We start from the raw sequence: 72089 nt of genomic DNA, 5'->3' as shown, positions 1-72089 counted from the left end.
CAATCAGGTGGCCGTCTACCTAGCTACCAATAATGTCTTTCACGAAAGGACTAAGCATATTGAATTAGATTTCCATTTTGTTCGTGATCGTGTTCAAGATAGATTCATTAGTCTTTTTCTAGTTCGATATGCTTCCCAAACTTGCTGATGGTTTCACTAAAGCTCTTTCTGTTTCTGTTTCTCGTACTCTTATGTCTAAGATGGGTCTTGTTGATATTTTCGGCTCATATTGAGGGGGAGTATTAGAAGAATTAATTAATTATTTTAGTTGTTAGTTGGAACGTAGTTATTATGTTTTGTTTTATTCTCTGATGTATTATTTAAAGACTTGATGTACAATTGTTGATTTTATGAAATATGAGAAGAATACATTTCACATCTAAAGAGATCCCTTCTTGCACAAATTCATGAAAGAAAAAATGTTCATTCACATTCAAAATCATCCAAAAAAAAGGAAACGAAAATTGCGATGGTAGATGAGATCCAACAGAGATATACCAGAAAGTCAGATTAAAGTAGGGGAAATCGAAAGGAAAATGAGCTTCCCGTCTTCTCGTCCTTTTTTCCAGAAGATTATCTGAAAAAAAAATAGAGGAAAAAGAGAAAAGAAGATCGAGAGGAAGGAGAAAAATATAGGGACCAAACTGAATGTTGCTCGGAGAGATAAAGGTGCTACCGTTCAAAGAGATGAACGTTGCCATCGAGATCGAAAAGATGGAGGGCATTATCGGAGTTCTCTGTCGCTCACACTCCCGTTCGCTCACTCTTCCCACGAAGACTATGGAGTTGGGAGACATATATTTTTGGGGTGAAAATTAGAGTTAGGTTTAAAAATGGGGTAATCTTTAATGTCGAGCTTGACCCGCCATTAAAATCTTTATTTATTTATTTATTGATTTTAACGCTCTTTTTTTAACTTGTCCGTCATTGTTTCCTCCATGTCTTTTTGTCCGTCATCGTTTCCTCCGTGTTTTTTTGTCCGACATTAAAACTCTGATTTGTTGTCGTTATATACATTTCCTTATTAAATATGGACATTCCAAATTCTTTTGAATTCTTGATCCTCATTTTACCCGTTCTGAACTAGTAAGAGGACTTAATGGACCTATAGATTAGAAGCTTCAATCATACGAGATTAATTAATTAAACTCATTAATTAAATTAATCAACATTCATTAACTCTAAGTCACCCCACTAAAGACCCTTAGCTTGCACTCTTCACACTATAGAATATTTTGTGTCCATAGATATAACCATAATGAATAAGCAAATCTTTCACGAGTCGTCCGTAACTACAGCTAGGTCAAATTACTATTTTACCCCTGTAGTTACTCTTCCTTCTTAAGTATCGCTAATTCTCTAATGAACAATCATTTATGGTCCTACCATAAAACAAAGTCCCTCTCAAGCCAGTGAGAAGGCGAGACCTCTTGTTCAAGACCCGAAGTCAGCACTTAGGGAACAACTCATCTACTTCCCTAAAGTCGGGAAGAAGTGAATTCCATCTCGCAAAGTTATGTTTCCAACTCCCCACTCGGACTCGTTCCCAAAACACTAGACGATTACATCTTGGGCCAGTCTCACTCATTCAAATGAAAGGATAATTCCTTATATGCAGACGCCCATAACTCACTTAGGATTGAGATCGAGTTACATAGTCATCTTGTGAAATATTAATCTAATTAGTTAAAGGTATTACAACTCAAGATTAATAATTTTGTGGTCCGATCTTATACAAACTAATTGTATATGATACCCCTACTTGCATGTCTCCACATGAACGAGTGATTAGTAACTTTTACGAAGAGGGTCATATCCATAGTGTCACTAGGATAAGGTACCCATCCTTATCCATATACTATAGACAATGGTTATTATTGGAACGTGATCCGACTGTATATCCATTATATACTATGTATATCAATTATATACCGTGTGTATTTATTATATATTGTTCTAGTTACATTAAATAACCTATGTTAGTTTATTGGATTTCGGTTAATGCAATTTTAAAACTTCAATAAACAAAACGTTATTGAATAAAAATAATTTGTTTTACATTTACAAACGAAACTAACATTTCACCTATGAGGCACGGCTGGAAAAACATAATCCCGTGGAATAGTTGAATATTGCTCAAACTGACTTTTCAAATTAAGGAGGTTTTCAACCGAACAAAATATTCCAAAAGAACAACACTCGAAATGACAAGGGAGGTCAGTTTAAAAGAATGGGAAATACATCTGCAAATTTTCAATGCCAAGGTACTTTCTCTCTTCTCCTCAAAATTAGGGGTGTAAATGATCGAACTGACTTGAAAACCCAAGCCGAACTAAATCACTTCGTGTCGATTCAGTTCGATTATGAAAATTGTCAATTTGGGTCCGTTTTGAATATTGTCGGTTCGAGTCGGTTTTGACCCAAACAATCGAAGGTTAAATTAAACCTAGCTGTTACGTTTTCTCTTTTGCTTTCTCTCTCAACGCGTGAAGGCAGTGGCGACTCCAAGGGGCCGGATGGAACGTAGCAGCTAGAACTTGAAACCCAACGATGGCACGTGACGCCACGCAAAGTATTCCGGCAAAATCCCACTCTCTCTCTCTGGCATAGATCAAAGATTGAAGAAGACAAGGAAGAAACAGAATCCTTGTCGCATGGTCACGCACACGCCGTCGAGCGGTCGTCAGGCAGGTGCCGACGCAGTCGTGCGCATTGTAGAAGAGAGTCACGCTAGGTTTAGATTTCAGATTTCAATTCTTGCCCACTCTCTCTGCGTGAATAGAGCAACAAATCCCACCATTTTGATTTTTAATTTATCAACCCCTCCTCTCTCTCTGTAAAATCCCACGATTTTGATTTCTAATTTTTGCTCTATCTCAGTGAATATAAAAGGAAGCCCACGATTTTGATTTTGTATTTTTCAAAATGAAATCTTAAGATCGATTTTGGATTAATTTTAATTTCTCAGAGAGGTGGAAAAAAATAAAAATGACCGAACCGAGACCAACTCAATCCGAGGCTAAATCCAAAATTCTTGGGTCAGGTAGGTTTTGTCCAAGAACTGATCCCAACGATAGAATTACACCCCGAATAATTATCTTCCATGGTGTATAGACTTTAAATAAAGCAAAAAGAATTTAGTTGGCAACACATATATTTCTTATTTTTCCTTTTAAACCGGTGAGAGGCTTGATATCTTCCCTTTTAATCATGGTAGTTGCAAAGTTATATTTAAATTAGAAGAATTTTTAAAGTAGTCAAAGGGATTGCTCGCGACCAAATCAAGTGGTGTCAAATTTCCATTCCCACCGAACCATGGACAATTTTTTTGACGAGTGCTATCAAACTCGCATCAATGTTACTTTGATTATATATGTGTTTACAAAAAGATGTAGTAGGTTTAATATAGATATGTTTAATGGAGATTCCATGCCAATACATAATATTTCCAAGAGAGAAATTCAAAATGTATAGGATTTAATTACCTGATAGTGCAACCATATCTCATGCCGTGCTTACAAAAAGAGAGATAAGTCTATCAAGGATTTCTTGGGAGCCTGGAAGCTCGCTCTTGGCTAGAGTTTTGCTTGCAGCGTTAGAATCTCTCCTTCTAAGTTTTACTATCGAGCATGGACCACCAAACTATTTTGTAATAATATATGGTATACTACGAAAATCGTTAAATGTTATTTTAGCATAGATCTTGCAATTACTCACAACCAAAGATGCATCTCTGGCAACAACAATAAGAATGTCTACACAAGATATGACGCCATGACATATCTTCTTAACTTCAGTCTTAGTCTTGTATATCCACAACCTCTTGCGAAGTTTCTTTTCGGTGCTGCACTTTGTTCACCAATCATATAAAGAGTATTGTCGAGCAATATTGATCCATTGCAACGCGAGCAATTAATATAGCTCAGCAGTAAATAGTACTCACTTCATCTATTGAGGGTGGAGGTTTAATTATCATACCACTACAAAAATTCAGGTTCTCAGCAACAAAAAATAAACGTTGCTGAAAGCCAACAAAATTGCTATTTAGTTTTAGCAACGAACGTGTTTTGTCTCATCCATCTTCGCCGAAATGCAATCCTTTGTGTTTTTCATTGACGATACAACGTTTTGTCACAAAGATTTGCAATGAAACACATTTTTGTTGCTATAACCAATTAGTTTTGAGATGGAAGTCAGTGACATGGATATGATATCATAGTTCAAAAAGTTCAAACAAGCATATGATCTAAAAAAATCGGACCGTACCAAGATTGGTCAGCCTAGAAGAGCCATCATCTTTAGACGTTCAGTAGCTAGGTATAACGGACCTAAAAAATATTTAAAATATATATGAGCTACTCCTCTCATAGTCAATTAGTTTTGAGATACAACTTCATGAATCTTGATATGGTATCAAAGTTCAATAAAAAAAATGGATTCCGACTAATATTGATGAATAAAGAAGAGTCTTTTTTCAAAAATAGGAACCCAAAAACATTTACGAAAGGGCATGTCTTTTTGTTCTTTAAAAATAGAAAATATAAAAAGAACAAATAATTAAAATAATTTATCAAATAGGTAAAGTATCAAATTAAACTAGGAAAACAAGGGGGTGAAAAGTGCAGCCAACATACGTACGATGTGGCCTGCACCTGCATTACTTAGTATGTGAAAGCCTTCCATGGATTAATGCCGAAAATCAGCTCCTTCTCATTTGGATTTTTTGATTTGAAATACGGGAGCTACTTTGGAAAGGTAGAAGGCCTCAGTCTATGGAGAAATGATCCGTCTCAACAGAAACAAACGTGGAGTGGTTGTTTGCAACTACAAAATTCCAACAGTTCTTTATGAAAATTCTAAAAATTCATTTGTTGTTCGTCGGATGCAATTGTAAATGTTTTCATGTACATATTTATGTATGTATTGTTGCTGATATATATATACTAAATGAAAAAAAAAATTGTGCCCGTTTTCGGGGTTTTACTTTGGTCATTTGAATGATGATTGTGTCTCATTATTCTCGTATACTTTTTTTTAAAGTATTTGTTTATTTTACAATTTGATAAGTTTGTCTATAATTATTTGGTTTAAACATTGATGATGATTTGGAAACTTAGTAAAATTTTGACTCGATGTTGAACAACATAATTATGATAAAATTTATTTGAAAATTGTAAAATATTAAGAGGTAGTGTGTTATGCATTTGAATTGATATATGTGCTAATATGACATGTAGACTCTGAAAATATGGCATCTGCTTCAAAAAATATAATTGCTGAATTGAACAAAGGGGAGAACTTAATAGAGATAATTATGAGATTTGGGCCATGAAAATCCAGTATGTATTGGAAGAGCAAGAGGCTCTAGAAGTATTAAGCAATGTGTTGACTGAGCCTGAAGAGGGCAATAGTGCTCAACATGGGAGGGACAAAGAGGCTTATGAAGCCTAGAAGAAGAAAAACTCACTTGCTCGCATAACTTTGCTAAGCAACATGGACAACGATGTCATGCGTGAGTTTCGCTCTTATGACCTTGTCCAGGACATGTGGGAAGCGTTAAAGTTGAAATTTGGTGGGACCTCTGTCACCAAAGTTAGGCAACTTACTATTAAGTTTGATACTTACAAAAAACGCCCTAATCATAATATAAGACAACACATGAGGGAGATGTCTAATATAATTAATGAGCTGAAAGAAACTGGTCATGTCCTGATTGATGAACAACAAGTTCAAGCTGCTATTCGATCTCTTCCCAAAAATTGGGAGCACATGAAGGTGCATCTTATCCATAATGAGGGAATTCTTATTCTTACTGATGTTTCACGTCATCTTGAACTGGAAGAAGACAGTATAGAGGCAACAAGGCCTGATAACGCTAAAGCCTATGTGGCTGGCCCTAGTTCACATTGGAACAAGGGCACAAGCGTAAACATCAGGGAGGTTTTAAAGGGAAAGGAGATCACAAAAATAAGAAACCCAATCAAGATCAGAATAACAAGGATAAGGGGAAACGTCTCATGGTTCGTCCTAAAAACAAGAAAGCAAATATCAAATGCTGCAATTGTCACCAGAATGTCACTATGCTCCCGAGTCTATTGAACCCAAGAAGGTACAAACTTTCAAGACATTTAAGATTTGTTCTTTCACTTCTGAAAGTTGTGTTTCTAGCTTTATCTTATTGACTGACTCTCATCCTTTGTGGACTGTAGACTCAGGAGCAACCGACCACGTAGCTAAAGATCGTGGGGTGTAGGTGGAATTTCGTCGAATTCCATCAGGAGCTAGGTGGCTGTATTTAAGAAATAATGCCCGAGTGCCTGTAAAGGGGATTGGTTCCTGCAAGTTGAACATGCGGAATGGACGCACTCTACTTCTGGATGATGTGTTGTATGCACCTGATATTCGGTGAAATTTGCTTTCTGTTACTGTCCTTCTGAAACTTGGTTACACTTTTACTTTGGCTGGAGACTTATTAACTCTATCTTTGAAGAACATACATTGTGGTTATGGCTTTCTTTTTAATGGTTTTATTGTACTAGATGTTGTTGAAACATTATCTTACAATTATGAAAGTTTTTCCCTTATAACGTCATCTGTTAATGCTAATGTTGACATGACTATGTGGATGCTAGATTAGGTCATATAGGTCAACATAGAATGACTAGACTAGCTAGGGAAGGCTTATTAGGTTAATTTGACAAAATAGAATTACCTATGTGAAAGTTGTCTAGCAGAAAAAATGGCAAGAAAACCATTTGGTAAGAGAATTAGGGCTGAAATTCCATTGCAATTAATTCATTTTGATATTTGTGGACCTATGAATATAAAGGCTCGACATGGAAGTGAATATTTTATCACTTTTATAAATGATTTCACACGTTATGGTCACGTTTATTAGATTTCCGACAAGTCTGAAGCATTAGAATGTTTTAGAATATTTGTAAACTTGGTGGAAAATCAATTAGATAAAGGTTAAGGCCTTGAACTGACTGAGGGCGTGCATATCTGTCTAATCAGTTTAGGCAGCTATGTGATGAAAAAGGTATGGTAAGACAGCTAACTACTCCTCGAACACCACAATAGAATGGAGTAGCTGAAAGAAGAAATAGAAATCTTCTTGAAATGGTCAAGTCAATGAGGGCTCAAGCGAAATTGCCAATCACTTTTTGGGGTGATGCTCTATTAACCACTACTTACATCCTTAATCATGTGCCTTCAAAATCTATTGCTTCCACACCCTATGAGTTATGGATTGGTAGAAAACCCGACCTTAGTGGTCTAAGGCCATGGGGTTGTGCTGCTTATGTACATGAGTCATCACATCCACATGGAAAATTAGGTCCAAGAGGTAAAAAGAGTATATTTATAAGATACTCAGAACAATCAAAAGGGTATATGTTCATTGGTGAACAAGAAAGTGGAAGTGTAACTGAATTTGAATCACGAGATACTACTTTCTTGGAGAATGATTTTCCAAGAAAAGGTGAGATCAGTGATGAGATATCCTTATTTGAAAATTATAATCATAATGATTTGCTTTTATCAAATCCATCGTGGGATAGTCTCAGTACTGTACCAACAGTATCTCATCCAAGTGGGAGATATCTAAATACTACGTGTGATTTGGATGAACTATAAACCACTCGTGACACAACTGATCAGTTGTCACGTGATTCAATGGAATTAATACGTGAACAATCAACAGAACCACAAATGCGTTGTAATCGTGGTAGAATACCGAAACGTTGTTTTGACGATGAAATTTATATGATTACACCTCATGATGATGAAGAGCCGAGAAGTGTTCAGGAAGCTCTTCCATGTCCCAATAGAGAGAAATGGAGTCAATGAAAGTTAATATGATTTGGGAGTTAGTCGATCTCCCAAAAGGATGCAAAGCAATTGGTAACAAATGGATTCTTAAGATTAAGCGCAAGGCTGACGGCTCTATTGATAGATATAAAGCCAGACTTGTAACAAAATGATTCACATAACAGGAAGGAATAGACTATGATGAGACTTTCTCGCCTGTTATGAGGTTTACCTCTATTAGACTCATTCTAGCTATAGTAGTCGGTTTAGATTTGGAATTACATCAAATGGATGTAAAAACAGAATTTCTAAATGGTGAATTAGAAGAAGAAATTTACATGCAGCAGCCCATCGGTTTTGTTACTGAAGGACAAGAAGATAAAGTATGTAAATTAATAAGGTCAATTTATAGCATTAAATAATCTTTGAGACAGTGGTACATCAGATTTCACCAAGTAATCATCTCATATGATTATCATATGATCGATAAGGACCACTGTGTGTAGTCAAAACAAACAAAGATAAGTTTGTGATTCTTTCACTATATATGAATGATATACTGTTGGCTGGAAAAGATAAGGAGTATGTGTTAGCCATTAAGGAATGGTTATCCTCAAACTTTCAAATGAAAGATATGGGTGAGGCAGCTTATATACTTGGAGTTAAGATTGAAAGAGATCGCTCCAAAAGGATGTTAGCCTTGTCACAAGGCCAATACATCCAGAAAATTCTTGAAAAATTTAATATGCAAGAATGCAAACCCATTGATACACCTATTGCAAAAGGCGAAAATTTGAGTTAAAGTATGATCCTACGACTCCTGAGGAAATAGAGCTCATGAGAAAAGTTCCTTACCAGAGTGCTATTAGAAGCCTCATGTATGCTATGATGTGTACGAAACCAGATATCTACTTTGCTGTTGGCATGGTAAGCAGATACCATTCAAACCCTGGCCAACCCCATTGGAAGGCTGTTAAGAGAATACTCCGGTATCTCAAAGGCACTATAAATTATTCGCGGTGCTATCAAGGAAACAATTCAGAATTAGAAGGCTACTCAGATGCTGATTGGGGAGGGGATATGGATGAAAGAAAATCCACCTCAAGATATGTCTTCTTACTCAATAATGGAGCAATATATTGGAGTAGCAAAAAACAAACTTGTATAGCATTGTGAAAGCCGAATTTGTGGCACTTTCAGCAGCAGTACAAGAAGCAGTATGACTTAAGAGATTCTTAAGTCATTTAGGATTTAAAGAAAGTGCACCTGACTCAGTATTGGTAAACTGTGATAGTCAGGCTACTATATCTTGAAGGATCCCAAATATCACTCTAAGACAAAGCACATAGATATCAAATACAATTTTGTTAGAGATATGATTGCACAAAAAGAAGTAAATGTGCAATATATATCAACGAGCAACATGGTTGCAGACCCCTTGACTAAGTCTATTCATAGAGATGTATTTCATAGCCACATTAAATGTTTAGAATTGTGAAGGCTTTAAGTTTGTATTTCTGAACAAATTGTATTGTGTATTTTAAACTATGGAATAAAGTTTTGTACTTTACTATGCATACACACAAAATGTTTAGTACATTTGATGAGAAGTATGCAGACAGTAGATTGGCTCTCTCACATAAGAAATCGCTTCTATGACTTGCGTGTTAGTTAGAAATGAGATAATTTGAAGCATTTTTATTGTTGTAGTAGTACAATAAAATATGAGAGCAAGTGCTAGCTTAAAATGAGATATCGCCTTGATATGTGATCATGATGAGATCATATTATGATCGAAGGTGACAAATCCCATTATTCACCTTAAACTGTCTTTGAATGCCAGATGGAGGTCCTGTTATCATTAGTTGATAAATTATTAAGGTAGAGTTGAGGACTCAAGTTAGATGTTGAGTATATCTGAACTATCATCTGTACAATATTTGGTTGAGACATACGCTCTAACGGCAAAGAGTAAAATACTGTAACATGTATTTCATACCACGTGTGAAGAATTTGACCACCAAGGGTAGCAGGAGTTAATTGATCTCTACTTCTTTGTTGTGTGAGACCCGTGAGATTAAGAAATCTCCACAAATACCCTTATGACCTTTTTGGCTAAATTTTGGAAATTATATTGCAATGTTAGCTTTCTTAGGAAGGTTTCCAATGGTCATGAATGATTCAATTTAATGGGATCTACCTAGAAAGCAGTTGTTTGGGAATCGAAATCTTTTAGGAAAGGGAAGATCATTTCGAGTGTCACATTATAGGGTATTCACAGGTCGACCAATTATATTTTTGTAATATAATTGTGAATACACACATATATGAAATTAATATCTCAAAAGAGATCATAAGTTGTGATAAATGTGACTAAATGACTCTAGGACACTTCACACTGAATCTACTCACTTATTCAAGTTACTTTACATTCTTAACAGTTGTAAAGTGACTCGCTCTCAAAATTAAAGTATGATAGTCACACGACATGTTTTTCTTGTATGATTTTTTATGCTGGTGAACTGGAATGCGTTTCCTGTTTTTGAGACATTAAAAAAGCCCTATAAGAAGATGAGACATAGTTTTTGTGCGGTCCGCCCATAATGAAAGTACATTATGTGCAAGTGGGAGATGGAGGATTTATGAAATCAAAAAATTCAAATTTGAATTTGAAACAGGGGAGCAGCCTCTCCCCTAAATCTCTCCACTCTCTCACACTGTGTGTGTGGGTAATAACATGTGTGGAGTTTTTCTCAAGAAAATAGAGCGTGGAAGTTTCCTATAGAAGAAACATAGAAAAAAAACTTAGAGTTCTTGGTCTCAAAATTCTTCACCATTTGAAGAATTCAGGCGGTGAATCTTGAGATTTTTCCGTTCGTGATGTTGGCTTTTTTGTCCTTAATCTCCAATTAATTAATTTTAATTAATTAATTAATTAATGTTTTGATGATAACAAACTTAATTTTGTTATTTGACAATTTTAGTGTTTTGAAGTGTCCACGGAATAAAGCTCGAAATAAGGATTCCAACGTCTTTTAAATTTCCAAAATCGGAGTTCAAACGAAGAAGTTATAGCCGAATGAAAGTGAAAGGATAAATTCTCGGGGTAGATAACGTGACAGTTGAATCCTACATGGACGAATAGGAGAGGACATGTGGCGAGCTGAAATTTATTAGTTTATAAAAGAAATGGGAAAGAAAAAGAAAAGAGGAAAAAGAAAGGAAAACAAAAGAAATTAAAAAAAAAGAGAGAGAGAGAGCTAGTCGTTTGGGAAAATTAAAAAAAAAAAAAGTCAGCAGAGGCACTGACAGGAAAAGAAAAGAAAGAAAGGAAGAAAAAAAACAAGAGTTTACCGTTTACTCATATATATAAAATATATTATTTTATTATATTATATTATATTTTCAAAATCAATTATTATTTTATTCAATTAAATCTTAACCTTTGATTTTTTATCGTTTCAAATCTAATGGTCCAAATTGATTTTGGTTTCAAACTAATTTCCAACTTCTTTTCCCTCTATTTAAACATCATTCTTTACCCAAACTTACAACCTATTCTCTTCTTGCTCCCGAAAAAGAAGACTTTGTGCCGGTTTGACTACTACCGTGGAAAGAATCAAGTTTCCTAGTGGAACACCCAAGAGGAGCTTGGGAAGTGGAGTAGGCCGATGTTGCCGAACCACTATAAAATTTCCGGTGTCATTTTCTCTAACCGTACTCTTTAATTTTTGCAATTAAATTTTCGTTATTACAAAATGCATGAAATTAGTTGTTAGAATTTGTTACTCATGTTTATGGTCAATATTTATATTTGAATTATTTTGGTGGTGAAATTAATCATGATGTTTGTATTTTTAATTTATTGTTTAATTTTGTGTTAAAATCATTTGTTAATAAAAAGTTTACTTATTTGTTTAAATTGGGCCTACCATATTAAAAAGTTTATAAAGTTTAATTAAACCCTATTCACCCCCTCTACGGTTGTCATACTGATCGAACACGTGATTGATCTCGGACCGTGACTTGGTTTTCATGGATTCCGCTGCGACACTACAAGAGGTTAGTATCCTACCCACGAAAAACCCAACATTATCTTTAACCAAAATTTAATCCAGGCCTTGTCAATAATGACAACTACTACATAGGCTACAAAAATGCGTCGACGTCGGAGATTCGAACGCCCGCTGAATCGAAGGGGCTTGGCTTGTACCAGGATCTAAAAGAGTTTTCTTCAAGCAAGCAACATAAAAAAGAAAGTTTGAATTTTCCGTGGTTCTTTATGTTGGCTCATTGCTTGCATGATTTTTCTTTATCCTCTTGCATTTATGTTGGAGACGTCGTCGATGCTACATGGCTTGACTTGGCATATTTCCTATCTTTCTCTTTCAAACTTTTTCTAGGAGTATGACATGGGTTATTTTAGTACCGTAGTGCCTGGTACTCGGACCAACACGAGTATCACCAGTTAAGATATCTTGTTCCTTGTCCATAAGTGGTAGGGTCAAATCCCAATCTCATATTGGTTGTATTAAAAAAACGACACTGACCACACCTTTCGTCCAAAACTTACACGGGATTACATGGATGTCTTTCCATTTCCTCCCCTCCTTCCCAAATCAACTATATACACCTCATTATGCATTATTGTTGCAAATGTTTGGAATTTGTGATTATCAAAATTACTTTTTGTCATTTTCTAAAATCAATAGTATAACAGGGTAAATGTTACTATTTTAAACCTAATTTATTTTTGAAATGATAAAAGTGATTTTTATCATGGAAAATTTATTTTCACACATTTTCTAAGGTCTGATAATGGTGTAGAAGCGATTTCACAAAAGTGATCTCAAACATGCGTTTACTCTTCATGGAATTAAAAATATTTTAATTTATTTTTATTATTTTATTAGGTTACTAAAATTGATTTTATGACAACTCTTAAAATAGGGAGATGAAATAATTAAATTTTGCTTCTATAAGTGTCTATAGTAAACATGTTTTGCTTTAAAAGCATTTTTATTGTTGATCAAGAATTCGATCAATTCCACGAACATCGGTTCGGGTCGGATAATTGGACAGTGAGCTCCGAATGTCACGTAGGAGACCTGCAAAACAAAGTGAGAACTCCGATGCCAAAGTCAGTGAAAGTCCGAACCAAATCGAGAGAGAATCAAAATATTTGCGTACCTTAAAATGAACGGAATGATTCTATTTAAAAGCGAAGACCCCGATAGCGTTCTCGACAAGGACTCAATGGCTATTTAAGGTTACCGTGAAATGCGACGTGTTGTCGTGGAGTATGTCAGAGGTGTGACCGAGCTGAGGTAAGCCAATCGGCTCAACCAATAACCTGGGAACGCGATCATGAACAAGCTTGTTCAACTCAGCCACTGAAGTCAATCGGCTCAGTCAGACGGATGAGCCGAGATGTGTATACTTAGGTAGTTTCTGAAGGTATCTATGAGCCACGTGTCACATTGTCCATCCACTGGTCACCTGCCACGTGTACGCTGAAATCTACCTCCAACATGGGCCCCCACTGTGCTATGGCGAAATGTTGGCTCAACTCAGTGCCATGGTAGAAGAGGAATGCTGACCTGACTCGTCGTCAAAAGTGACGAGTTTTCAAGTAGGGCTGACGTCGGATGACATCATCAGTAGCTATCTTTTTGGCAGGCTCAAATCGTGACCGTCAGTGTAATGTCCCAGAACGTTTTACACGCTTCTAGGTAACGTTAACTAAACCACCTGTCAAATCTTATCTTTAAACACGAGATAACTAACTCCCTGTGAAATAATTATATAAAATAAAGCTTCAACTCCCATCAATTCACCAAAAATCAATCCTATAGATTATCAATCAATCGTCATCCGTGGACAACTCCATAAAGCAATTCCATTATTCCAACTAAGCAAACTCAATGAAAACTAAAATAAACACCTATTCTGAGTCAAAGTAGACAACAAGTGGGAATCTCCCAATTAATCAGATAGGAACAAGTAGTTTGTTGTCCAAGCAATAAAGCATAAACCATCTAAACCTAAGCTAAGCAAAAGTAACTAGGCAGCCTATGGTCCTCTCTCGTCATGTCTCCTCCACGTCATCGCCATGGTCGTCAACAAAATCTCCGCCTGAAACAATAATTGCAGAGGGGGGGTGAGTATATAAAAATATACTCCGTAAGTAGCCCTCACCAACTACACACAAACATCATGCTCAAAAATCATGAAACATTCATAGTCATGCTCTTCATCACATTATACGATCAAACATAGACACGCTCTATAAGATCCGACGATAACCACAACCATGTACGATTCAACTACCAACCTCGAGGCTCCCTAAAATCTCAAACACCTCTATGCTCATCACAGCTATCCTAGCTTTCCAAGGCTAACTCTTTCGAGTAGTGTTGGCCTCTGACCATTTTTACCCAGAGCCCCGATGCTGCTGCATCGACTCTCGACCATTTTTACCTAAGGCCTCGATGACTTTACAATCTATTGGCCCTTGACCATTTTTACCCAAGGCCCCAATAGTTTTCCTTTCAAAAGACTCCTCGCATCGACCCTCGACCATTTATACCCGAGGCCTCGACACTCATCTTTATCCAATATTGGTGTATCGACCCTCGACTATTTTTACCCGAGGCCTCGATACCCAATTAGTGACGTATCAGCCCCAGACCATTTATACCCGAGGCCCTGACACTCACCCATTCACTTTCCATAAGAATCCAACGTTCCTTATCATAACCAACTCCACAACAACCCCTATCCTGCGAACAGGGTCCGAAAACATGCTTCTATTACACCCACATCTCATAAGAAAATAATATGACTCGGACCAGCACGCTCGCATCATAAAGAAACGTTTATATATACTCAACCAGCACGCTCACATCATAAAAAAACATTTATATAAACTGTACTAGCACGCTCACATCATAAGAAAGCATAATCGCAATAATTCCATTTTAACGAGCATCCTTTGTAAACACACATCATTCCACAACAATTCTCCATAGCTTATTAATACAAAATTCCACCATTATCACCGACGAATATTCAACACTACACCAAGCATACAGATTAACACAAACGAGAGTTACCTAGCACAATAGCGTATCAAAATCAATATTAAACATCACAAAACAGCACAATGGAAACCAACTAATATACATTAACGCACGCACACGCCCCTTGTCTACTTACTCACGCCTAACGCTCCTAGTTCTCGAGTCGAAAGCAACCAAAATCAATTGGGTCTTTGCCAAAAACGTTGAAACGGCTTAAACGAGGGGTGGGTTACGCGTAACGGGTTAGATCAGATGTGGGTTGATGCCAAAAGTGCCCGAACGCTACTTTCGACAAGAAAATCGCGCCCAGACTCGAACAACAGCCACCACCAAAGCTTCCTACTGCTAGTCGGCCGCTGGAGACGCGCTTCACGCAGCCGAAATCGAAGAAACCACTGGTAATACCCGTCGCTGCTGCACCGAGCTCACCATCGAAGTCGAAACACCGCGAACACTGCCTGGGTTTCGCACCGCTGCACCGAGCTCACCGTCGCTGCTGTTCCGCAGAGGAGACGCTGCCACCGTGCGCCACTGCTGTTGCGAAAGGATGCTGTGCGCGCGAATTGCTGGCCGGACGAGGAAGGCGCCGGCGAGGAATGGTAGTCGACGGAGAAGAAGAAGGAACGATGTGGGCAGGGGTACGACGGCTGAAAGTGGGGAAGAGGAAAAGATAATTTGATTTTTTTTCCCCTAGGGTTTCTTTTTATTTTGCCCTTTGTTTTAAAACCAAACCAACCCAACTAAAAGCCCAACATAAACAAAACCCAAGAGAAACACCCATCCCAACCTGAGATAAAACCAATCACGCACAATACGACATACATAAATTTAATTAAAATTAATTTAGAATGAAATGAAAATCTCCTAATTCGAGACTAAACTAACCTAAAAGACATGGGGCGTTACAGTCAGATTCGAATTACACAAACGGCTGAGATGAGGTTGTCGCTTTCTATAAATAGGCAGCTTCATTTATTCCATTTCCTTTACTTTGATTTTGAAATCCTCTCAAAATTTTCTTCTACATTCACGATCACTTCAGCTCAGAACCCGCTTTAGGTCAGTCATCTAGTATCTTAAAATTTTATCGAAAGGCTTTGTCGTCTGAGTCTAGAGGGGCTATTATCCGAGCATGCACGAGTCGTGAAGGCAGTGCTTCGGTTTCTAGCATAGATCTCGACCTCTATAGGGACGAACTGATCTTAGATGATGTCACCCCCAACACAACTGAACCAAACTTAGATATGGCCAACCCTAATACTGCTGAGTTGAACCTAGATGAGACCACTACTTCGGGTAGACCTAATATTGTCTTTGAGCCTCCTCATTCGATCTGTAGAGTGTCTGGCCTAATCAAACTTAAAAGAAGAATATATGATACCTGATAACATCCAAATGCGATTGCCTCCGGTCGATGAGAGTTTAGATAACCTGCCTCCTGTGTGGGTCGGCTTCTACCTGCAGATGTTCGATCGTGGGGTTCGACTGCCTCTTCACCCTTTCATTCAAATGATCTTCACCCAGCTCGCGTCCAATGGGTGGGCCGCTCTCCTCGGATTATTGTTCACTTGGTGGAGCTTCAGCTCGGGTGATGAAGATCATTTCCTTACCGTAGGTCATTTCTTCGCCACACATATAATAAAACCTTACAAAGAGCATCCGGGTCGGTATTATATATCGGCTCGGAATTCTTTCTGTAAGATCGTGGAATCCCATTTAGCCAATAAACATTGACGAGACAAGTGTTTCCTCATCTCGGGCGAGTGGCTCGTCACTAGTGATGGAGAGCCTTTCTGCCAGGTTCCTAGCGAGTTCGAGGAGTTAGGTATGTTTTACCTCGGGTCAGCTTTAGGATAGGATTTTTAGACTTCTCCTACTTCCTTTCAACCCAAATTAACTTGTTTTTTTTTCGTTTAATACAGTTGTGCCTCATTCCGCCCCCGACTCAATTTGATCTCGACGGAGATCAAAGAGCGAGTAGAGTGCTATGAGAAGATCTAGTACGAGGGACTCCTAGACGAGGTCAACTTGCACCACTACTGTCTTTGGCATCTTGAACCGAGTCGAGCATCTAACCTCGACAAGATGGTGTCAAAATTCTTCAACGCTCTAAGAAAGAAGCGCACGGCAAACACCCCTGTTGCCAACCAAGCTGAGCTGAGAAGAAGCCTAGTGGTGAGGGGACTTCCACTGAGGGAGCGCGTACTTCGGCGGGATCTTTGTTACCACTCCGAGTTGAGCTCATGCAGACCCTGGCATCAGCTCATTCAGGGTCTAACCAGAAGGGATCTGCTTCAGTTCAGAGGACTTGTAGGTTGGATGAGGCTTTATCTCGATCTCTACCGGCCTCTATCGCCGTGACGTCAGAAGAGGAGGTTCCTACTTCTACTTAGAAATATGACTTCGAATACCCCTTCAAGTTTAACTTCTCAACTAATACACTTCGCGAGAATGCTGTGGCAGCTATTCACAACAGCACGGCTCGGTCGCTGAAGCGTAGCGAGGGATTCTTCTTGGAGAAGCCTGCCGACTACATGTAGGCTCTGATAGATCAATTGGCTGACCTGCACTTCAAGATCTGCTGTATTGGGTCCCTAGTGAGCAAGGAGCTCTCTGCAAGAAAGATCAGCTTGTCTCGGGAGCACGAGGCCGTTAAAACCATAGAGGCCCTGACAGTTAAGGTGGCCAAGCTTAAGGCGGAGAAGGCCGTAGAGGAGAAGGAACGCATCACTATCGAAAACCACATGATTCGAGCTCGTCTTGACGTGAAGGATGCGGAGGCCAAAACCAGAGATGAGAGGGATCTTCGATTAAAGGCGGAGGCCGATCTGGCAGCAGTAGTGGTTGAACATCAGAGGAAGTGGTCGACCTATGCCGACTTGGAGAATGCCATCAAGGTGATGCCTGAATTTGATGACGTGGTGAAGGGGTTGGCCAACAAGGGCTTCGACTTCGCAACTGACACCGTGAAGAAGCTCGCGCCTGACGTAGACCTCACCTCAATATACCAGGAATATGAGGCCGAGCTAGAGGCTGAAGATGACGAGGAAATTCAGGTGGTTAACTCAGTAGACAGCCAGACTGACTCGAACCCCAAAGCTTGAAGTGCCTCAACTACTGTCATCTCTTCTTTCGATAATGAAATTTCTCTTCTCTCTTTTTTTTTTTTTGCAAAGTCTCGTTGAGTCAGAGCGATACTGCTTCGGCTCAATTTTTAATGGCTGAGATATATTACGCCTCAGCTTCGAAATTTTATCTGAATTTACCTATTGCTCTAACTGTTCAGTGAATCACTCTCACTTCTAACCCTAATATTAATGCTCGGCCTCATTTAAGTTTAGCTAGGCCAGATGAGGTATACTTAGATCAAAATAGGTCAACGTTTATTAATGATGCACACAACCTAGTTACACTTAGATTGTTTTACACTAATTGGTAATAAATATGCAAATATTGAGCGTTCCAAGGGTGTGGTAGCTTGTTGCCATTCAGGTCGGTGATGATGTAGGTGTCGGCCAAACCACCTCGCGAACCTTGTATGGGCATGTTCAATTCGGCTCCAACGCTCCTACATGGGTCAGAATCTTCTTGAGGACGAGGTCTCCTAGCTTGAATAAGCGAGGCTTAACTTTGGCATTATAATACCGAGCCATTTAGTTTTGGTACTCTGCTCGGCGAAGCTGTGCCTGAGTGTGTTTTTCCCCGGGGATTTTTCCATTCAAGTAGTCCTTGATAGGGTCCATCCACATAGGAGTGGTTGGCTCGACATCCATCAGCTCGACATGGGTGATGGAAGGATCATTGAGCATTTCCACGGGGACTGAGTGGGGAAGTTCGGCCTCGTATGCTGAGGCTAAGCGGGCTAGCGCATGGCATTCAAATTTTCGGATCTAGGCACTTGACGGGCGATACACTCCTTCAACTATCCGAGTAGCCTTCACTTTGCTCAAGTACTCCATACGGCTATCCTTCGCTTGGTACTCATCATTAATTTGGTTAACTATGAGCTGCGAATCACTAAGGATGGGAAGGTGGTTCACTCCCATTTCTCTCGCAACTCTTAATCTAGCTATCAGAGCTTCATACTCCGCTTCATTGTTTGAGGCTCTAAAGCTGAATGAAGTGCGTACTCGAACCTTAGGTCACCTGGGCCGAGCAGAAGCATACCAGGTCCGCAACCTTTGTCGTTGGAGGATCCGTCGACGTAGAGGGTCCACTGGCTTGGTCGTCGGCACCGGGTCTATATGGGGTCAGTTCGACGATAAAGTCAGCTGCTGCTTGTCCCTATATCACCTTCCTGGGTTCAAAGCCAATATCGTATTCACAAGTGCAGGGGTCCCGCAGGTCGGCTCATCTGGCAGGGGTGCCTCGGCCATAATTGTTGCACAAGTGGCTGAGCCCTTCAATGTTGTAGGTAGCATTCTCTTGACGTCTTTTGTTCTCCTTGGATGGTGGCTATCCCTGACGCTGTCGGATATTTCATCATTTGGTGGTAAGTGGAGGGAATAACTTTCATCTGGTGTATGAAGGGTCAGCCCAAAATTGCATTATAGGCCGAGGTTCTGTCAATTACCACGAACTCGGCAATCGAAGTGACCTAATGCTCCCCTTCGCTGAGAGTGACTAGAAGCGAGATACACCCCTTGGCAATTACTGACTCTCCCGCAAAACGTACCAGAGGCGTGGGGTTTGGCTTCGGTTGAGCCCGCTCCTACCCGAGGGTCAAGTAGACTAACCAGGAGAGGACAATAGTGGAGGCTCCTCCATCAATGAGGACCTGTTTGACACATGATCAATCAACGGGGTAATGATGAAAGCATCATTATGCGGCAGATGTACACCCTCGGTGTTTTGCTCGTCGAACAGAATCAGCAAAGTCGGTTCCTTTGAGTATGAGGTGCAGACCTCATGAGTTGCCTCTCGGATTAGCGCCTTACGCTTCTGCCCCGACTGTCACCTACTGGGTCCTCTAGCGATGGTATTGATAACTGGAGGTTGGTCACCAATACGCCGAGGTGGCGTGCAGGACCTTTCACCTGTTGTCCTTAGTGGATGCAGTTGGCTCGTCTATGTCGCGAGACCCGACGTACTTCTTTAAGTAACCACGTCGGATGAGATCCTCAATCTGGTCCTTCAGCGTATAGCAGGTTGAGGTGTCATAGCCGTGGTCTTTGTGGAACCGGCAGTACTTTGTCTTATCTTTCTTGCCACTTGGCTTGCGAGTCTTTCCCGGTGGTGAGAGTAAATTCTCGAACTCACCCTCTTCTACAGCTTCCAGAATTTCAGCTATAGGTCTATTGGTCGGTGTACTTGTCGAATCGAGGCTTCTTCGATTCTCGAGTATCGTTCCGTTGTTTGGAAGACTTCTCGTCGAGTCGGCGACTGGAGGTACGGTCATCTTCCCATTTCTTCTGGGACTTCTCGTCTTGGCTATTATAACGCTTGTCACTGTTAGCCTGCCAAAGCTCAAGGCCATCAATGAACCTCCTCGCATGAATGAATAGCTCATTCAAAGAGGTGGCTGGCTTGCTGTCGAGCTTCATCACCAGGTTCTTGTCGTTCAATCCAGTGGTGAAGTATATTAGTGGGATCACGTTGGTGCAATTCACCATTTTGACGTGCTCGTCCATGAATTTTGTGATATAATCGGTCCGGGACTCGCGGTCTCGTTGTTTGACCGTCCCGAGGTGGGATGCTGGAAGTTTTATTAGCTGCCGTGCCGAGAACTAGTTGATAAACATATTGTACAGCTGCTGATAACTGCTGATGTGATAGGATGTGAATCCCGGAGCGGAAGCGAATCATCGTTCATGAGTTTTTGAGAAATAAAATCAAACGTTCAATTATGAAAATACAGGAGAAAAGTCGTTTACCTATGAAGAACTTTTCTTCAATGGAGTAATCAACGAACACCAACAGAGAGTCTTCTGTGCTATCCTCTGGGTACGAGATCTTTGCTTGTACGAGCAATAGTAGGGAATCTTTTAGAGAGCAAAAACTTAAGAAGGAAAAAAAAACTATGTTTCTTCTTTTCAGGTATTTTTCTTCAGAGAGCCTGCAGAACCGTTTTGCTTTTCACCAAAAGAGGTGATGTGGGATAACTGCCCACGTCACCACATCACCACTCCCTACGTTTTTTGGGGGAGTGGTGGTGTTTGATTTTTTAATTTTTATTAATTAAAGTCAATTAATTAAATTAACTAATTAATTTAATTAACTAATTATAATTAAAATAAATTAATTAACATTTAATTAATCTTAATTAATTATTAATCTAATTAATAATTAATCAAATTCAAATATTAATTAGATAAAACTATATGTTTGAATCATTTTCAAACAACTCTCTCTTGTATAACCTATAAATTTAATGTACATCTTATGTGCATTAATATTTAACGTATAGTTTTAATATGAATCCAATTCATATTAATTATTTGAATCCTGTTCAAATATCTCTTTCATAATGTATAGTATTAATTTTGAATCTCTGTCCAAAATTAATATATACTTATATATAATGCATCAATATACATTATATATATTCTCATACATAATTTGAACATTTCAAATTATTTCATTATTCTTGATCCACGTTTTACCAGTTATGAGCTAGCAAGGGGACCAATGGACCTATAGATCAGAAGCTCCAATGATATGAGATTAATCAGTCAAACTTATTGACCGACTTAATCAACATTCGTGAACTACGGGTCACTCCACTAAATACCCGTAGTTACACTCTTCACACTCTATAATGTTTCGTGTCCACGGATATACGACCATTAATAACAAGTCAATCCTTCACGAGTGCTCGTAACTCATGTTGGGTCAAATTACCGTTTTAAGAGAACATTCGTCTACTCTACTAAAGTCGGGGAGGAGTCAATTCATCTTGTGAAGTTACGTTCCCAACTCTCCACTCGGTCTCGTCCCCAAATGGTAGGAATATTGAGTCGGCAACTCGGGTCACTCTCATCCATACAGATCAAAGGACGAACCTTCACGGGCAGGAGTTCATAACTCACTCAGCATTGAGAATGAGTTGTTTGGTCATCCTACGAAATAGCAATCTGTTAGTCAAGGGCTTTACATCTAAAGATTGTCTATTTCGTAGTTCGGTCTTATACAAACTCATTGTATAGGATACCCCCACTCGCATGTCTCCACACGAACGACTTGGATCGAGTTGTTTGTAACATTTACAAAGTGAGCCATATCCATAGTGTTGCTAGGATAAGGTACCCAGCCTTATCCATATACTATAGACCTTTTAGGTTATTCACGGGACATTATCCACTCGTATATCAGGGGTATATCAAATATATACCTCGTATATCAGGGGTATATCAAATATATACCTCGTATATCAAAGGTATATCAAATATATACCTCGTATATCAGGGGTATATCAAATATATAACTAGTATATGAAATATATACTCAGTATATATACTGTCTCGGTTACATGAAAATAACCTTGGATGTTTAGTTTATTGGATTTTGGACAATGCAATGCTATGAATTCAATAACAAATTTATTGAATAAAACTTTATTGAATATACATTTGTTTTTACTTAAATACAAACTACGAGTTTAGGGCAAGACACCCAACATGATGACTTCGACTTCAACTGTCGATACCACAATCGAGCCGAGGCATCTAAAGCAATCTGAAAGGCTTGGCAATTGATGGCATCACTTGCGTGAGGAATTCCATCTTCCCCTCGAATATCTCCACATACGAGATAGGGTCTCCCGACTTATCGTACGGGTTCATCGTAGGGTCCTTGAATTTGTGGGGGATCGACTTGTCCAAGATGTCTTGAGTAAACGGAGGCTATTCCCTTTCTGAGAAGTCGACCTGACTTGGAGCCTTGTAATTGTTCTTAAGATCCTCGATTTCTTTCTGCATCATCTCCTAGAGTTGGTCCATCTCGGACCTGATGCTTGACTCGGTCCAGGATTGTAACGCCCCAGGATTTTATATATCATCCTAGGCAACGCTAAACAATTCACCTAGCTAGCCTTAACTCTAAACATGCGATAAGCAACTCCCTGGGAAAATAATTTAAACGAAATAAAGCTTCGACTCCCATACGTTCTGTCAGAAATACAAAAGTCACAAACCATCAGGACTTCGCCCTCCGTAGGCAATTTAAAAACAGAAACATCTCATATTTGCCTCAGTGGCAAAATTCATAAATAAATAAAACAACCGTACACCTAAACTCCAACGATGGCAGTGACGCGTTTACCAGCAACATCCATAACAAATAAAGTAGTTCTAAAGAATACAAAATTTCCTCCGCGGTTCACACCTAGCAATAACATAAATCTCAATGCTACTCGTACCCAACGACCCTTCCCTCTATCCTCTCTAACTAAGCTAGTGATCCTTCCTCGGTCAAGCCCTCTCCACGTCATCACCGCGGTCGACCCTGTTCACACTTGAAAACATATAAGAGTAAAAAGGGGGGTGAGTACATAAGGTACTCCGTAAGTAGCACTTCCTAACTAGCACAAAAATCATGCTCACAGTCACGACATAAAGAATAAAACGATAGCAAGACAATCAAATAAGCAGTGAGAGATAGAAAACAATAACTTGACATTTACATACAACAACCATGCGTCGGAACTACCAAGACCACAACCCATGATTCACTAGCCCTTGTCTCATGGTACTAAACATTCTTCTACACCCCCCCTGTGTTACTCCCCGCTTAACTTCTCGAGGCATGACGGCTCTTGACATTTATTCCCAAGTTACCGTACCCCCTCCTTTTACAGTACTTGATGTTCGACCTTGCCATTTATTCCCAAGGCCTAGCACCACTACTTCGCAAGCACCACTCTACTTTTATCCCTCAAGCCTAACTCATCGAGTCGCACTGACCCTTGATATTTATCCCCAAGGCCTCACTACTCCTCTACAAAAACTTGACGTTCGGCCTTGCCATTTATTCCCCAGGCCTTAACTGTGCACCGGACCTTGCCGTTTATTCCCAAGGTACCGACGACTTCCCAGCGTATTGGTCCTTGACATTTATCCCCAAGACCCCAATACACGTTTACAGAAATTTGACGTTCGGTCTTGTCATTTATTCCCAAGGCCACTACTCAAGGCTCTGAACCTCCAAGCGATTTATATGTATTTTTCAGGTCAGAACACCCATGGTTAACGGACTATCAACCGACCCTTTACCCTTCACCCTTGTCCACTTCACTAACCCTCCCATGACCACCTACAAGTAAACCTCCCACATTATAAATCACTGCACCGTTTACAAGCATGCTTTTCCATGTAATAAACAAAATACATCCAACAGCTCACAACCAGAAAAATATGAATTAAATTATCGGTATAACCACGCTAGCATTTCATTTACATCCCATTTGCAAAACGTCATGAGCCAGTTACTTCTAACTACAACAGTTCAGAACCTACTAGTCACCTACAACAATAAGAACAGGAAGCATGTTTCCTCAAAAGTGTTCAATAATAGAAAGACGGTAACAAGATCGCTAGAAATTTACAAATCAAACTAACAATCCCTACATGCTCATTTAAATTATTTTAACAAGAAAAAGAACAGCATCAAAACCATTCTGTTAACGCTAAATAACGCACACACTCGCCCCCTGGTGCTACTTACACAACCACGTCTTTAAGTTTGCGTCGATCTCACACCTAAGCACCAAAAACAGAAAAATACAGCAATTTAAATGTACTGTTCAGCCATCAAAAACGACTCTACGAGGGTTCAAAGGGCTCATTACCGCAAAACGACTTCGTGTAGGTGTGGGTAAATTAGATCTAGCTTGCAAAGGTATGGGTAGCGTAAATCGGGCTTCAAACGGATGAAGATAATCACCGAACACCCCCAAAACACTGCTGTCCACATTTTTGCAGCAGCGAAAAGTGCCCAAAACGACCTCCACGACTTCGTTTTGATGTCCGTTACTACAAAACAACTTCGCTTAGGTGTGGGTATTCCAAATCGATTTCGTTTGGATGTGGGTAATCCAAATCTAACTTCGAACAAATGTGGGTCAAAGAAAAGTTATGGGGTTTCACGGATCTAAGCTATTCGAGGTTGTTAGACTCGTTGGATCGGAGAAGGGACGCCGCGAGAACAGCCTCACGTGTATCGATGCCGCCTGCAGCTGCCCAAACGTCACGCGCCGCCGCTGCCCGTCGCACGCCGCTGCTGTCCGTCGCACGCTGCCACCGTCTACCGCTGCCCAATGCCGCGCTGCTGCTGCCCGACGCCCGCGCCAGCTGCTGCCCGACGCTGCACCTACTGCTGCCGACGCCCGCGCCTGCTGCTGTCTGACTGAGGGGGCTGTCGTCGGTGCTGCTTCGTCGGAGAAAGGAATCCGGATGGGGGGGCTGGCGGCTTCAAACGAAAGGGAAGGGTGGAAGAAGATGAGGAAGGAGAACAAGATGGGCTAGGGTTGTTTTGTTTTAATTCCCCTTTTTCTTTTGTTTTGCAACATATAACTCACTTGGGCTAGTTTCTTTTGTTTAAGGCCCACTTACCCAATCACTCCTTGTTAACAAAACCAATAATATAATTTCGTAGTTGGTCCAATGGCCCAGAGCAAGTGTCACATGGCGGAATCCGTACTAAACCATAACTTAATAAATACTACACGCAACTAACTCACCACTAAATCTGTAACAATACACACTAGCCGAGATGCCACACTTAAATTAAATAAAGATCACTCATGAATCAAATAACATAAAAAAATGAAATAAATAAATAAATCAATAAACAAAATCTATTTTGTTATAAAATTTCCCGGAACTCGGGGCAAGCTAACCTGCGTAACGCGGGGCGTTACAGGGACTCTCCCCCGTGATCATTGACCTTCTCGCTCTACGTTCTCCGCTCCACATGGTACCTCAGGTCGCCTAAAGCCTTCTTCTTGTGGTGCAAGGCCTCTTGGTCAGAATGACGCACCTTGAGCACGTCACTCAGATTATGGCGTCTTGTTGAATCCTCAGGTTGGACCCTAGGGAGCTAAACCCTTGGACGCTGAACTGGGCGGTAGCGGTCGGTTCGGCCACGGGCCCTATCCCCATAAGTGAGACTTTTCCAGCCTCGACGCGCTCTGGATGGTGGAATGTGAATTCCTCCGAGGCAGCGATGGGGGTTGGCTGGTTGGTCCTTGTTGGCATGGTCAGCCAATATTCTCTCTTTGTCTTTGGGGTCGGGTCAGCTGGTCCCTTTCATTTGAGCGGGTCACAGACAATTGAAGGCGTCGACTTGCCTTCGGCCCGCTCCATGGTAGAGAGGCGAGCCTTCACTTCCGCAATCTTGACAATTGCATTGGCGACGATGGAAGGGTCGACGCTTTGGCCTGAGAGAGCCCGGACATGCCCCCACCCAGGAAAGGTCGGCGAACGCAAGGGAAGATGAGGAAACTCCCCCCATGTTTTCTGGAGCAGACGGGCCATTTGGCCTTTCCCTGGAAGTGGGGTGCTCCTGGTTGGCGCGCTCATCACCGGGCTGATGAATCGGCACGTGATCGTTGGACGTTCCTGCAATGAGAGAGTAGGTCCTTCGAGTGTTGGTTCGGCGCTCTCCTTTGTGCCCCTTAGCAGCGTTAGGGGTGTGGGACAACTGTGAGCGGGTTGGGCCTGCCATCATTTGCTTCAGTGCTTTGGTAGGGAACAGCTTGAAGATGTCGAATCGTCTTTCCCACAAGCGGTGCCAAATGTTGAAACAATAATTCGATCAACTCCACGAATGTCGGTTCGGATCGGATGAGCTGGACAGTGAGCTCCGAGCGTCACGTAGGAGACCTGCAAAATAGAGTGAGCACTCCGATGCCAAAGTCAATGAAAGTCCGAACCAAATCGAGAGAGAATTGAAATTTTGGCGTACCTTAAAATGAATAGAATGATTCTACTTATAAGCGAAGACCCCGACAGCGTTCTCGACAAAGACCTCAACGGCTCTTTAAGGTAACCGTGAAATGTGACATGTTGTCGTGGAGTATATCAGATGTGTGACCGAGCTGAGGTAAGCGAATCGGCTCAACCAATAACCTGGGAACGCGATCGTGAACAAGCTTGTTCGGCTCGGCCACTGAAGGAAATCGACTCGGTCATACGGATCATGAGCGGAGATGTGTATACTTAGGTAGTTTTTTGTGATATCTCTGAGCCGCCACCTGTCACATTTTGCATCCACTCGTCGCCTGCCACGTGTACGCTGAAATCAACCTCCAATATTTATGAAAAGTCATTCTTTACCGGTTTAGGTGAGTTTGAAATGTGTTTTGAAACGGGTGAAAACTACTCTTCAAAATTTTCATTGTGTTTTGTTACATTATAATTATTAAAAAAAATGATTTTGAAAATTTTAAATATAGTCACAAGTCATAAAGCATTTTAAGTGCGTACTTCTAATTTCAGCTTTTTGTAGGGTGCTTCTAGAAGAAATATTTTTACTTAAAAATATATTTTTCAAAACTCAGACTCACTAAATTCTTGACTAGCTGTATTATTATTACTTTTTGGTTGTGAATGGTCTATTTGTATTTTTTTTTCTTCTGGTTGTGCACGAACTTGAGCCTTTTTCTCCTTTTTTTTTCATGGATATTATTTTAATAATTTAGGACATAAGAGTATAACTGAAACTTTTAAAATCATACGGGTATTTTTTTTACTAATCTTTATGTAAAAAATATTTTGAAAGTACCTATGGAATTTAAAAAATATATATAATATAAAATTTGCAGCTTTAAAGTTAAAATTGCAGCTTTGGAAATTAAACAGAGAAAAATAGATGGAATATCTATCCCACAATTTAAATTAGAAGTAAACACATAAATACACTTCCGAAGGATGATATCGAACAAAAAAACAGTTATAAACATTACCAAATAAATATAATACAGATTGAAATTACATAACAAATGGATAAATGGACTTGTACAATTATCTTCCACGAGTATAGACTTCAAATAAAAATGCAAAAGGAACTTTAGTTGATAGCGCCACATATTTTTCTTATTTGGCCATCTAAACGGGTGAGAGGTTTGATATCTCCCATTTTAATCATCGCAGTTGCAAAGTCAGAATTGAATGTTGATGGATTTCTACTATACTCTATAACAATACTATCGGTTGATCCTCCGTTGAAGAGTACTTGATCTATTTCTAGCAAACCCTTCTTTTGAATTAAATTTTTAAAGTAGTTGTTGTCAAAGGAATTCGGTGTGACCAAATCAAGTGGTGCCAAATTTTCGTCTCCACTAGATGTTGGACAATTTATTCGGCGAGTGCTAGCAAACCCCACATCAATGTTACTTTGATTGTATATCCTATTACGAAAAAGAAAGCATCGGGCTTGTCCTATGGTATGAGAACCTGCAGTAATGGAAGTCAATGAGTACCTATGATATTTCTAGGAGATAATTGAGAAAGTACATGATTTAATTACCTGATAGTGCAACCATATCCCGTGCACTAAGACCCTTGTTTGCAAACATAGAGATAAGTCCATCAAGGCTTTCTTGAAAGCCTGGAAGCTCGCTCTCGGCAAGAGTTTTGCTTGCAGTGGTAGAATCTCTTCTTCCCAACTTTATTGTCCAAGATGGACCACCCACCTATTTTGTAATAATTTACAGTATATTAGGGAAATATTTTCACTACATTTTAGTACAAATCTGGCATATTGCATATAAAAAAACTACTCACAGCAAAAGATGCATCTCTTGCAGCAACAGTCAGGATGTCTGCACAAGATACAACACCAGGACATATCTTCTCAACTTCAGTCTTAGCCTTCTGTATTACTCCATAACCGTTTGCAGAGTTTCTGTTGGGTGCTGCATTTTGTTCCCCAATCATAGAAGGAGTGTCGTTGAGCAATATTGACGCATCACAACCTTGAACAAAACAGTCGTGAAAATGGAGGCGAATGAGAGATGCAGCCATTCGACGTTCTTGGGAAACAGCTTGCCTAACAACAGTTCTGATGGTAGTAAGTGCATTAGGACATGTTTGGTCGTAGAACGTAGGCGAAAGTTGAGCATCACATGTTATACCCAGAAGCAACAACATGAACGCCACATAAACTACTCGCTGCATTGCGATTTCCATTTGGTTGAAAGGGAGGGCTATGATTTGGTGATATTGAAAATGATAGAGCTGATGAAGAGAAATGGAGGATGGAAGGGTGTTATTTATAATAAGAGCAATGAGGGTTTGTGTTCGCTAAAACAACAGCCGCCAATATTTATAACAAATTTAGATCAATTTACTAAACAAAAAGGTTTGTTGGGCAAACTTATTTTCCTCTTCAATAGAACTGAGCGAGAGAGAGAGGCTTACTTTGTTAACAATGGCAGAAACGCGTCATTATAGGAGCACAAAACTGTGACTCATATGTATTTATCCAAAACTTGTGCCTTTGTATAAACACTGACTTTCACGATTGATGTCAAGTCTTTCCCTTTTTATCTTTTCCTCGTTGCTAAGTGCTGTTTCATAACTATTTTTGTTTTTTTGATCTTTTGTTTTTTGTTTTTACTTTTCTATTTTTAAAAAATAAAAATCATATATATTCGATGACGGTTTTTCGTTTTTTATTTTAAAAAATAGAAAACCAAATATTTTTTAACCATTTTCAGTTTTCTGTTTTTAAAAGGTTAGCAAATTAGAAAGGCATATTAGACACAAAATTCTATGTTGAGTAGAGACGACCATGTTACGGGGGTGGGAGTCGAGATGCACTTTTCCATTCTCGTGTTCGTGAAAATTTTTTAGTCAACCATCTCCACCTCGTTCTTTGATTTGGGAATCGAGATCCAGGTTAAAGAATTCTTAAGTTGGGGATGGGGATATTCCCAAACTCGAGGACCAGTTTATAATTAACTTTAATTATTTTTAGAATTAAAAAAATAAAACAGTATAATAACTATATATCAATTACCTTTAGAATTATTATTTACTAATATAAATAATTAGTTCAAAAAAATATTTAACTTTTTATTCACAATTTAGTAAATATGCTAATAAAATATATATTAATTATTTAAAAAATGGAATCGGGAATGGGGTTGAAACATGAATTTCATATTAATAGATGCGGACACGACTTTATGGAAAATTTTTGTCAACCTTAATGTAGAGACACGAAAATACAAGTTTAGAGAAATAAAAAAAATCGACTCACAGCAAGAAAATTAGTGAAAGCAAATCTAAAGACAAAAGGTGAAAAATTTTAGGTAAAAAAAAAAGAGTTGAGAGAAAAAGATAAAGTTAAATAAAGAAGAAAGAAACTAGAAAGAAAAAAATTATATTGAAAAAAAATTTAAAGATAAAAACAATGTTCGAAATATCCTTTTTAGAAATAAATAAATAAATAAATTATAGTGAAATAAAATTGAACGAGAAAATAAAATATAATTTTAGAGGAAAAAATACAAGGAAGAGTAAGAAAAGTTTTAAAAAACAAAATTTTAGGGAGAGAAAACTTTGAGAAACTATCCATTTTTCAGAGGGAGAAATTGAGTGATCTATTCCAACAAGAAAAAAAATATAATGATGAAAATTTTGGAGGTAAAGAAATAATAATAAATATCCAAATTATGCAAATTTTAGAGAGACCAATTAATTTTGTAGAGAGAATTTTAGGAAGAAAAAATTTTAGAGCAAGAAACAAATTTTTTAGACATAAATATGGGAAAGAAAAAAAAAGGATGAGTATTAGTAGAAAAGAATTAGATTTTGAAAAACAGAAATCTGTTTTTAAAAATTTACCTAAAATTTTAAAATTATGTTTTTTTTAAAAAAATTTACATAGAATTTTAAAATTATGTTTGAAAAAGAAAACAGAAAATTGAATTACTTATGAAACAACTCTATTTTTAAAAAACTAAAAAGCCAAAAAACATGAATTAAAATGGTTATGAAAGGGACCCAGCAATTTTAAATGGTCAAAGTATTTTATTACAAATTCTAGAGCAATTGGTATCAAATAGAAATTACTTTTCAAATAATCAATTTTGTTTTAAGTCATTTTTTAAACAATCACTTAGCTTTAGAAGTAGTTTATGATGGTTAGAATTACTTTTAGGATTACAATCCAATAAACGTGTGATATAAGTCTTCTTTTAAGAAAATGGAATAAAACACACAAGTATTTAAAAGCGGAGATGGTTGCGATGGCTTGTTCATTTCAAAACGTGGGAGGACAAGCTGACAAACTTGAACATTTAATACCACCGGATCCAAAAAGGCAAAAAGGAAAGCTCTGAAGCGAGCTTCAAAATGCCTACCATGACTGTATAGGATGGGTCAACTAACTCAATTGAGAAACCGGAGACCTACAAGTCATTGATCAGCTTGGACAAGGTATAGACAACTACAGCTCGAATCCGTCGCAAACATCAAGCAGCTAAAGAAAGTGTTCATCATCCAATTCCCGACTCGTCAGGATAGCAAACGACCAGCAATGCACCTCGTTACCATTCGACAGTGACAACACGATATACTTAGAGATTTCGTCGGAAGGTTCAAGGTGGCCAATTACTCGAATGACACGGCTAGCTCAACCTTCATCGCCAGTCTAGGAGATAAAGATCTCATCTAGTCCCTCAGCAAGAAACCAGCCATGACGTTTAATGAAGATCTTAGCCTAGCATAAAAGTACATGGATGAAGAGGAATTGTTCACGTCAAGAAATCACAAGTTTGAGAAAAATGACAAGTATTTCTGTAACGACCCAGAGTTTTCCGCACACCTCTAGATAACATTAACTACCCAACCAATCAATTTTAACCCAGGCTACATCCTGCCAACTTCCTATGCACGTAAACTTATAAAATCAAGTTTCAAATCCTCATCAATTTAACGATAAATCAATCTCATGGAATAACATTAAACAACATTCGTGAACCACTTCACGAGGCTAGTTTATTATTCAATCCATATGAATATAAACAAAGGGAATAAAACTCAAATAGGCACCTATCCCGAAGCAAAACTAACAACAGGGGAAAAATCTCTCAATTATTCAAATGCAAATAAACCGTTCATTGGCCACAACATAAGGCCCTAACCAATGAATTTAACTAAACAGGAAAACTAAGCAGCCTATGATCCTCGCTCGTCAGGTCTCCTCCGTCCCATCACCATGGCCACCCACGAGTCCTTCACCTGAAACAAACATTGTAGAGGGGGGGGGGGTGAGTATATAAAATATACTCCGTAAGTAGCTCTCACCAAGCACACACAAACATCATGCTCATAACCATAAAGGAACATACATCGTCATGCTCTATCATTACAGTATGCGAACAAACATAGACATGCTCTACTATTACATTATACATTCACCCATAAACATGCTCCATAAGACCCGATGCTAACCACAATCATATATATAAAAAAAGAAAACAATTACCGTCCACCTGGCTCCCTAACACCTCAAATACAACTATGTTCACCTCAGTTATTCAAGCTCTTCGAAACCATTCTTTTGGTAGTGTCGGCCCCCAACCATTTATACCCAGAGCCCCGACACTAGTGCAGCGACCCTCGACCATTTATACCCGAGGCCTCGATGTCTTACAATCTATTGACCCTTGACCATTTATACCCAAGGCCCCAATAGTTCTCCTTTCGAAAGACTCCTCGCATCGACCCCCGACCATTTATACCCGAGGCCTCGACGCTCATCTTTATCCAATATTGGCGTATCGACCCCCTACCATTTATACCCGAGGCCTCGATACCCAATTAGTAACGTATCAGCCCCCGACCATTTATACCCGAGGCCCTGACACTCACCCATTCACTTCATAATTTCCAAAACTTCACATATCATTTCTGGCCTCCAACCACCACCACGCCCATCAACAACATCCACCACCACGCCCATCAACAACATCACCACTAGTATGATTTCAATGCATCTCTCAGCTCACCAACACAATTCAGCATGCTTCCACAACATAAGCATCATTCTAATAGCAAAACAATAAACCAAACATGCTTTCTCACATACCAAATCTTAACAACAGCGCCACAGTGAGTTTAGTCATAACAGAGCATAGTCAACAAATTACAAACGATTGGAGCCCAACACAATTCATCCAAACACTTAATATCCAACGTCCATATTCAATAAGCACTGCTAGATATAATAAAAACTCATGAGACACGCCAAACACTTCATACTAACTTAGACAACAAACGTTTCCAAAATAAATTCACTTTAACGAACATTCCCTACAATCATACATCATTCTACAACAGATCTCAGTAGTTCAACAATACAAAATTCCCACTATTATCACCGACAGACATTCAACACTAACCAGGCATGCAAAACAACATAAACAAGAGTTACACTGCACAACCACGTATCAGTACCAATATTAAGCATCATAAACAACACATCGGCAACCAAATAACAAATATCAACGCACGCACCCGCCCCCGTGCTACTTACAAACACTTGTCCTAAAGCTTCTAAGCTCGTTGAACACTTCCTACTACAAAAGAGCATGATCTCGAGGTTAGTAACCAATTAGAAACATTTAGTTATAAACGAAACCGAGTTTAGGTAGAGTCGTTACCTACTAACTCACACTAAAACAACTTGGGTTAGGAGTGGGTTGACGTCGAAGGGGTTCGGGCTCCCAATCTGAGTTCAAAAGACCTTAAGCTTGCTGTCCCGACTTCTAAAAGTGATGGGTAACTCAAATCAACCTTCGTTTGGGTGTGGGTCAATGTCAAAATGTGTCGGGATGAAGACGTCTTCGCGAATCTGCTACTGTTCGAGTCAGATTGCAAAAAGAACGAGTCGCCGGAGCTGCTGTTTGTCGGAGGTAGCCGTCGGGAGTTGCGCACGTCGCCGGGGTTGAGGTTATAGCAGAAGGTCGTCGGGACCGCCGTGGAGCTGACCCGTGCGTCGTGCACCGCCGTGACGGAACGCCGCCCGTCGCACACCGCCGCGAGTAGCGCCGCCGTGGAGCTGCTGTTGCGCTGTCGGATCCGACCCGAGCCCGTCGAACTCCAACAGACCCGTTCAGATGGGGCCGAAAACGTGGGTCGTCGCAGATCTGAGGAACGCGGCCGCCGTGGGTCAGACACCGTCGTTCGTGCGCCGCTGCGAGCTGCTGCAGGAGGACGCCAGCGTGGAGATGCTGTTGCTGCTGTGCCGCTTCGCCGGAGAAGAAGGGCCGTCGGCTGGAATGCTCCAAGAAGAAGAAGAAGAAGAAGAAGTTTTTTTTTTTGGGGGGGGGGGGGGCTGTCGGCTAGGGCTAGGAATGGGGAAGAAGAAAAGGGAGAAAAGAAGTTGGTCTTCCCGATCCACGAAAACTGTCCGTTGTCCTTTACTTGTTTAGTGGCATCTGTCTGAGGGCATCTGGAATTGTCTGTTTCGGTATTCACTCTTGTAAACGGTCGCAAACGCTCATCTGTCTACGACCCTTCTTTTATTCATTCAATATCCCGGTTATCTTTTTAGCGAATATCTCCCGTGCTTGGTTAATCGATTGAAGTACAGGTGCTTCGGTCAGCATGCATGACTAGGTGCTAAAGAGGTGCTAAAGAAATAGAAGCTTTTTATGCTAAAATTACATCAGCAGGATCAACTGTAGGTATTGGAAATTGGTAAAGCATGACTCTAGTCCTCAATCCGTCAATCCAATCAATACCGCTTCCCTTCTTTTATTCAAGATAGCTTTTATTTTATTCAAGGGGGGGCGAATACCTTGCTTGTAAGTAACATAATTTTTTTCTTGAAAGATATGCTGAAGAAGAAAATGTTGGGGTTTCCCTTTTGTTTTGTTTTAAAACAATTTTCCCTCAATGAAAGCCCAATCATCCAAGCCTAATGAAGAAAGAGTCCATTCCCTCAAAACAAGACCAACATACCAAGTTCGGTAAATATTAATTTAATTGGATTTTTAGAGCCCGATAAATATAGATAAATTCAATTAACATTCACTTTGAAATTTAAATGAAAAAAAAATCTCCCGATTCGAGACTAACTAACCTAAGGGACTCGGGGCGTTACAATACTACTATAGATTCCTACGAGGAGTAGGATATTGTTTTCTTATAATGATTAAAATATTGTTTCTTCCTATAAGGATTAGGATATTTGACTCCTATAAATAGAGCCCTTTTGTTTAGGTTTTATTTGTACAAAATCCGATGAAAGAGAATTGAGTGGTTTTGGGTAGTGTGTGAAAAGGAGTCTGTATAACATGGGTTTAGTAAGCATTTTTCCATTCGTGTACCTAAGTATATTGGGTTAAATACTTATAAGCTAGGGTGATATTGTTGGGACCTCTAGAGAATGAATATAGGGGTGAGATATTTGAGTTCTTGTATCTAATCTCTTTATTAGTGGAACCTGCTCTGAGTGAAAGACAAGACGTATCTTTGCTTTTAAGATATCTCGTACGCTGCAATTATTGAGGAGGTTGGTAGAAAAGGGAGTGGGAAGACATCCGTAACCACTTCCAGAAGGGAGAACATTTTAGAGTTAGCATTCGTAGCTCAGAGTATGGGCAAAGGGAAGATGAGCTATAAAGGAAAGCAGCAGTACAACAGCTAGAGGTGTGGGAGTAGCAGTAGAGATGTGGAATGTTTTTCCTGATGCAAGAAGGGACGAATTAAGTGGTTTTTTGTAGTAGAAATTGCTAACTGCAAGTGTACTGGTCAAGTTTGAATTTAGTTGTTAAGTAAATATTGATATCGTCCTCAGGATTAGGTTTCTAGATCTCTAAAGTACCACAAATACTTTTACCCAGTTTTATTTAGAAAATTAAATTGGAGTGTTGTAATATGATAAAAGCAAATAAACTATTAACAAATGTAAATTTAATGGGAATAACGATCTTAGGGAATAGAATTCATCACTATGGGACCAATTATTTAATTAATTAAGATTGAACAAATTATCAATTCTATAAGCCAATAACTCTCAAATCTCAACTGCTTCTCTCGATCGCATGCCAACTCTCCTTACTAAATTATGAAACTAATATCCCTATCTAATTTTGTAACAAGTAAAGGCTTTAATGAACAAGTCTCCTAACGACCTCTAGAGAAATTCTAAATCTACCCATCTTAAAAATCCCTTCAATTATGAATCTCAGTCTCAAATCTCAACCACCTCTCATGAGCCTAAGATTGCAAAGAGAAAGACATGAACCAAAGAGAAACATAAATAGAATAAACAAATACATTCAATCAAGAAAATCAAACAATGAATCCATAAACGTCAATGACTACATCAATCCCTAAGACGAAGAAATTTAGCTACTCATATTCATGATTAAACTAGCAAAATAAAAGAAAAGATATAGAAAGTGAATCTGTTGCGTTGATTGATCGTCCCCAACTCAATCTCCAAGATCGATCTTCAAAACCCAGCTTCTTCCTCGAAATACTCAATTGCTCTGGGCTCTCCCCTATCAATTCATCACGAAGGTTTTATTTATAGATTTTTTCACGACAGCGTTGAGACGCTAGGAACAGTGTCTCAACGCTATGCTTTAAATGCTGGCAAAAATCGAATATTGTCATCGTAGCGTCGAGACGCTATAAGTAGCGTTGAGATATTGCTAGACGACGTAGAATGCTGATATTCTCGCTTTTCATTGTAGTGTTGAGACGCTCTAAAGTAGCGTCTCCACGCTACTCGTGTTGGTCATCTGGCTGCGCTTCATCATTTTAGCATTATAGCGTCAACGCTACCCCCTCGGATCTCTTGGCTCTATATTGTATTGCAGCTCACCTTTGACTTGCACAAGCTATGGGTTTTCACCCTATGTTATAAATTCAATGTCCTGATTCATCTTGATACCTTATTTCTAAAAAATAACATTTAGGCATGTAAATTTATCATAAAGAAATGGAAACTTACAATTAATTTCATTGTAATGATTATAAAATATAGCTCGTATCAGAGGCTATCAACACCCCCAAAAGCTGCGAAGATATCAATAAATTAGGCTCAATTACTAATTTTATTGGGCCGACTTTCGTTTGGCGGGTTATTTTCCATTTGTAGAAAACTTCCACACAAAATGAAAGCCCATTTTATTTTTGTTGCAACTTGTGGCTACCAAGCCTATTTATATGACATGATTGCTAGGTCTTGGAAGATTAAGAAAAAGACCATTTTTTTGTAATGCAATCAATTAAAATAAAATATTATAAAAGTTAAAAATATCAAAAAAATTATTAGTTTTATTATTAATTAAGGAACCAGAAATGGTTACCAAACACATTTCTGTTTTCTGTAATAAAAACGAAAGAACAAGAAACAATAAGTAATAATGAATGAAATTGATCTATTTCTCTTAATTTAAAATTGAGGAAATGAGAAACAGTAAATAAAAAATGAGAAATAAGAAATAATAAACGGGAATGTTACCAAACGGGCTAAAAAATATTAAACATTCAAAATATTTTAGTCATGGAAAATATTTAAAAGCGTCATTAATCAATATGAAAACGACATTAATAAATAATTCAAATAAATTTAAATTCACGTAATCTCTAAAATATTATAAAAATAATAAAGTAATTAAAAAATAAGTCTTTTAATAATGTGTGTTGGAGGCCATTTATAGCCTATCACGTGTCAACATCTAAGGAGACTTCATGCTAATTAGTAATAAAGAAATTCAACCAAGATCACTTTAATGTCTCTCATAGGTTTGGGAACTTAGGTATGGTCATCCTTAGTTAGATATGTCCCTTTTACTCCTTCGTCCTCATTCTAACTTTACCTCATTTCTTTTGCAATTGCAATCAAACTTGTACCAGGTCTGACAAAGGAGATCTTTCTATATGTGGAGTACTTTCGTAATCAGTACAAATCATCTCGGAAGGTGAGCACATTGATCATTGACAAACTGCTTGTGGACAACAACACCATCTCTCACCTACCAGTCGAAGCAACTTGTTCCAACTCTAAGCTAGGTAAGCTCACTCTTTGTTCTGCTCTCTTCTGATCGTGACCCAGATTTTTACTTGCTCAAGTTTTTATTGCAGCTATGGTGTGTGGATTTGCCAACGCTGTAAAGAGAAAGCGTCTATATGGGAGTAGTTCCTTAAAGGCAGGGTCCAAGTTGGCCTCCACAAATGTCGAGGCCAACACCGAAACGATCGTTGGTCTAAAATGTGCAACAATAGCTTGTGATGTAGATGGGAGCCAAGGTGGTCGATCTAGCCAAGCTTTATATGTGTCGGACGGTGCAAAATGTTTCGGATTAAGGTCAAACCTATTCAAAGTATGACAACGAGAGAAGAGGTTAAGCGTCTAAGTAAGGAAAGGCTCGCACAAAATAGGCAAACATTTCGACGCTTAAGTAAGTATAAGCTTGACTTTAATATGGAATCTGAGATAAAATGTGATACTTGATGTGGAAGTAAGACCCTATATTTATAGGTTGGGATCCGAAAGGCCATCCGACAGATGGTTATTGGTGTCGCCCCCAAGGTCGAACTAGTCAGATGCCTAATGTCGAACCGTAATCGCGAGATAGTGTCGTTGCAGCGTTTTCCAGCATAGTCTGTATTGGAAATGTGACCAAAGTCCCACATTGACTAAATAAAGGGAATATCATGGGTATATTGGTATAAGACAATGTGTCCATTAGTATGAGGCCTTTTGGGTGGAACCAAAAGCACAACTGCAACGGTTATGCCCAAAGCGGTCAAGATCATACTGTTTTGGAGATACTTAGTGTACTTGGGGTACCCAGTTAAAGGATGGTGTGGTGCAACAATATACAATTACATCTAGAGTTTAATTGAGATGTACATTTGACGGAACAAGCTTAAACCATTGGCTTTGTGGATTGCCTTTGCATTGTGAATCACTCGGACACTTGCAGTTTTTAGTCACAGTTAGAAGGGAATGAGAAGGCTTATGCAAGCATAAGAGTTGTCCTTGTTCATCAATGGATGCCAGTTGAAGCTTGGCATTTGAAGCATATATCCAAGCACTTTGTCGGATGGAGCAATCACGAGAGAGAATTGGAGGGAGGCCATTTCCTACTGCTTTCAAACACATGAGTAGACCTCCATCTATATCGTGACTCCACCGGTTCGAAATCTTGCAACTACTAATTCCTAATTGATAGTTTTTGTTCATTCGCACGCACCCACCGCTACGAGGATGATACATTATGAACGTTGTCGAGAGATTTGAACTCGGGTCTGTTTGAAGAGTAACATTTGATTTATCATTAGTAAGGAAAGAAAGTAAATTTTGAGTTTGGCTTTCAAAATATCCTTACTGAAAAATCTCATTTATAAAATAATAATAATAATTAATGAAAACAAACTGCATAAAAGTAGTAGCCTATGAATTCAAACGTTACCTTGAAGCTGGGCTTGCATGAGCTGAAATTTCAAAGGAATTTAGGGTTCCTAACTTTTGTCCAATTGGAATCTAAGACGCCAAATGTTTCCTCGGCACTTCGCACCCCACTCCTGTAGTAGTAGCTGCCTTGCAAACCCCATAAGCCCCAATCGAAATCATTCTCAAAAAGATAGGTAAAAAAGTAGCTCAAGAATCGATTTTGCCCTTCATTTTCACCAGTTTGATCAATTCCAAATTCACTCACAAACAGAGGCACTGGATTTTGTCCTCTCACTAGAAACCCAGCTCGCTCTTCAAATCCTTGGTTGACAGTAGCACAAAATGTGTTTAATGGCTTCGACATCCAAAGCTCGCGCATGTCATTCGTAAAAGAGTACAAATGCGCCTAAAAAACAAGCTTGTTGTCCAAGTTGAAGCCCATAGATCTATTTTTCAAGAAGCTGAGATTGGTATCGAAATCCAGCCCAGAAACCACTACTAAAGCATTTTGGTTTGTTTGGTGAATAAGCTTAGCTCCTTGGCTCATGTATTCAAACCATTTCTCCACATTTTGATTTGGTCCTCGCAGTTCATTTCTCAAACTCATTGCTACCACCTTTTACATATTTATTACCAGACAAACGATCAAAATATAAAAGTAAAAGCTATATGCAAAAAAAAAAAAGAACTAATGTCTTAAAAAAAAAGAAGACATTACAAAAAACGTAACATAAACTGATTCCTTTATAAAAGTGAAAATGAGATGTTTACGAAAAACATGAAACGAGCGTGCAGTAACCTAATCTAATCATGACAACTCTATAAAACATGCTCTAAAAATTGTAATGCAAATAACCAAAATAAAAGCCTTATTTCTAGTTATAAATTTCATCATTAAATATGGTTGAGGTTTTAAAAATGTTCTTATGAAAAGTAAATTATAAAATTACGGAGAGTTTTCGTTATTTCACGAACTAAAAGTTTTGCTCAAAAGAAGAAGATTAAAAGAAAATGAAATCAGCAGTTTTAAACATACGTGGGATTTATTTTTTAGGCTTTGAGCAGCGAAACTGAGTCCTTGTAGCCATTCTTCAGGATCAAAATAGCGATCTCCAAAGAAACCATTGCCATCATCATCGTTACAGCACCATCTTGGCTGACTAATATGCTTATCGGAAACCACCATGACTCCATGTGCTCCAACTGAATCGACCACAGCTTCATAAGCCTGAACTAATGTCATGTTCAACATAGAAGGGTTGTTCTGGATGATGCCCGCCATGGCATCTTTCATATAAAAATTTTCAAAGGACTCTTTAACGGTCAGGTTGGCATGGCGTGTGAACATGTGGATTGAGTACGTCAAACGTACGCAATTGAACCTCAACTTGGCCACAGTGGCGGCAATATCGCCGAGCCGCCGACGATGGAGACCTTCTGCCAGCATGGCTTGCATGTGAGAAGGCCAGTTTGCACACATCAGCTTCACACGGTGACCACTAGAAGCATCGATGATCCATCTTCCATTCGTTGAAAGAGGCAATGAATAGGCCTTAAATGTTAACACAACGAAAATAAAAGCTAAAGCAATATATTTCAATGTTTTTCCCCTCATATTTTTACCTTTCTTGGAAATTGAATGCTCTCAAGTTGGATGATGATGCAAAACAAGCATTTCATCCATATTTATAGCAATGTATTAGGCTAGAATCTAGCTAGCGAGATAAGAACTTGTAACAAACTAAAAGATGAAATGCGTTCTAACTGAATTTTGGTGGCATTTCATAAATTAAGCTATAAAAAATAACAAGCATTTGTTAGGTTAATCTTTAAAGTGTAGCAGAGTAACTATTAGCATGGAAAGAAAGTTTAACTTTAATATTTTTTTTTTAACTAATGAGTTATATGGGTCCTCCAGTGTTCATTGTTCATTTCGTTTTCTAGGGTCTAGATTGAATTTATTTTCCTTTTTCGTAAGGAATAAATTGGAAGTTTAATTAAGGATATCAAAATTAATCAGACTTTTTTTCCAACGCGTCAAAATTAGATTTGTTTGTCAAGCAATTAAATGAAGAATACTCTCCTTTTATTCCTTACCAAAAAGGAAAATAAATGAACCCGAAATGTTTACAAGAATTGGGCATCGCAGAAAGCGAAAGGTTATATAGTACTATATAATTGAAAACTCAAACCTGATTGAAATCAAATTGAATATATTGAATAGCATAAAAATAGCATAATTTAAATATTCAACCGTAGGCAACACTTAATATGTAAATTTGTGAATGTATTCCATTAATCAACAATGAATTCTTGATTTAAAAGGTTCATATTAATAAACAATCTACTACTTAAGCTACTAACACTAACCAAATATTAACACCTTTATATATGACAACCTTCATGCATAATACAAAACTAAACTTAGTAATATATATATAATATAGTTTATTATTCTCTTTAATAAATAAACTTTCGATCTTTTTTTTTTGTTGAGTACAACATATAATCTCCTATCAATATTTTTGTTAGTACAACATCTAATGCTCAATCAGTTTAGTATAATGTGAAGTATGTAGCATGCAGGAGACATGATGTAGCACATACTAAACGAACCTATATTAATAAATCTAGAAAAAATACTTAGCCGTTTATCTGTTAGCACCCAATTTTTGCTGACCATCATGTATATTTTTTTCTTTATTATGCATAGGCTCGACCTTCAAATTATTCCATTTTGAAAAATTGAATGTAGTTTCTAATTTTGCAAATAGTTATTAATTTTTATGATACTTTTGCAAGTGCCCATTTTTTTATTATCATACTATTTCAAAATTTACATAAATGAGCAAAAAGCACCATGTTAAAGGACAGCAATGGTAATCTAATCCCCTGAGTATCTACAAAATTGTATGATATTGTCCGCTTTAGCCATAACACGTAATTTATTATTATATATTAATAATAATATGAGTGTGTGTATGTGTTTCTTGGAATTTTAGGTGCTATGTATTGTTTGTCTCCTATTCCACATATGTTAAAAAACGTCCAATAGATATATCCTATTCAAGAAACAAAAAACTTTTCTCATCCAAAACTTAATTAACTTCTATTTTTTTTAGATGAAAGACCGATTGAACATTAACCTTCTATGTTGGAGGTTTCTTGACTTGGTTAGATTGTTAGCAACATTTATCTATTGTTCAACAAACAAACTCTATGGGTTGGAACAACACATAATTTATTAACTAAATAACCTTTCTAAATTTATAAAAAAACAAAATAAGTTTTGTAAGTTACAACAAACTTTGAAAATATTTGAATAGTGTATATATAAGGAATGCTTGAGATATCATTCTCCCAACACAATTGAGAAAGAGGATATCAATCGACAAAAAAAAAAGATAAAAAAAATGGGAAGAACTTTGCAAGTTATTTTCTTTCTAGCTCTAGTCTTTATGTCTTCATCTCATTCAGCTTTTTCTCTTCCTCTTTCAACACAAGGAAGGTGGATCATTGATTCGAAAACGGGGCGTCGAGTGAAGCTTGTATGCGTGAATTGGCCTTCTCACACACAAAGCATGCTAGCAGAAGGCCTCAACCATAAGCCATTGAAAGAACTAGCAGATGAAGCAATCAAGTTGAGGTTCAATTGCGTGCGTCTCACATATGCAACCCACATGTTCACTCGCTACGCGAATAGGACGATTGAAGAGAACTTTGACCTGCTTGATTTAAAACAAGCAAAATCTGGATTGGCTCAATATAACCCGTTTGTGTTGAACAAGACCATTGTTGAAGCCTATGAAGCAGTTGTTGACATCCTTGGGGCAAGTGGTTTAATGGTGATCGCTGACAACCACATTAGCCAACCGAGATGGTGTTGCTCTCTTGATGACGGAAATGGTTTCTTTGGAAATCGTAATTTTGATCCCCAAGAGTGGTTACAAGGTCTTCGCTTAGTTGCTCAACGATTTGTCAACAAATCAACGGTATGTAACATTAAAGATTTTCTTAAATGCTCGAAACTAAAGCCAAGAATTTTGAAGACTAGAAATTATAATATTTCGATCAACAAAAATAATATTTCTTGTGCCATTTAGGTTGTAGCCATGAGCTTACGGAACGAGATACGAGGAACAATGGAAAATGCGAATGATTGGAACAATTATGTCATTCAAGGAGTAACAACAATCCACAGTATAAACCCAGCAGTTTTGGTGATTGTTTCATGCCTAAATTATGACAACGATCTTCGTTGCTTAAAGGAGAAGCCCTTGGCCGTAAAGACCTTAGACAACAAGTTGGTTTTCGAAGTGCACTTGTATTCCTTTAGTGGAGATTCTGAGAGTAAATTTGTACGGCAACCACTGAACAATATATGTGCAAATATCATGAATGGCTTCATAGATCATGCAGGGTTTGTGATGGAAGGGCCAAACCCATTTCCTTTATTTGTTAGCGAATACGGGTACGATCAGAGGGAGGTTAACGATGCAGAAAATCGATTCATGAGTTGCTTCAAAGCTCATCTTGCACAAAAAGACATGGATTGGGCATTGTGGGCTTGGCAAGGCAGCTACTATTATAGGGAAGGTCAAGCAGAGCCTACAGAAACTTTTGGAGTTCTTGACTCTAATTGGACTCAAATTAAAAACCCTAACTTTGCAAAGAAGTTTCAACTATTGCAGGCCATGTTGCAAGGTAATTGTATATTAATGAATTTGGGTGTGTGTATATATAAGGATCCCTAACAAGTAAATTACTATGAAAATAATTTTTTTAAACAATGCTAAATAGTTAATCTATAGTTGGTAAGAGTACATTACAATGCATGAAACTAAATATATATTTTTTTTATTGGCAAGCAGATCCAAATTCCAACGCATCATCCTCGTATGTTATGTATCATCCACAAAGTGGTCAATGTGTCGTAAGCTCCAATGACAATAGAGAAATGTTTTTGAGCAATTGCTCTACTTCAAGTCGATGGAGTCATGGTGGTGATGGCACTCCAATTAAGATGACAACGACTGGTTTATGCTTAAAGGCGAACGGAGAAAGTCTTGGAGTATCTCTCTCAAGTGACTGTTTGGGTCAACAAAGTGCTTGGAGAGCTATTTCAAACTCTAAGCTTCATTTGGCCACCTTCACTCCGGAAAAACCTTTGCTTACAAATTGAAAGCTCCAATTCTTCCAAAATTGTTACCAACTCTTGTATTTGTGCCAATGGAGAGCCAAATTGCCTCCAAGATACCCAAAGTCAATGGTTTGAACTTGTTCCAACCAACACAATTTAATTGAATTTATATGTGTAAAATTAATATCGATAATGATTCATCGTTTATTACTCTTTTGAGCAAAAAAACTTTTGGCGTCTGTACTTTGCTATCGTATCTTATACATTTTACACATACACCATCATATTTATTTGGCTCATTCTTGTTCATCATTGAATAAAAATTCATTTTTGGAAAAGAAAAAAACGAAGAATCATCCATTAAAATATGATTAAAAAGACCAGACTCATTTTTTGTCTCACCTGGTTAACAAAAGAAGGATCACTTTGGTCTAACATCATATATCACAACTCCTTATCTTTTTCTTTTTTTGTTGTAAAAAACGTCACCCCCATCTTCATATAATTTTTTCCCCTCTACAAAATGGCCATGATCTCTCATCATGAATATAATCTTCATATGATAAACTAGTTTGTGAAACTTCAACTTAATTTGTGTATTTATTCACCACACTACGTCCGTACTAGTTTGAGTACTTGATCGAACTATTTTTGGCTGTACTAAAATGAATTTATCAACTATGAAAAAACTAGTACGGTTAGAAAAAATACCATCGTAGGAAGAAGGGTTGACATGTATGCTCTCGATAAAGTCCTCTTCTTTTTAATTGGATGTTATGTAGTCTCTTATAAGAATATCTTATTTGATAGGTGTTTCTTTTAGTTCAACATTTGTAGAAGTCAGAAACTCGAGTTATAATTTTAAAAAAGGTAATAAATATCTTATTCACCGATCTAAGTATTGATTCAAGCTGCCAAGATATCAATAATTTAGGCTCAATTACTAATGTTATTGGGTCGACTTTCGTTTGGCGGGTTATTTTCCGTTTTTAGAAAACTTCCACAGAAAATGAAAGTCCATTTATATGACATGATTATTAGGTCTTGGAAGATTAAGGAAAAGAGCGTTTTTTTTATACTGCAATCAATTAAAATAAAATATTTTAAAAGTTAAAAAAGTAAAAGAAATTATTATTATTAATTAAGAAACCACAAATGGTTACCGAACACATTTCTGTTTTCTGGTAATAAAAAAGAAAGAACAAGAAACAATAAGTAATAATGAATGCAATTGATCTATTTCTCTTAATTTAAAATGCAGGAAATGAGAAACAGTAAATAAAAAACGAGAAATAAGAAATAAGAAACGAGAATGTTACCAAACGAGCTAAAAATATTAAACATTCAAAATGTATAAAATAGTCGTGGAAAATATTTAAGAGCGTCATTAATCAATATGAAAACGACATTAATAAATAATTCAAATAAATTTAAATTCACGTAATATCTAAAATATTATAAAAATAATATAGTAATTAAAAAATAAGACTTTTAATAATGTGTGTTGGAGGCCATTTATAAGTACCAATAGTTCGACATATTGTTGTCGAGCCGGTCTACATGTTGCCTATTGGCTGACCTATTTCAGGTACGAGCAAATGTTCAAGAACACCAGCAGGCGCGAACACAACGACGATGTCCTTGACAACATGTCATATTTTTCAAAATGTCGGGGATCGAGTCGTCAGGGCGCCGTCGAAAGCCCTGTCATAGTTAATCTCCATAAATAGAGACCTCCGACTCCCACACAACGTACGCGAAACTATTCTCACTTTGAGCAATACATCGGATTGAGTACTAATGTAACGGCCCAGGAATTTTACCATTTCCAAACGGGGACCGTTACTAAGACTACCTAAAATTTTCACATAAACAAGAGAATTTTCTTCACAACAATACTGAGCAATAAAGCTACCACGCTTCTGCTGCGCTACTCTGATTTTCACCACTCACGAGAGCTTGAACAATTAGAACAACACCACTAAAGATTTAAGAGAAACTCACATCCTATACAGATAAAGCATTAAATATCGACTTCACATCAACCAAACCCTTCAAGGAAACCTCTACTAACTATAAACCATCCACTAAATGAATATTAACATCTCGAATGACAATGAAGCAAAAAAACTAATTCAAGTACGATCAACTTAAACAAATGTAATCATAAATATCCCAAGGAGGTTACAATCCCGTAGTTCAAGAAGCTAACAAAATTAATGCTCTAAAAAGAATAATGAATCGGCAACCTTACAACATCCTTTAGACCATAAAACTAAACAAGACCAACCGCTAACAACTCAACTACACGATTAAATAGCCACAACTATCCTAACTAAAAGAAATTAATTGCACGCAGCATAGCTAATGGTCTTTCCGATCAACCTCCTCCTCGCCATCACCATCCCAAGAGCTAGCTCGATACCTGCAAACTGGAGGGGAAAAAAGAGGGATGAGTACAACCACAGTACTCAGTAAGCAGCCCTTATCTAAAGGGTCACGCACAACAACATACTTATCAAGGAAACAACGTATCATGTTTATTAAAGAATCAACATATCATACTTATCACAACTCTTGAGCTTTGAATAAAAGAAATATATCACAAGAAGCAGTTTATGCAAATGTTTAACTCTACATGTACTGTACACTACTCAGCAGTTTAGCAAAGTAGAAACCTCACTATTTTCACCGACATATATCCAACACTACTCCAAGTATACCGAATATCACAATGAGAGTTATTTAGCACAATGACGTAACAAAATTAATATTGAACGCCACGAAACCAGCACATTAGAGTCCATTTAACATACATTAACGCACGTACATGCCCCTTGTCTACTTACTTGTTATGTCTCAAAACTCTCACAAGAGTCCTACTTGCTACTACGCCATGCCTCATGCATCAATAATCTCATAACAGTCCAATATGCGATACACCAAAATGATCATATGTTAAACCAATCAATTTAAAATAGTCCAACGTGATCCAACAGCTCCAACATGCATCGTTCATAGAAAAGGCACAACCAACAACTTAACCAAAATATAATCGATAGATATCCAGCATACATCAAACACAACTGATTTCTCATAAATCTTCAATATGCTTTCGAAACAACAGATTTTAGTACCAGTATACAATTTTTCATCATGAAAACCAATTAAAGCACAACAACAATTCGAACATAGTCATCCAAGATTACTTGGTTACAATTTATTCACACAACCACATAATTTTCCCGAGATATATCAACAGTCTTTCAACAATGACGTTTACTAAATGATAACCACGATAAGCAATCATGCAAATATCACACATGGGCACACGAGCAATCAACCATATCATATCAGCACACAACAACCAATCCCTCCAGTAAGAAACTACTTACCAACAAGTGTCCTAAAGCTTTTAAGCTTGTCGAAGACTTCCTAAATCAAAAGAAGTACGATCTCGAGGTTAGTAACCGATTAGAAACACTTAAATATAATTGAAACCGAGTTTAGGTGGGTCGTTACCTACTAACTCTGTAACGTCCCGAGTCCCTCAGGTCAGTTAGTCTCGAATCGGGAGATTTTTCATTTAAACTTCAAAGTGAACGTAAATTTAATTTATCGATAATTATCGGGCTCTAACAATCCAATTAAATGTTTATTAACCGAGCTTGGTATGTTGGGTCTTGGGTTGAGGGAATGGACTCCTCCTTCTTTGGGCTTGGGCTTGGATGATTGGGCTTAATGGGAAAATTGTTTCAAATCAAAACAAAAGGGGGAAACCCTAACACTTTTCTTTTTCCTCTTTTCCCTCCCTTTGTTTCCTCCCCATCCCTAGCCGACAGCCCCCCCTTAAGCTTCTCCTCCTTCTTCTTGTTCAGCCAGCGACCTTCTTCTCCGGCGAAGCGGCAGAGCAGTCCGTCACGCCGGCGTCCTCCTGCAGCAGCTCGCGGCGGCGCACGACTCTCCACGGTGGCGTTGTATTCCGTGCAGAACCGGACGCCCGACTGCTGCTACCTCCGGCGACGTGCGCAACCCCCGACGGGCCTTCTCCACGGCGGCGACGCATTCCGAGCAGAACCGAGCAGCAGCGGCAGCAGGTTCGACGTCGTTCCTCCGATGACCCCGCGCCCAGATCTGTGACGCCAGCAAGCTTCGTGACGTTTCATTTCCTCGGTTTGGTGTTATCCAGCCCCTCCGTCAACGTTAGACGATTACCCACACATAACCGAAGCTTGATTCTTGATACCCACTCCTTACAGCATTGGGTCGGCATTGAACCACCTTCAATCAGACCCAAATCTATGTTACCCATCAGTTTTTGACATCGTTTCAGCAAGCCTAAGGCCATTCGAAGTCGAATTTTGGAGCTAGAACATCTTCGGCGTCGACCCACTTCTAACCCAAGAGGTTTTGGTGTGAGTTAGTAGGTAACAACACACCTAAATTTGGGTTCAATATTATTTAAATGTTTCTAATTGGCTACTAACCTCGAATCGTACTTTTTCCTTGTAGGAAGTGTTTGACAAGCTTAGGAGCTTTAGGACTTTTGGTAGTAAGTAGCACGGGGGCGGGTGCGTGCGTTGATGCTTGTTATTTGGTTGCCGATGTGCTTTTTATGATGCTTAATATTGGTTATGATACATCGTTGTGTAGTGTAACTCTTGTTTATGTTGTATTGTATGCCTGGTTGGTGTTGAATGTCCGTCGGTGATAATAGTGGGAATTTTGAATTGTTGAACTGCTGAGATCTGTTGTATAATGATGTACGAATGTAGGGAATGTTCGTTAAGGTGAATTTATATTGGAAATATTGGCTGTCTGAATATGTATGAAGTGTTTGGCGTGTCTCGTGAGTTTTATTATATCTAGTAGTGCTTATGGAATATGGACGTTGGATGTTAAGTGTTTGGATGAATTGTGTTGGGCTCCAATCGTTTGCAATTTGTTGACTATGCTCTGTTAGAACTAAACTCACTGTGGCGCTGTTGTTAAGATTTGGTATGTTGTGAAAGCATGTTTGGTTTATTGTTTTGCTATTAGAATGATGTTTATGTTGTGGAAGCATGCTGAATTGTGTTGGTAAGCTGAGAGATGCATTGAAATCATATTAGTGGTGTTGTTGTTGGTGGGCGTTGTGGTGGTTGGTGCTATTAGGAAAGTAGAACGAAAATCCTGGTTGGACACTAGAAATGTTATGTGGAATTAGGAAAGTTATGAAGCGAATGGGTGAGTGTCAGGACCTCGGGTATAAATGGTCGGGGGCTGATACGTCACGAATTGGGTATCGAGGCCTCGGGTATAAATGGTCGGGGGTCGATGTGAGGAGTCTTTTGAAAGGAGAACTATTGGGGCCTTGGGTACAAATGGTCAAGGGCCAATAGATTGTAAGACATCGGGGCCTCGGGTATAAATGGTCGAGGGTCGATGCACTAGGTGTCGGGGCTTTGGGTATAAAAGGTCAGAGGCCGACACTACCAAGAGAATGGTTTCAAAGAGCTCGAATAGCTGAGGTGAGCATAGCTGTATTTGAGGTGTTAGGGAACCAGGTGGACGATAATTGTTTTATATGATTGTGGTTAGCATCGGGTATTATAGAGCATGTATATGGATGAATGTATAATGTGTTAGTAGAGCATGTCTATGGTTGTTCGCATACTGTAATGATAGAGCATGACGATGTATGTTTCCTTTATGGTTTTGAGCATGATGTTGGTGTGTGCTTGGTGAGGGCTACTTACAGAGTATATTGTATATACTCACCCCCCCTTCTACAATGATTGTTTCAGGTGAAGGACTCGAGGGTGACCATGGTGATGGGACGGAGAAGACATGACAAGCGAGGACTATAGGCTGCTTAGTTTTTCTTATTTAGTCTCATTCTTTTGTTAGGGCCTTATGTTGTGGCCAATAAACGGTTTATGTACCTTTGAATAATTGGGAGATTTTTCCCTTGTTGTTAGTTATGCTTCGAGTTAGGTGCCTATTTGAGCCTTATTCCATTTGTTTAGATTCATTTAGATTGAATAATAAACTTGCCTCGTGAAGTAGTTAACGAATGTTGTTGCATGTTTTTTTTTAGATTGGTTTATCGTTAATTTGATGAGGTTTGGAGCTTGATTTTATAAGTTTATGTGCATAGGAAGTTGGCAGGTTGTAATCGGGGCTAAAACTGATTAGTTGGGTAGTTCATGTGACCTAGAGGTGTGCGGAAATTTCTGGGTCGTTACAATTGGTATCAGAGCAGAGTTGTTCCTGTAGACTGTCCTAGAATCTAGGTCGTTAGTGTACGGTCCTCGTCAATCTCCTCGCCATCACCAGGTACGCTTCCGAGTTCAGGAGGTTCGATCATGAATGTCTTACATTGCTTATGATTGAGATATTATTATTGACTGATTCTAGATAGGTCGGTGTGTTTCTTGGATTCATCATGTAGACCTTGCTGGAATTTTACACTTGTGTTACGCCCTGGTTAGTGTGTTATTGACCTTAGTGCTCTGTTCTCTGTTATTTTAGACAATGGCTTTTCGACGGAACACGAGGGCTCGCAACTACGAGGATCCGAACCCTAGGGGCGAGGAGGCAGCGAATCCAAATGTTCCCCCGGCAGTTCCTAGAGGGGTAGCACCCCCGGTTCCGCAGGCAGCACCTCAGGGAGTTCCCCAGGTGGCGTTACTAGCTGAGGCATTGCAAGTATTGCTGAATAATGCGAATGGAGCCGGTGGGGCTCAGGCGCAGCAGCCACGCCGGGCACAGATTCAACAAGAGGAGGTCCAGTTCATCAGAGATTTCAAATGCTTCGGACCACCCGTTTTCAACGGGGTGAGTGAGAGGCCTACTGCGGCTGAGGAATGGGTCAGGGAGTTGGAAGCCCTTTATGTGTATTTGGGGTGCTCCGACGAATTCAAGGTCCGGGGAGCAGTGTTTATGCTTCGGGGAGAAGCAGTAAACTGGTGGGAGTCGGTGGCGGCAGCGGAGGATCACGCCAACGCACCCGTCACATGGGCGAGGTTTAAGGACCTACTCTATGAGTACTATTTCCTTGTGACTGCCAGGAACGAAAAACGGGCAGAGTTTCTCCGTCTCACTCAAGGAACCAACTACTTATGCAGCAGCAGTCAGGTGCGCGTTGGTTATGGATAAATGTCTCGAGGAACCTCAGTCTCAACAGATGACAGGCTCCAGCTCGGGGGTCAAGAGGAAATTTGCATCGTTCTCCTCCAATCAACACTCGAGGGGACACCAGCAGCTTGTGCAAAGGCAGACTGCTTCTCCGGTGTGCCCCACTTGTAAGAGGAGCCATGCTGGGTCGTGTTGGGCGGGAAAGAGAATATGTTACAGGTGTCAGAAGGAAGGACATTTTACAAGGGAGTGTCCGATGACCGGCTCGAATACCCAAGCTTTAGGCCAGAGGATCCCTGCAACGGCGGCAACTCAATGTGAAACCCATAGGGCGCACGTCTTCGCTCTTACCAGGGGGGATGCTGAGCATGCGTAGGCGGTGGTCACAGGTACCTTCTCTTTGCGAGTCTTGAGCTGTGTGTATATGCTTGTCTTTATTGCATGCGTGTTACTTTTGCAGGGACTGTTTTAGTACTCAGCATGCCTGCTCACGCTTTATTTGACTCGGGGTCTAGTCATTCTTTCACTGCTTCTACTTTGTTCGGCATGCGGACCTAGAGTTAGAATCGTTAGGCTTTTTGCTATCGGTATCCACTCCGTCAGGATCTGTGTTGGTCACTAGTCAAGTGGTGAAAGGAGGCCAGCTCTCTTTCGATGGTCAGACCGTGAAGGTGAAGTTAATCCAACTGGATATGCAGGATTTCGATGTAATCCTAGGCATGGATTGGTTAGCTGCCAACCGGGCTAACATTGATTGCTCGAAGAAGGAAGTTAGCTTTCGCTTGCCCTCCGGACAAAACTTTACCTTTAAAGGAGCCAAGGCCGGGGTCCCGAGGGTGGTGTCGGCATTGAAGGCCAGCCATCTTCTCCAGCGTGGTGCCTGGGCCTATTTTGCAAGCATTGTGGATACAAGGAAGGTTTTGCCGACCATTGAGGCAGTTCGTGTGGTCAATGAGTTCTCTGACGTGTTCCCTGAGGACCTCCCCGGCTTGCCTCCGTCTCGCGAAGTGGACTTTTGTATAGAGTTGCTGCCAGGGACGGCTCCCATCTCGAAAGCACCCTATCGAATGGCTCCGGCAGAGTTGAAGGAGCTGAGCTACAGTTGGAAGAATTACTCGACAAGGGTTTCATCCGCCCAAGCGTATCCCCTTGGGGTGCGCCCGTGCTCTTTGTTAAGAAAAAGGACGGCTCAATGTGACTTTGTATAGATTACAGGGAACTAAACAAAGTTACAGTCAAGAACAAGTATCCCCTACCACGCATTGATGACCTTTTTGACCAGCTTCAGGGGGCGAAGGTGTTCTCTAAAATAGACTTGCGTTCGGGGTACCACCAGTTAAGGTTAAATGATGCCGACATCTCGAAGACGGCGTTCAGGACAAGGTATGGGCACTATGAGTTTGTCGTGATGTCTTTTGGACTCACAAATGCTCCGGCAGCCTTTATGGATCTAATGAATCGGGTCTTTAAGGAGTATTTAGATTCTTTTGTCATCGTGTTCATCGACGACATCCTGATATACTCCAAGACTGAGCAGTGCCACGAAGAACATCTCAGACAGGTTTTGACTATACTACGAGGAAATAAGTTGTATGCAAAGTTTTCAAAGTGTGAGTTCTGGCTGGACCAAGTGGCTTTCCTAGGACACATAGTCACCAAGGAAGGTATTGCAGTAGACCCCACCAAGGTAGAAGCTGTTAGCAATTGGCCAAGACCTAGTTCAATTACAGAGATTCGTAGCTTCCTCGGCTTGGCTGGTTATTACAGAAAGTTCATCCAGGATTTCTCTCTGACAGCGGCACCGTTGACGCAGTTGACTCGTAAGAATGCTACCTTCACTTGGAGCAGCGAGTGTGAGGAGGCTTTCCAAGAACTGAAAAAGCGTTTGGTGTCTGCACTGGTGTTAACTGTCCCCGATGGGACGGAAGGTTTGGTGGTTTACAGTGACGCCTCGCGAAGGGGCTTGGGATGTGTGCTGATGCAACATGGAAAAGTTATAGCTTATGCTTCTCGACAACTGAAGGCGCATGAGCTTAACTATCCCACTCATGATTTAGAATTAGCAGCAGTGGTCTTCGGCTTAAAGTTGTGGAGGCACTACCTCTACGGAGAGAGAATTCAGGTTTTCACGGATCATCAAAGTTTGAAGTACCTTTTCACTCAGAAGGAGCTTAACTTGAGACAGAGACGGTGGTTAGAGTTGGTGAAGGACTATGATTGTGAGATTAGTTACCATCCGGGTAAGGCAAACGTGGTGGCTGATGCTCTTAGTAGAAGGGCGGCAAGTGTGGCATCTCTGGTTGCGAGCTGCAGTCCAATGCACAGCGAGTTGGAACGCTTGGAAGTAGAGCTGACGGTGGATGATGTCTCCGCACTGTTGGCTCGACTCTCAGTGGAACCCAGTCTGAGGCAACGGATCATTGTTGCCCAAAAGGAAGACCCTAGCTTGGCCAAAGGCTTTAATATGGTGGGCCATGGGGATTTCACTCCCTCAGGTGAGGCAGCTTTGCTTTTTCGCGGAAGGTTGTGTGTGCCAAAGGATTATTCTTTGAGGAAGGATTTATTGGGAGAGGCACACAATACTCCCTACTCGGTCCATCCAGGAAGTACCAAAATGTACCAAGACCTCAAGAAACATTACTGGTGGCATAACATGAACAAGGAAATAGCTCAGTTTTTTAGCAAGTGTTTGACATGCCAACAGGTAAAGGCTTCAAGACAGAGACCTGCTGGATTGCTGCAACCTTTGAGCATACAAGTCTGGAAGTGGGACGATGTGGCTATGGACTTCATTACAGGACTACCAAGGACGGTTAAGGGATTCACTGTGATTTGGGTAGTTGTAGATCGTTTAACCAAGTCCGCTCACTTTATTCCCGGCAAGGCCACGTATACAGTAGAAAAATGGGCGGAACTGTATTTACATGAAATTGTCAGGCTACATGGTATACCGGTATCCATAGTGTCCGATCGAGACCCGCGTTTCACCTCGACTTTTTGGTGGAGTCTACACAAGTCCCTGGGCACTAAGTTGGACTTTAGCACGGCGTTTCACCCCCAAACCGATGGTCAGACGGAGCGCGTGAACCAGGTTTTAGAGAACATGCTTAGAGCTTGCATGTTAGACTTTGGTGGTAGTTGGGACAAGTACCTCTGCCGAATAGAGTTCGCTTATAATATCAGTTTTCAGGCCACGATTGGGATGGCCCCATAGGAGGCACTGTATGGGAAGGAGTGTCGATCTCCGGTTAATTGGGACGAAGTCGGAGAAAGAGTTCTCTTGGGACCGGATTTGGTGTAGGCGACTAACAGTGCCATTCAAAAGATCAGGGGAAGGATGCAAGTCGCACAGAGCCGTCAAAAGAGTTATGCAGACGTCAGGCGTAGAGAGCTCGAATTTGTGGTAGGTGAACGGGTGTTTCTTCGTGTGGCACCCGTAAAGGGGATTTTGCGATTTGGGAAGAAGGGCAAGCTCATCGCGAGGTTCATTGGGCCTTTTGAAATTTTGGAACGTATCGGGCCAGTCGCGTATAGGTTGGCCTTGCCACCGTCGTTGGCAGCAGTTCATAGTGTGTTTCATGTGTCTATGTTGAGAAGTACATTCATGACCCCTCGCACGTCTTGGACCCTGAACCATTACAACTGGATGATTCCTTGTGCTACGAGGAGATACCCGTCAGAATTTTGGCAAGAGAAACCAAGTTGTTGAGGAACCGGACGATTCGCTTGGTTAAGGTTTTGTGGAGGAACCACCAAGTGGAAGAAGCTACTTGGGAGCGGGAGGACGCTATCAAGGCGAGGTACCCTGAACTGTTAGAACAGTCAACTTTCGGGGACGAAAGTTTTTGAAGGAGGGAAGTCAGTAACGCCCCGAGTCCCTCAGGTCAGTTAGTCTCGAATCGGGAGATTTTTCATTTAAATTTCAAAGTGAATGTTAATTTAATTTATCGATAATTATCGGGCTCTAACAATCCAATTAAATGTTTATTAACCGAGCTTGGGATGTTGGGTCTTGGGTTGAGGGAATGGACTCCTCCTTCTTTGGGCTTGGGCTTGGATCATTGGGCTTAATGGGAAAATTGTTTCAAATCAAAACAAAAGAGGGAAACTCTAACACTTTTCTTTTTCCTCTTTTCCCTCCCTTTATTTCTTCCTCATCCGTAGCCGACAACCCCCCCCCCCCCAAGCTTCTCCTCCTTCTTCTTGTTCAGCCGGCGGCCCTCTTCTCCGGCGAAGCGGCACAACAGTCCCTCACGTCGGTGTCCTCCTGCAGCAACTCGCGGCGGCGCACGACTCTCCACGGCGGCGACGCGTTCCGAGCAGAACCGGGCAGCGGCGGCAACAGGTTCGACGTCGTTCCTCCGGTGACCCCGCGCCCAGATCTGCGACGCCAGCAAGCTTCATGACGTTTCCTTAACTCGGTTTGGTGTTATCCAGCCGCTCCGGCAACGTTAGACGATTACCCACACATAACCAAAGCTTGATTCTTGATACCCACTTCTTACGGCATTGGGTCGGCATTGAACCACCTTCAATCGGACCCAAATCTATGTTACCCATCAGTTTTTGACATCATTTCAGCAAGCTTAAGGCCATTCGAAGTCGAATTTTGGAGCTAGAACATCCTCGGCGTCGACCCACTTCTAACCCAAGAGGTTTTGGTGTGAGTTAGTAGGTAACAACACACCTAAATTTGGGTTCAATATTATTTAAATGTTTCCAATTGGCTACTAACCTCGAATCGTACTTTTTCCTTGTAGGAAGTGTTTGACAAGCTTAGGAGCTTTAGAACTTTTGGTAGTAAGTAGCACGGGGGCGGGTGCGTGCGTTGATGCTTGTTATTTCATTGCCGATGTGCTTTTTATGATGCATAATATTGGTTATGATACATGGTTGTGTAGTGTAACTCTTGTTTATGTTGTTTTGTATGCCTGGTTGGTGTTGAATGTCCGTCGGTGATAATAGTGGGAATTTTGTATTGTTGAACTGCTGAGATCTGTTGTAGAATGATGTATGAATGTAGGGAATGTTCGTTAAGGTGAATTTATTTTGGAAATATTGGCTGTCTAAATATGTATGAAGTGTTTGGCGTGTCTCGTGAGTTTTATTATATCTAGTAGTGCTTATGGAATATGGACGTTGGATGTTAAGAGTTTGGATGAATTGTGTTGGGCTCCAATCGTTTGCAATTTGTTGACTATGCTCTGTTAGGACTTTGCTATTAGAATGATGTTTATGTTGTGGAAGCATGCTGAATTGTGTTGGTAAGCTGAGAGATGCATTGAAATCATATTAGATTGTAAAACATCGGGGCCTTGGGTACAAATGGTCAAGGGCCAATAGATTGTAAGACATCGGGGCCTCGGGTATAAATGGTCGAGGGTCGATGCACTAGGTGTCGGGGCTTTGGGTATAAAAGGTCAGGGGCCGACACTACCAAGAGAATGGTTTCAAAGAGCTCGAATATCTGAGGTGAGCATAGCTGTATTTGAGGTGTTAGGGAACCAGGTGGACGGTAATTGTTTTATATGATTGTGGTTAGCATCGGGTATTATAGAACATGTATATGGATGAATGTATAATGTGTTAGTAGACCATGTCTATGGTTGTTCGCATACTGTAATGATAGAGCATGACGATGTATGTTTCTTTTATGGTTATGAGCATGATGTTGGTGTGAGCTTGGTGAGGGTTACTTACGGAGTATATTGTATATATTCACCCCCCCTTCTACAATGATTGTTTCAGGTGAACGACTCGAGGGTGACCATGGTGATGGGACGGAGGAGACATGACAAGCGAGGACTATAGGCTGCTTAGTTTTTCTTGTTTAGTCTAATTCTTTTGTTAGGGCCTTATGTTGTGGCCAATAAACGGTTTATGTACCTTTGAATAATTGGGAGATTTTTCCCTTGTTGTTAGTTATGCTTCGAGTTAGGTGCCTATTTGAGCCTTATTCCATTTGTTTAGATTCATTTAGATTGAATAATAAACTTGCCTCGTGAAGTAGTTCACGAATGTTGTTGCATGTTTTTTTTTTTTGAGATTGGTTTATCATTAATTTGATGAGGTTTGGAGCTTGATTTTATAAGTTTATGTGCATAGGAAGTTGGCAGGTTGTAATCGAGGCTAAAACTGATTAATTGGGTAGTTCATGTGACCTAGAGGTGTGCGGAAATTTCTGGGCGTTACAATTGGTATCAGAGCGGAGTTGTTCCTGTAGACTGTCCTAGAATCTAGGTCGTTAGTGTACGGTCCTCGTCAGTCTCCTCGCCATCACCAGGTACGCTTCCGAGTTCAGGAGGTTCGATCATGAATGTCTTACATTGCTTATCCAAAAATAAACGAGCCAGAGAACGCGGGGCGTTACAACTAACTTGCTCGTCGTAGCACTAACCTTGTTTTGCATGTCCTTCGAACTTCGGCACACCTCATCCCATCTTTTCGGATTCAAGACTTGATCATTTTTTACGATCAACCAAACTGCTTTCCCAAACATGTAAACACAGTTATTTTTCCTTCAATATGGTCCTTTAACATTTATTTGAAAAAAACTAAACCATTTAAAAATAATAAGCCAACAAAAAATACTTTTCCAACTTGATTTTGTCAAAACATGCCAATGACAACAGACTCAATTAAATCTTATGAGCAAAAATTTAGCTAGCTTTTTCTTACCAAAAACTCTCTTTAAACTTATACCAATTGGGGGCATTGAATCCAAGAGGTAACCTACTATTTTTTCAATAATTCCATTAATTTATAAAATTTAGGTAAAATATTTTCATGTATTCAACAAAAACAATAAATAAAAATGGACTTTTTTATTTTTATCGCGTGCCTTCACAATAATCCTCATTTCTACCTCGTGAACCTTTTTGTGTCTTTGAACATTATTTTTCTTTAGCAAGAGAATAATATAATTTTGAAGAACCAAATTTAATTATAATTTTCTGAAGTTTTTATCTTGTTCGATAATTATATTATTTAACCATGCAATTTTAACTTGGATATCATTTTTATTATTATTAATGAGTTATTTTGAATCACAAAGAAACAAAAAAAAACCATTAATCACTCAAATTCATAATTTCATTGAATAAATATTATTAAATAACGACATATATATTGTAGTATTATTCTAATTGAACTACCAATAATGTTGAGTAAACTTTCTTTAAGAGTAGCAATAAAAGGAAAACAGTTGAAAAATATATGTAAATACCTCTTGAAGGGTTTGTACGAGGGGGCAGTATCTTTTACAACCTCGTAATTCACAATCGAAAGTAGTGAAAAGAACTCTGTCACCGTAGTTACGTGTGCTACCATTTTTGTTCCTTCTTGTGTCCTGAATTAACTTCTTTTGTATAGCTTTCTCAGTAGTTGATTTTATCTCAAAGATCTCTAAGAAATTTGTATTAGAGATGTGGTTAGGAGATTTGTTCACCTATAGGAAGTCGAACTCGAAGAATGGTTTATGCGATATTTGAGATCGAAAAATTGAATGGAAAACAAGATTTTGAGCTAAAGAAAGCAAAGATCTTAGCGGTTATTGGACAACAAAAGACTGCAAAGGCCATTTTTTACCATACTCTTGCACTCAAGTTGATAACAAAAGAATAAATATAAATATGGAGTAAATTGCTAAGAGAACAATCATTTGAAATCCTAGTGACGTTCTGAGGCAAGTGATCGACTTAAAATTTGCATATGAAACTTGGGAGATCTTAGATTCAATTTTTCTCTCTAATGACCTTCAAACAAGGCGTATGTATGCGAGAAGTTCTTCACCTACCGAATGGATAGTGCGAAAATCCCTGGGTGAAAATCTTGATGAACTTCAGAAAATGTCATTTGAATTTAAAAACTTAGGACAGAAGTTTGGTGCTGAAAATGAGTGTAACGACCCAGAATTTCCCACACAATTCTAGTCACGTTAACTACCCAACTAATTAAACTTAACCCCCAAATACGTCATGCCAGCTCCCTATAGAAACAAATTTATAAAATAAAATTTCCAATTCTCATCAATTTAACGACAAATCAATCTCATAGTATATCATTCAACCACATTCGTGGATCACCTCACGAGACAAGTTTATTATTCAAACTAGGCAAAACTCAAAGCATGGAATAAAACTAAAATAGGCAGCCATCCCGAAATGAAACTAACAACAAGGGGAAATATCCCAATTATTCAAATACAAACAAATAGTCTATTGACCCTAACATAATGTCTTAACTAATCACTTAAGCTAAGCAAGAGTGACTAAGCAGCCTATGGTCCTCGCGCGTCATGTCTCCTCCGTCCCATTACCATGGTCGCCCACGAGTCCTTCACCTGAAACAATCATTGTAGAGGGGTGGGTGAGTATATGAAATATACTCCGTAAGTAGCCCTCACGAACACACACACACATCATGCTCAACTATATCAAGAAACATTCGTAATCATGCTTTTCAATACATTATGCAGTCAAACATATACACGTTCCATAAAATTTTAGTGACAACCACAACCAGGAAATACGTTAACAACCAACCTCCAGTCTCCCTAACATCACAAGTACCTCTATGCTTATCACAGTTATCATACCCTTCCACAGCTATCTCCTTCGAGTAGGGTTGGCCCCTGACTATTTATACCCAGAGCCCCGACCCTACTGCATCGGCCTTTGACCATTTATACCCAAGGCCCCAATAGTCTTCCCTCCAAAAGACTCCTCGTATCGACCCTCGACCATTTATACCCGAGGCCTCGATACTCCATTAGTGACGTATCAGCCCCCGACCATTTATACCCGAGGCCCTGACACCCACTCCTTCATTCCTTCCAAAAATCCAGCTTTGACCAGAGTCTTACTATATACTTTATTGTACCACTAACCCTGCATCTTTCAACTCACAAGTACAGTTCAGCATGCTTTCACAACCTTAACAACTGTCTAATAACGAAATAATAATCCAATCATGCTCAATATCCAACACCATTATTTGACAAGTATTACTAAGGATAATAGCTCACTAATCACGCCGAACAAAACATGCATATCCAGGCAACAAACATTACCACAACAATACTCACAGTTTAGCAAGCAGAAAACTCACCATTTTCATCGACAAATATCCAACACCATTCCAAGTATATCGACTAACATAACGAAAATTATTTAGCACAATGACATCACAAAATTAGCATTAAATGCCACACATCAGCACGTTAGAGACCATCGAGCATACATTAACACACGCACACGTCCCTTGTCTACTTACCCACAACCCGCCCTTAAGTTTTGCGTCGACCTCACCCTAAGCACACCAAAACAGAAAATACAGCACGTTACGTACGCTATTTATCCTTCGAAATTAACTCTAAAAGGGTTCGAATGACGCATTACCACCAAAACCGACTTCGTATAGATGTGGGTCACCTAGATCTAACTCGCCAAGGTGTGGGTAGCCTAAATCGAGCTTCGAACGGATGTGGGTCACCGCCAAACGTCCTAAACACCGGTGTAACGTACAAATCCCGTCGCTGGAGTTGTTTTTCGTCGGATCGTAGCAGCAAGTCGCCGCCGTTTCGCTGCTGTACCGCCCGTCCGCCGTGCGCTGCCGCGAGGAGGAGGCCGCGCTGGTTCGTTGCAGATCGCCGGGGCGCGCTTTCGCTGCTGCAGACCATCAAAACGTTGGGGAGTTGCATCGCCGGTTCGCCGCTGTAACAGTCCGTCGTGTGCCGCTGCGAGGAGGGGGCCGCGCCGCCGCTGGATCGGGACGTCGCCGCTACTGTTCGAAGGAGCGCCGCAGCGCCGCTGCTCGATCCGAAGGGCGCCGCCGCCGCTGCTGTTTGATCCGAAGAAGCGCCACCGGAGCCGCTGCACCTCGCCGGAAAACAAGAGAAGGGGGGCGGCGGGGTTGGAAGATGAACGAGAAATCCAGGGGCGGCTAGGGTAGAAGAAAAAAAGAAGAAGAAAGAAAAGGGGCTTGGGGCTAGGGTTTTCTTTTCGTTTTGTTTTGTTTTAAAACCAAATTACCTCAATGGAGGCCCAACGCGTCCAAGCCCAAGAGGAAAGAAGTCCATCCACCTTAAAACAAAATCCACCACACGGAGTCCGGTAATTATTAATTTATGTTGGAGTTTAGAGCCTGATAGTAAAGATAAATTTAATTAACAATCAATCAATTTAATTAACAATCAATTTAAAACTAAATGAAGGAAAATAAAATCTTCTGATTCGAGACTAACTAACCTGAGGAACTCGGGGCGTTACAATGAGACACTTTCATACCGTTCAATTTTTTTTTAGAAGACTTAAATTCACTTACAGATTCATATAAAGAAGTGAAGGTGGTATTCACTTATAGATTCATATAAACAAGTGAAGGTGGTGCTAAAATATGGAAGAAAAACAATATCAAAAGATGAATTTATATCAGCGATAAAGACAAAAGAATTCGAGCTGGTGGCGTTAAAACGTGAAACTCGTAATGATGAGGGGCATTTTGCCAAAGGGAGGTACAAATTTAATTCAAAAGATCCAAAATCTTAGTAAGATTAAAACGGTTAATCAAAAATAAAATGCAGATATTGCCACAAGGAAAGGGTCATCCTAAAAAAGTTTTTTTTTTTTTTTACGTTGATAAAATGGGAAGGATAAAAAGAATAAGACTGCAAATATGTTTACTTATTGAAAATGGAGTACCTACTATGAATTTTTAATTTGACTTGTTTAATTTAAGACAAATCAAATTAAAAGGATTTTGAATATTTTAACTAAAAAGATTAAAAAAAAAAAAGAAGAAGATGGTAAAAATGCTTGTCATAGATGGTACTAAAGCTTGGTTGTTAAAATTGTTTTAAGATAAATAATATTAAAAAGATTTTGAATATTTAAAATAAAAAAATCGAAAAAGGGTAAAAATACTTGTTTATGCAACGAAATAGATTGATGTCAAAGCTGATCAAGGTATGACAGAGGGAAAAGCTTAAGCGTCAAAGTAAGGAAATACCTGCACACGAGAGGCAAAAACTCCAATGCTCAAATCTGTATAAGCTCTACCATAATATGGCATCCGAGATCAAATGTGATACCTGATGTGGAAACGAAACCCTCTATTTATACGTGGAGATGCGACAGGCCATTCAACACGTAGTTATTGGTGTCGCCATGAAGGTTGAACTTGTCGGGTGCCTAATATCAAACCCAAATCATCTTAACTGCAGGATATTATCATAGCAGCTCGATTATAATTAAGTTAATAGTAGCTCAAATAGTAGATTGGTTGGTGGGATCTCTGACGAGACAGGTCATACCCTTAGTAGTTCCTCCCCTAGTGATCGTTTCTTAAGCGAGGACTTTGTAAATAGGTTAAACGAGAAGCTGGAGGAAATTGAGTTTCCTCAAAGTAGTTTCAGGTCGGATAGGGATAACTCCCATAGTAGTGAATTTTCTACCTTCAGGCGAAGGTCTGGTTGTCCCCTGAAGAGGCCCGAAGATTACTTAGGGCCTCACAAGAGACAATACAATATTTCGAACTCTATAGGTCGATGTCTTCCCGTAGCGGGAGAGATTGCCTAGAATCCACTTAAACGATGTGTCACCATGTTGGGATTGGTGGAGCCAAAACGACGTGGGAACGAGCTAGGGGTGAGTTGGAAGCGTCGGGTCGAAGCAAGGATGAAAAATAGGGGAAGCAGAACAGTGCAGGCCAAGAGGGGCCGAGAGTGCAGTGCCAAGGGACGGCTGCAGGGCGCCACAGCGCTGTCCAGATGGAGGCATGCGGGAAAATTATGTCCGCTGTGCCATGGCACTGGGGACAGCGCCATCGCACTGTTTAGATGTTTATATATACGCAGTTTTTGGTTTTAGGTTTTACCAAGCCGAAATTGGAGCTGTTTCAGCCGATTTTCATCATAGGGTTTCGTGCCAGTTTCAAAGGAGAGACTCGTGGTATTGGCAGAGGCTTTGGGGCAGATCAAGATCGATATGATCGGGGTAATTGTATGGTGATTCTTGTGAGTTTTCATTCATGTTCGTGGGTATTAATTGTGTTAAAATACTTAGAAGCTAGAGGGCTTTTGTTGGGACCTCTAGGGAATATTTTTGGGAGAGTTTTGTATTCAATCCTTTACATTATTAGTGAATTACCCACATCTGAGTGGAAGACGTGACGTAGCCCTTAGTGGTGAACCAATATAATTTGCTGTGTCGTTTATCTTGTGCTTTGCAATTTTTCTTCCTTATTTGCATATCGTGGTTGTTGTAGACCCCTAAAGTTTTCCGGCATTTCATTTCATTATTTCTTTTTTATTTGGATTTGTATTTATATTTGTATTTTATTTATATTTTATTTTTAGTCTTTAATATTTCTCTCTATAGAACTTTTATGTTAATTGATGACAAATATTTTCTTTGTCATGTTTTATAAAATAAAAAGGAAAATAAAAATATTTTGATTCACTCATTTTCTAAGGATAAAATCTTTAAGGAAGATAAAATAAAAATTCTTTTTCTCGAAAAATCTTTTACTTGATTTATCAAAAGTAGTAAAAAAAAGGGAAATAATCTTCCCATTTTGGTCGATATTTGAGAGGCAAATGAGTTTTTTTTTAGGAAAAGCCTTTTTGATTTGACTTAACAAAAATGGTAAAAAAATAATGAGGCTTTTAGTAATTATATTTCATTCTTTTTTTTTCAGATTTTGAGGATTTTAAAAAATAAAACTAATCTTTCTTTAATTAGGTTTAATTATTTGATTTTTTTCCCTTAACGAAATTAGGTTTCAATGCCTATAAACTGGGAGAATGTTTTGAAGTACGGGGGACGGTTTTCTTTTTCTCGACGGGCTGGGATTTTTTTTATTTCGGCTTTACATTTTCTTCTTCCCCCACCAGTGCAAAATCCCAACAACCATTTTTCTTTGTTTTCTTTTTCACTTCTCCACATCATCTCAATCGTAACTATATAGCCTCCAACGACACTGTAACGCCCCAAGATTTCATATAACATCCTAGGCAACGCTAAATAATTCTCCTGGCTGACCTTAACTCTAAACACGAGATAAGCAACTCCCTGGAAAATAATTTAGATGAAATAACGCTTCGACTCCCATACGTTCTATCAGAAATATAAATGTCATAAACTGTCAGGACTTCATCCTCCGTGGGCAATCTAAAAACAACAACATCTCATATTCGCCTCAGTGGCAAAAATTCTTAAATAAATAAATAAAAACAACCGTGCACATGAACTCCAACAACAACAACGACGCGTTTACCAGCAACATCCATAACAATTAAAGTAGTTCTAAAGAATACAAAATTTTCTTCGCGGTTCACACCTAGCAACAACATAAGTCTCAAGGCTACTCGTACTCAACGACCCTTCCCTCTACCTTCACTAACTAAGCTAGTGATCCTTCCTCGGTCAAGCCCTCTCCACATCATCACCGCGGTCGACCCCGTTCACACCTGAAAACATATAAGGATACAAAGGGGGGGGTGAGTACATAAGGTACTCCGTAAGTAGTACTTCCTAACTAGCATAGAAATCATGCTCACAGTCACAACATAAAGAACGAAACAATAGCGAGGCAATCAAATAAGCAGTGAGAGATAGAGAACAAATAACTTGAAATTTAGAACAAACAAGAGCAAGGCAATCAAATAAGCAGTGAGAGATAGCGAACAAAATAACTTGACATTTACATACAACAACCAAGCGTCAAAACTACCAATACCACAACCCATGATTCGCTAGCCCTTGTCTCATAGTACTAAACCTTCCTCTCTCCCCGCTTAACTTCGCGAGGCATGACGGCTCTTGACATTTATTCCCAAGTCACCGTGTCCTCTCCTTTTACAGTACTTGATGTTCGACCTTGCCATTTATTCCCAAGGCCTAGCACCACTACTTCGCAAGCACCACTCTACTTTAGTCCTTCAAGCCTAACTCCTGGAGTCGCATTGGCCCTTGACATTTATCCCCAAGGCCTCAATACTCCTCTACAGAAACTTGTTGTTCGGCCTTGTCATTTATTCCCAAGGCCTGAACTGTGCACCGGTCCTTGCCGTTTATCCCCCAAGGTACCGATGACTTCCCAGCGTATTGGTCCTTGACATTTATTCCCAAGACCCCAATACTCATTTACAGAAATTGACGTTCGGCCTTGTCATTTATTCCCAAGGCAACTACTCAAGGCTTTGAACTCCCAAGCGATTTATATGCATTTTCCGATCAGACCGCCCATAGTGTAACGGACTGCCAACCCATCCCTTCACCCTTCGCCGTTCACCACTTCACTAACCCTCCCAAGACCACCTACAAGTATATTTCCCACATTCCAATTTACTGCACAGTTCACAAGCATGTTTTTCTTTGTAATAAACAAGTCACCACCCAACAGCTCACAATTAAAACAATATAAACTAATTATCAGTTTAACAACGCGAGCATTTCATTTACAACATGTTTGCAAAACGTCATGAGCCAATTATTCTTAATCACAACAATTCAGAATCTACCAGTCACCTCCAACAATAAGAATAGAAAGCAGGTTTCCTCATAGTGTTCAATAATAGAAAGGTGGCATCAAATCACTAGAAGTTCACAAATCAAAACTAACAATCCCTACATGCACAATTAAATTATTTTAACTAAAAATCAGCATCAAAAACCATTCTCTTAACGCTAAATAACGCACGCACTCGCCCCCTGGTGCTACTTACTCAACCATGTCTTCAAGTTTGCGTCGATCTCACACCTAAGCACCAAAAACAGAAAATTACAGCAATTTAAATGTACTGTTCAGCCTTCGAAAAACGACTCTACGAGGGTTCAAAGGGCTTCTTACCGCAAAACGACTTCGTGTAGGTGTGGGTAAATTAGATCTAGCTTGCAAAGGTGTGGGTAGCGTAAATCGGGCTTCGAACGGATGAAGATAATCGCTGAACACCACCAAAACACTGCTGTCCACATTTTTGCAGCAGCGAAAAGTGCCCAAACGACCTCCAACGCTTCGTTTTGATGTCCGTTACTACAAAACAACTTCGCTTAGGTGTGGGTATTCCAAATCGGTTTCGTTTAGATGTGGGTAATCCAAATCTAACTTCGAATATATGTGGGTCAAAGAAACATTACCGGGTTCCACGGATCTAAGCTATTCGAGATTGTTAGGCTCGTTGGATCGGAGAAGGGACGCCGCGAAAACAGCCTCACGTATCGATGCCGCCTGCAGCAGTCCGAACGTCACGCGCCGCCGCTGCCCGTCGCACGCTGCTGCTGCCCGTCGCACGTCGCCACCGTCTGCCGCTGCCCAACGCCACGCGCTGTCGCTGCCGTCGCACGCCGCTGCTGCCCGACGCGTGCCGCCGCCGTCTGCCGCTGCCCAACGCCGCGCTGCTGCTGCCCGACGCCGCACCTGCTGCTGCCGACGCCCGCGCCTGCTGCTGTCCCGTCGTCGGTACTGCTTCGTCGGAGAAAGAATTTCGGATGGGGGGTTGACGACTCCAAACGAAAGGGGAGGGTGGAAGAAGATGAGGAAGGAGAACAAGATGGGCTATGGTTGTTTTGTTTTAAATTCCCCTTTTCCTTTTGTTTTGCAACATAGACCCACTTGGGCTAGTTTCTTTTGTTTAAGGCCCATTTACCCAATCACACCTTGTTAACAAAACCAATAATATAATTTCGTAGTTGATCCAATGGCCCAGAGCAAGTGTCACATAGCGGAAACCGAAAAAAAAACATAACTCAATCAATACTACACGCTACTAACTCACCACTAAATCTGTAACAACACACACTAGCCGAGATGCCACACTAAAATTAAATAAAAATCACTGATGAATCAAATAAAATAAAAATGATATAATTAAATAAATCAATAATTAAAATCCAATTTGTTATAAAATTCCTCGGAACTCGGGGCAAGCTAAACTGAGTAACGCGGGGCGTTACAGACACACTCCTCACGAAGTAGATCTGACATTTCCATTCGCTAACTTTGAGGTATATTTCTTTTTATATACATAGATAAGGAAAAAGATTACTTGAGAAAGTTCAAAACTGTTTTTTTTTTTTAGTTTATTTTAAAGGGTAGTTTAGTTTTATCATCTTCTTGCATTATATTAAAACAATATTTTCTTTCTAAGACAAGAATAACTTAGCTTGTGCTTCTTTGTATATTCATATTTTTAACCATGTTTGCATTGAAATAAAGATTCGGCTTGCGTTTCTCCGTTTATTCATATTAAGTCTTTGTTGAAGATTACTAGTGAATATGAGATTTATTTTAAGATCATTATTCATTGTTATGGTATGGAATAAACATATATGCATATAGCGACCATTTTATGCATATTAGTTAATGATATTTGTATCAAAGTTTATGCTAGCTCGTGTTAGTCATACTATGTTTGGTTTTTCGGAATAGACATATATGCATATATTGACCATTTTATGTGTATTCGTTAATGATATTTGGATCAAAGTTTATGCTAGATCGTGGGAGTCATATGATGTTTAGATTTTTATCACTTCTCTTCCGTTTGTTCTTTAAGCTAAGTTTTTTTTTTATAAAAAAAAAACAAATACATTTACTTTGTAAAGGAAAGTCCCGACGAAAGAACCTTGAAATGTTCGGGAGGCCGACGTTCTTGGATTCTTGAGGCTAAAGATCAATATTTCGGGAGCCCTCCTCTCCTGGGCCTAGCCCTCTTTCTCAACTCGAGTCTGAAGTTCAGCAGCCGAGATTTGATTTTTATTATCTTTCCCTAGAGAGATGTTTTTTTAAATAAATTTTATTTTTATCGATGTGTCTTTTCTAAATAAAATAATCCACTAAAAATGCAAATTGTTCTCATTTTTTTTTTATCATTTTGAATTAAATAAATGTATCTTTCTAAAAAAATAAAAATAAAATTCCTATGACGGAAATTGGGGGGAATTCGAAAGATCGATCCTCCAATATTCTTGAGGTGATGAATTTATTTTAGGAGGCCAAATTAAATTCAAATAATTAAAAATTTCTTAATGGCTTTAAGCCACCCATAATTATTTGTTCCTTATTTATCTCAAGAATAAGAACCAATTAAGCATGGGACATTTTAAAAAAAAAAATAAAACATTTTTTTTTCATTGAGAGCCATTTTTCTTGAAAATAATACAAAAGAATAAATTATCGTTCAGTGAACGAGTGTTGTGGGGTGCTAATACCTTCCCCATACACAAAAGACCTCCGAACCTAAATCTTTTTGTGCAGATCAACTTATCTATGCATTTCGGGTGGCCAGTCACACCCTATAAATAAAGACTGGTGGCGACTCCATTTTTCCCCTCTCGGGAAGAAAAGTCGGCCGCTCCACGTTGAAAACCCGTAGCGATAGTTTGGCGACTCCACTGGGGACTTCATATTTTAAGCGGGTCAAATTTATTTTTTGTATTTTTTTTATATATGTGGCCATATTTTATTTTTATTTTGACACACACGTACACAAGCCTACTACCCGAGCTTTACCTTTAAGTTAGAATCGAGGATTAGTAGTGGCGACCTTCGTGGAGTATTGGACTCCCGTGTAGGCACATGAAAATCCTCACTCAAGTTTACCTTAATCAGGAGGTTGATAAGGGTGCCTCTATTTTTTCCTGGATAAGGAAGGAATTGAGGACAGCTTGAAGACCTTTATCCTTTAGAATGTAGAGACTAACCACACTGAATATTTAGTTACATATATACCTGTCCATGCACGTATGATTTTGTGATTGTGTATATTTATGATTTTTTTTTCATGTTTGGTTGTATATTACATCTCTGTCCATGTATGTTTGTTTTTGTTTTGTTTTGTTTTTTTTTTCCTCAAAACTTTTAGTTTCTCACCTCATAATTGGATGTGCAAAAATATTAAAAAAAAAAGACTTCAATTTTTATTATTTGAAATATTGATCACTTTTGGACGAATCTGATACCTGGGTTAGGATGGAGGGAAAGCCAAATGTCACCATTGATAGCCAAGAGCTCGTACGTCGGTGGTCAGAGGAGATGAATCCAATGAAGGGAAGCGGCCCAATAAAACATGTCTTAAGCGAGCTCCCAGAGACTAATGTTTTTAGTGTTCAGAATATAAGTAAATTGGAAGAGATTTGGGAAGGATTCCCATCAAAGCAGAAACTCACATTTATAAAGAAGTACGGGCAAGTCTATTATATGTTCAGGTCGATGTGAATGTTCTAGCAGTCGCACTCTACTTCTGGGATCCAGCTTACAAATGTTTCAAGTTCAACTCCATTGATTTGACTTCCACCATCGGAAAGTATCAAGAGTTGCTTTGAATGCCTGTTGTGTCTGAAACTAAGATGTATTTCTATGATAAGAGGTTGACGGGCAAGAGGGCTCTGGCAAAGCTCACTGGAAATGTAACGGCTAGTGAGATAGAGCATCAGATCAAGAGCAAAGGCAGCAATGACGGAATATCATTAGATTATCTCATAACTCTCATTCGAAAACATAAGCATGAATAGTTAAGTTTGGAGCTCTTTTCACTGTGCATGTTCGGGACCATTCTGTTTCCAAATCTTCATGGATACATAGATATGAATGTTGTCAAGTTGTTCCTCCAGATTCAGCATGGCATTAATCTGGTTTTATCCATTCTCGCTGAAACCATACGTTCGTTGGATTTTTGCAAAACGCATGGGAAGGGCAGATTTATATCTTGCACTCCTCTACTATACGTATGGCTGATGTGTCATCTAAAGTGTCCACCAGAATTCGGTCAGCCACATGTAAAATTCTCAAGACCATGGAATGATGAGAGAAATCCAATTGCTGAATTTGGGATGGCCGAGCGCAAAGTAGACTCACCAAGTAGAGACATATCGATATCCTTCCTGAAAGAGTTAAAATCTGAAGAGGTAATATGGAGAGCATTATGGATGCCGTTAAAGCCAACCACTTACAGGTGTGGAAAACTTCAGAATGTACCATTGTTGGGTCGTTGGGGTAGTACCAGCTATGCGTCTCTTCTAGTTCTACGCCAAATGTTGATAGAGCAGTTCGTTCCTGTGGTACAAGATTTGGGAGACTTTGACTTTGACTACAATCTGAAGGACTCAGGGAAGAAGATCCTGCAAGTGATAGAATCGTGGCGAGATGTGAGAAAGATAAAAATCGAAAAGCACAGTGATTCCACCACATTAGAGTACAAGGCATGGTACGAAGCTAATCGAACAGTGCATACTTTTAAGAAAAGAAAAAGAGGTGAAGAAGAAAAAATGGCCTCTATCCAACGACAAGTGTAAGATGAAAGCACCAACCTAAAAGAGGAGAACTTGGTACTTCGTCAGAGGAATGAAGAATTACTACAAGAAGTTAATTAGTAAAAGCAACAGACTGTAGAGGCAGAGAGAGATTTGGTAGCTACCAAGAAATTGCTGCATAACCAGATCAAACTCGAGAGTTGGACCTCGAAAACAGACACCTCGATAAAAGAGTCAGAGCCATGAAAGTAAGGATAGAAGCTGTACAAAAAGAAAAGGATGCACGTATTGTCAATTTGGAGAATAGTATTGCATCTTTTTGGCAGCTTATTTCTGAATTAAATACAACAATCGAGGCTCGTACTCAACAAGTGGTTGAATCCGAAGGAAATAACGAGGCTTTGCGTATGACCATTGAAAATCTGGAATTCCAGATTCAAAGATGTCAGGACTCTGCAGAGTGGGGAGTTGAGCTAAGAAAGAAGATTTCGCCACTTCAATCAAATGGAGAGGAGTTAGAAGGCTTCTTAACTGCCTTATGTAGGGAACTTTCCCTTTTTAGTCGTTTCTTTTAGAACATCTATTCCTAAGTATTTAGATTCAGTCTTGTATTTTGATCATTTATCTCATTTAATAAAGTTGAAGTCTTTCATTTTTCAATTTTTGCACAACGATTTGAGCCAATACATTTTTTTTTGTTATGATTGCATGCCTCGTTAAAGTTATTTTTTTTAAATAAGCTTGTTATGAAGCAAGAATTGTCTTTACAGTTATTCATAAAAAAAGCGAGGTTAACAAACAATTTGACAAAATAGCCCAACTACCTCAAAATCGCCATCCTTATAGAACAAGAGCGTAATCAAGGATCATGGCTGAACAAGATAATGAGCGAAACCAAGAATTGAGGCAAGATGTTGAGCAGTTGAAAGAGCAAATGACAAAGATTCTGGACTTACTCACAACACAGAAAGGAAAATCAGTGGTAGGGGAACCACATACTAGTGACGTCGTTGGAGGATTACAGGATACCCCATTTTATCCTCTTGGTTTTAGCCCACAGATACCTCCGTATAATGGCATGACTGCTGTACCTGGTCAGCCAATTTTCTACACTCAGACGCCCCCAATGGTTTCGTTTGGAGAAGGATATGAATGATCCCATTCATGGTCATGAATCTCGCAACTTAGGAAAAGTCACAGAAAAAGCTGAAGATATTGCATCGAAAGTAAAATTAGATTTCCTCGAAGAACGCCTGCGGGCCATAAAAGGTGCAGACGCATTCGGAAGCATAGATGCAACACAGTTGTTCTGAATGACTG

General features: G+C 39.5%; 1 protein-coding gene and 4 pseudogenes across 1 annotated transcript; 2 read left to right on the top strand and 3 right to left on the bottom strand.

Annotated features, from left to right (window-relative positions):
- Positions 1-3137: 3137 nt before the first annotated feature.
- Positions 3138-4658, bottom strand: LOC148209133 (lignin-forming anionic peroxidase-like; annotated as a pseudogene).
- Positions 4659-27845: 23187 nt separating this feature from the next.
- Positions 27846-29144, bottom strand: LOC111021590 (lignin-forming anionic peroxidase-like). Its single transcript, XM_022298606.2, has 3 exons — positions 28616-29144; positions 28359-28524; positions 27846-28285 (listed from the first exon to the last, which is right to left on the bottom strand). Exons 1-3 carry the CDS (start codon positions 29018-29020, stop codon positions 27900-27902), a joined length of 957 nt encoding a protein of 318 aa, XP_022154298.1. The 5' UTR covers positions 29021-29144; the 3' UTR covers positions 27846-27899.
- An 8316-nt stretch (positions 29145-37460) lies between these two features.
- On the bottom strand, positions 37461-40875 carry LOC111021595 (glycosyl hydrolase 5 family protein-like; annotated as a pseudogene).
- A 1798-nt stretch (positions 40876-42673) lies between these two features.
- LOC148209132 (glycosyl hydrolase 5 family protein-like) lies at positions 42674-44560 on the top strand (annotated as a pseudogene).
- Positions 44561-54793: 10233 nt separating this feature from the next.
- LOC148209131 (uncharacterized) lies at positions 54794-55368 on the top strand (annotated as a pseudogene).
- Positions 55369-72089: the final 16721 nt, after the last annotated feature.

Source organism: Momordica charantia (assembly GCF_013281855.1).
Source record: "Momordica charantia cultivar OHB3-1 chromosome 9 unlocalized genomic scaffold, Mcharantia_2.0 BLBB01000009.1, whole genome shotgun sequence".
Lineage (NCBI taxonomy): Eukaryota > Viridiplantae > Streptophyta > Magnoliopsida > Cucurbitales > Cucurbitaceae > Momordica > Momordica charantia.
This window is presented reverse-complemented; position numbering and strand designations above follow the sequence as displayed.

Excerpts from the sequence above, each read along its gene's own strand:
- LOC111021590 (XM_022298606.2), bottom strand. The coding sequence starts at position 29,020 with ATGGAAATCGCAATGCAGCGAGTAGTTTATGTGGCGTTCATGTTGTTG. Across the intron at positions 28,525-28,615 it reads CAAGAGATGCATCTTTTGCT|GTGGGTGGTCCATCTTGGAC; the intron begins GTGAGTAGTTTT and ends ATTACAAAATAG. Across the intron at positions 28,286-28,358 it reads GGATATGGTTGCACTATCAG|GTTCTCATACCATAGGACAA; the intron begins GTAATTAAATCA and ends CCATTACTGCAG.